General features: G+C 34.9%; 2 protein-coding genes across 4 annotated transcripts; one reads left to right on the forward strand and one right to left on the reverse strand.

The window, feature by feature from the left end:
* Positions 1–17,814: 17,814 nt before the first annotated feature.
* On the forward strand, positions 17,815–28,637 carry LOC103485761 (vacuolar protein sorting-associated protein 9A-like). Of its 2 annotated transcripts, XM_051084499.1 has the most exons (6): positions 17,815–18,206; positions 21,981–22,144; positions 25,506–25,653; positions 26,025–26,195; positions 26,975–27,154; positions 27,450–28,637. In XM_051084499.1, exons 2-6 carry the CDS (start codon positions 22,053–22,055, stop codon positions 28,275–28,277), a joined length of 1,419 nt encoding a protein of 472 aa, XP_050940456.1. In that variant the 5' UTR covers positions 17,815–18,206; positions 21,981–22,052; the 3' UTR covers positions 28,278–28,637. The 2 variants fall into 2 exon arrangements, with proteins under 2 accessions (XP_050940456.1, XP_050940457.1); XM_051084500.1 differs by lacking the exon at positions 21,981–22,144.
* Positions 28,638–36,014: 7,377 nt separating this feature from the next.
* Positions 36,015–50,291, reverse strand: LOC103485762 (cysteine protease ATG4-like). Of its 2 annotated transcripts, none has more exons than XM_008443462.3 (8): positions 49,656–50,291; positions 49,476–49,561; positions 49,237–49,287; positions 48,763–49,142; positions 38,724–38,862; positions 36,850–36,905; positions 36,655–36,725; positions 36,015–36,531 (listed from the first exon to the last, which is right to left on the reverse strand). In XM_008443462.3, exons 1-8 carry the CDS (start codon positions 50,107–50,109, stop codon positions 36,317–36,319), a joined length of 1,452 nt encoding a protein of 483 aa, XP_008441684.2. In that variant the 5' UTR covers positions 50,110–50,291; the 3' UTR covers positions 36,015–36,316. The 2 variants fall into 2 exon arrangements, with proteins under 2 accessions (XP_008441684.2, XP_008441686.2); XM_008443464.3 differs by having other exon boundaries at positions 48,763–49,058; positions 49,656–50,214.
* Positions 50,292–72,089: the final 21,798 nt, after the last annotated feature.

Below are 72,089 nucleotides of genomic sequence, written 5' to 3' on the forward strand. Positions count from 1 at the left end.
TCAATTTTTAGCTCTCACGTCCTTAAGAGTTCACACATGAGATCTATATATTATGCTTCGTGTCACCATCGGTGCGGTCTCACCTCAGGAAATGTTTGTACGGGTTAATAACATGATGAATAGGGAAAATGTTTATAGTAAGTGGGAGAAGAACGCATGTCAACGTATCCTACTGTCTCCTCCATTAGGTTGCACCGTGAGATTTCTATGATCTACCTGCGTGTCATCCTGGAGTGACCATTTCTTCAAAGGACTTGATCATAGAAGTTGGAACAACGCAAGTTTCAGAAATGGATAGGATTTCTTAGGTTAATCTTCAACAGTTATTTTTCCTAATGGTAGCCTATTAAAGCATACTGCTGAGATCTGAAAATGGTAGGGTCACACTTATGGGATGATATGTTAGTTAATGAATTATTGATCGAAAAATGGTAGCTAAGAACTATAAGAATAAGAGTTATTATGGCATTAGTAATTAGCTGAGATTGTCTCAATTTAGAAAAGAAGTGGTTGATCACCCTTCGATGGTTGTTGCTCTAAACTTCTGAAGTATCGTTGCAAAAACTAAATTTTTTGTTTGATTAGGATTCTTTGATTATTTGTTTTTGCTTAATTGATTAGATATTTTATGTAATGTGCTAAAGACAAAGATAGCTAATGCAGTCAATTGTTTGTTATTTCAACATGTCTTCCTCAATAATCGCTCTACTTAAAAATAAAAAATTAATCGGTGAGAATTATGCGATGTGAAAGTCAAACCTAAATATGATTTTTTTTATTGATGATTTACGCTTCATCTTAAAAGAGGAATGTCTTACTTCCCCTATTCGAAATGCATTCCAGACTATTAAGGATGCATATGACCGTTGGACAAAAGTCAATGGCAAGGCCCATGTCTACATCTTGGCTAGTATGCCTGACGTACTAAGCAAGAAGCATGAGTCCATGGTCACTGCACGTCAGATTATGTACTCTCTCCAGGAGATGCTTATGCAGCCGTCCATTTAGATCTGCCACGAGTCCATAAAATACGTTTATATTGCCTATATAAAGGAGGACCAATCTATTAGAGAACATGTTGTCGACATGATGGTCCACTTCAATGTGGTATAAATAAATGGTGCGATCATTGACGAGCAACGCCAGGTGCCCTTTATCTTGGAATCTCTTTCGAAGACCTTTCTTCAATTTCGTAGCAATGCGGTCATGAACAAGATAGAGTACAACATGACTACCCTCCTAAACGAATCGCAAACTTTTCAGTCTCTTATGAAAAATAAGAGATAAAAAGAAGGAGAGACAAACATTGCCTATTCTATGAGGTTTCAGAAAGGTTCATCCTCTAGAACCAAGTATGCACCTTCATCTTCTGAGACTATCCAGAAAAAGGAATGAGGGAAAGAGAAGGACCCTACTACTGCTACTAAGGATAAAGTATAGGCTAAGGTAGCCACAAAGAGGAAATGTTCCCATTGCAATATGGATGGACATTGTAAGAGAAATTGCCTCAAATACCTTGTTGAGAAGAAGAATGGAAATAAGGTAAATATGATTTACTTGTTTAATGGAAAATGACAAAAATTCTTGGATACTTGATTCAGGAGCCACTAACCATATTTATTCTTCTTTACAAGAAACTAGTTCCTTCCAGCAACTCAAGAAAGAAAGGTTAGATTATGCTCAAGGTTGAAATGGAAGATGTCATTTCAGCTCGTGCAATGGAGGATGCCAAGTTGTATTTTAGAAACAGATTCTTGTTTTTAAAAAACTTGTACATAGTTCTTAAAATTAAAAGGAACTTAATTTTAGTTTCTACGTTTATTGAACATATGTACTCAGTTATTTTTCTATGAATGAAGTGTTCATTTCTAACAATGGTGTACATATTTGTTCGGCTAAGCTTGAAAAAAACTTGTATGTATTAAGACCTAATGAAGCAAAAACAATTTTAAACCATGAGATGTTTAAAACTGCTAATACTCAAAATAAAGGGCAAAAAATATTTTTCAAATAACAATACTTATCTTTGGCATTTAAGATTATGTCACATTAATCTTGATTGAATCATGAGATGGGTAAAGGATGGACTTCTAGATGAGTCAGAAGATGATTCATTACCTCCATATGAATCTTGTCTTGAAGGTAAAATGACTAAAAGATCTTTTACTGGAAAAAGGTTATAGGGCGAAAGAGCCTTTAGAAGTTATACATTCATATCTCTGTGGTTCGATGAATGTGAAACCTCGAGAAGGTTTGAATACTTTATCTCTTTTATAGATGATTATTCAAGGTATGATTATTTATACTTAATGGAGCATAAATCTGAAGCTCTTGAAAAGTTCAAGGTGTATAAGGTTTAAGTTGAAAAATCTATTGATTAGTAAAAAGATTAAAATATATACTTTGATCTGATCGAGGTTAAGAGTACATGGTTTTAAGATTCCTGAACTATATGATAGAACATTAAATTCAATTCCAACTCCCACACTAGAAGAAAATTGAGCTTTAATGTCGGTTGAAAAAAATGGACATGGATGTTTAATGTCAGTTTTAAAATTAAAAGTGTAACTTTAATGTCGGTTTTAATGGACATTAAATATCCACTTTTTTACAAGTGATGTTAAACATATATTAAAGACAATAATTTTAATATTTTTAGGGTTTCATTTTTTTTATTATTTCAAACCCCTAAATCACCCATCTCTCACCCTCTCCCTTTCTCTTTCCCTTTTCGTTTTGTTCATCTTCTTTAACCACAAGCACACCTAGTACCGACACTTCTCCCTTCCCTCCCTTCCTCCTCTAAGCCTCCCATAGCTGGAGACGACATTCAGGTTGATGCTGAGTTCATTTACTAGACCTGACTTTGTTTGATGAACTCGATAAGCCTTTCCTCAATATATATACATATAATTATATATTTATACGAACTGGCGAAGTACAGAGAAAGATCTTTTCATTCCCACGAGGGAAGGTCTTATCAAATCAAACGAGAGGCTATTCCTCTTTTCTTCGCAAAAAAATCACATTTCATTTTCACTTTTAATTCCATTTTTTCTTCCATTTATCCCTTCCATTTCTGTTCTCATTTGATAATTTGTGTCGTTGTGTTGTTGTATTCATTTTGCACCAAAAAATGGAAGCAGCAATGAGATTGTCACGAATCAACTGGCAGATGCAACATTTTCACTGGAAATGTTTTGTGTAATGACATATTTAAATGTTTCTATTCATAGCACCATTGGCTTTCAACTCTGGCCTTCATTCTTTGGACGTTACTTTTGCAGCAAGCTTCAATATTCTTGGTTCTTCCTCAATGAAACTTTACCTCTTGCCCAAGATTTGCAAGATTTCGATTACACTTCTTTCTTCTTCTCTATCGGTCGTAACCCTGACCTTGCCCAAATCTAATTCCAAGGCTTCAATGGTAAGTTTTTTTTTTCTTTCAATAATTAATTTGCTTCTTTTTTCCAGTGAAATCTTGATTTCATTTCTTTAATTTCATTTTTCAGGGCTTCTTCAAGATATTTATTTTGAGTTGGATTATTCCAATCCCTCGTTGCATATATCCATGAATTCTTTTTTCTTGGCATGGATTATCAAGAATTGTAATGACCCAACTCTTTATACTAAGTTGAGATCATTACTACTCAAATGAAAATAAAACTCCATCAATTAAAATAGAAAAATATCAAATTTTCGAAATTAAAAACTCAAATATTCATAAAAAAAAATAAATAACTAAAGTAAGTAGAAATAAATCTAAAAGTAAGTTCCTAGCTCGGGACCTATCTAATTTTAAAAGAGTAAAATAAATAAAAGTGCATAAATACTGAAATAAAAAAATCTAATAACATAAAGTGGAAGCAAAAGTGACCCTATGGCATGCCACAATCACTTCTTGTCATTCGCCAGCTTTTCTCTGTTCTTACCTCTACCTTTACCTGAAAAATTAAACATAAGAGAGTAAGTATAAAAAGATACTCAGTAAGAGACCCACTACTAGTCCCGTTAGATAACTGTTAACTTCCTATTAGAGTCTTGTAAAGTGGTACCCCTAACTGGCACGTTCCCGAACACGCGCAATCTGTGATCCCGTAGGAACATCTTTGGTCTTCGGTGAACTCAAAGGAACACCTAGGACAAAATGGTCTTTAGTGAATCTTGAAGGAAACACTAAGACAATCGGGCTGTGAGTGACCTCGTCGAGTCACTCGTAACATATCATCTCATACTAGACTGGTAATCCCGTCGGACTACACCCTATCCATAGCATGTAGCATAACATAACATCATCACAAACATGACATGAGTATTAGTCGAAACATTCTAAATCATGAGATTAATACTTCATGCATAAGCATCAACATCATCAAATATCATCATCATAAACATAACTCACCAAATATCATCATCATGCATAAGCATCAAAATCACAAACTGTTAACATGACATGAGTATTAGTCGTTCCGACTGAGTTATGTTTATGACGATGATTAACATGCTAAAAAGCCCTAATTCAAATTAAATTAGTGTTAAGATAAAACACTTACCTTTGAAGCTTCCGATGTTCCAAATCTTCTCATGATTATGAATTTGGGACCAACACTAGTATTGACCCGCTATTCTCCGGACATAGAACTGGATTGTGGGGCCCATTAAGTGAAGAAATAATTAGAGAGAGATAGAATTTGGAGGTAAAAATAAGGATGAGATTGAAAGAGGAAAAATAGATTTATTTTATAATTCAAAATTATAAAATTGGCAAAATCTTCTACAATTTGAAAAACAACCTTTAAATAGACATATTACAAGTAAAATTGCATGTAATAACTTTCTTAAATCTCAACACCTAATAATCCACTAACAATTAGTGAAACTTAGTGGGTTAGGTGTTTACATTTCATGTAGCCACCTATACCACTAAATGTTAGTGGGATTATCAAAATGTTGATTTTTTCCACTAACTTAGTCCAAAGGCATTTTGGTCATTTTAGTCATTTTGACCAATTAGGTTAAAGTCAAACTTTGACTTTGTTAGCAAAAGTAAACTTTTTTTACTTTTTACCATTTTGTTCGACTTGACTAATTTCGACCTCGCGAGCATGAATCCACATTCATTTTTCCAAAATTTAAATCACATTTGAACATAATGTCGATCAAAGTTTGACTTTTCAAAGTCAAAGTCAACACTTAGACTTTTTATAACTTTGAACTTTTTCATAAATTCCAAGCTTCTCAATGTAAATCCATATTCATATTTTTAAACATAAAGCTCTATAACCAATGACTATATCACATATATTTGTCGGTTTCTCTCTCTATCTAATTCGAACAATTCGAATTATTCAAACATATTGTTCTAAGTTAATTCCGTATGAGCTAGCAGAGGAACCTAATGGACCTATAGATCATGGACTCCAACGATCCAAGATTAACTGGCTAAACCTTTTAGACCAAGCTAACTAACATTCGTTAATTAACAGGTCATTCCACTAAAGTCTCGTAGTTGCACTCCTCTTACTATAGATATATTTATGTGCATTTGATATAACCATGATCAGTAAATTAATTCTTCACAGGTTTTTCATAATCTCGGTTGGGTCAAAATACCGTTTTACTCCCAAGACTAGATTCTGTTCCTTAAGTCTCACTGATCCACTATTGAACATTTGGTTTAAGGTCCAACCTATAAATTGAATCCCTCTCAGGTCAATGAGAGGGTGAGATCCCTTGTTCAAGACTTGGATTCAGTTCTTAAGGGAACAACCTATCTACTAACCCTAAAACGGGTAGAAGTGAATTTCGTCTTACACCCTATGTCCCTAGCCATCCACTAGGTTTTACCCTTGAAATGGGAGGCTTATTGGTTCAGCGTCGTGGAGCTGCCCTCGCCTATGCAAATTTAAGGATAATATCGTTTGAATAGAAGTTCATAGTTAGCTCAGGATTAAGATTAAGCTACCTAGGTCATCATAATCAAAATTGTCAGTTTATATAGTCAACGATGTTATAACTTAAAAGTGATTATTTCATGGTTCTAGTCTTATGAAAACTCTTTACATAGGATGCCCGTACTACCATATCTCTACATGAATGATTTAGGATCACATCGTTAAGTATAGAGCATGCTGCATCCATAGCATTTTCGGAATAAGGCACCCAACCTTATTCATACACTATAGACTGTTTGGCTATAAACTCGAACTTGATCTACGTTTATGTCTCTATATAAGGTTTGAGTCTACATTAAATAGCCTTGGGACCTTAGTTAATTGGATTCAAGAATATAGTATTCTATTTTCACTGATAAGTTCATAATAACCACTTTATTGAATAAAATATTATTTTAAATTACAAACTATGAGTTTTAAAACATAAATTTCAACATTATATATTTTAATTTTGAGGATATTAATTAATCAATTAATTAATTAGTATAAAAGTATGGTTTAATAATTGAGTAGGATGGGCAATGCATAATTGGGGGTATTAGAGCACCAAATCAAGTTGATAGATCTAGAAAGCGATTTTTGTTTTCAAGGTCTTCTAGACCAGTTTTTTTTGTCCTTTTGTTGTTTTCAAAGTTTTCATGCAAATGAACGAATTTCAAATCTTTTAAGGAAAAGTTTAATTTTTGAAGTCTTCATGATCATTTCTGTCTTCTTTCACTCTTTAAAATCTTCAAGAAGGATTCGTCTCAATCTTCCAGGAATTAGGCTTTAATTTTTGAAGACTTTAGAAAGTTTTTTTTCCTCAGATTTTTGAAGTCTTCAACTCTCTAGAAGGAGTTTAGTCTTTAATTGAGGAAACTTTAGTCTTCGTAAAACATTCTCAAACTTCCATAATTCGACATTATGTGGCCTTGTTTAGACTCAATCTAGACTACAGATTGGGGAGTCATAAGTGTAGTAACTGAACTCAAAGTATTAATCAATTGATAAAGAATTGGGGAATCATAAGTGTAGTAATTGAACTCAAAGTATATGTGATCAAACTGAAAATGTTGGTTAGTTGAACATTATTCTTTCTTCAAAGGCTTCCTTTTTACTCATCTATAGCATATGGAAATAATATGTGATTGGAACAATAGACAACTACGAGAATGTTTTGTATTGAAATTTTTGTTATAATTTTAAAGATTAAATAGTTTGTTTTGATATTGCATGTAGAATGATTAAAGACATATCAGGTTGAAAGCTAAGCGATTGTGTAGATAGTCAGGCTATTGTTGAAGCTTGAAGACTGAAAAGGCGTTTAGGATTTCTTATTTAAGTCTTGTATTAGGATCTTGTTTCATGTATTGTTGTAAAATGTATATATAAACACAATATTAAGATTTCATTTTGTGTATACAAATATAAAAGACAAATATTATAGTTTCTAAAATAATATTAATTTTATTGATTTGTTGGAGAGAGAAAAAATATTTATCTACATGGACAATATTTATCTACATGGACCCAATATTTGTTTATAAAAAATGGACAATACTGCAACAATTAAATAAAAATAAATTTGAAAAAATAGATCCAAAACAAGGCTTTAATGTCGGTTTTAAACTAACATTATTTGGGATCTATAATAAGTTATAAACCGACATTGTTGGCCTCTTTAATGTCGGTTTTAAAATGACATCAAAGCCTAACCGACATTAAAGGGCTTTTAATGTCGTTTTTTAATCGACATTAAAGCCCAACCAACATTAAAGGCCTTTAATAACATTAGTAAAGATGTCGGTTTTAAACCGACATTAAAGGCCAAATTTCTACTAGTGTCAGCACCTGGTACACCTCAACAAAATGGTGTATCATAAAGGAGAAATAAAACCTCGTTATACATCGTTCCTTCTATAAGGAGCCATGCTCAATTGTCTAGCTCGTTTTATATATGCAGTAGAGACTATAGTTCGTATCTTGAACCATGTTCCCTCAAGAGTGTTTCTGAAACACCTTTAGAGTTATGGAGAGGACGTAAACCTAATTTAAGTCACTTCATAATATGGGGTTTTCCAGTACACATGTTAGTGTTAAATCCTAAGAAGTTGGAACCTCGTTCAAAGTTATGTCAATTTATTGGTTACTCTAAAGAAACGAGAGGTGGTTTATTCTTCGATCCACCATAAAACAGAGTGTTTGTATCGAAAAATGTTACTTTCTTGAAAGAAGACCACATGAGAGATCATAAACCACGAAGCAAATTAGTATTAAATGAAGCAAATTAGTATTAAATGAAGCTACTGATGAATCAACAATAGTTATTGATGAAGTTGGTCCCTCATCTATCAAGAGTTGATGAAACAAAAACATCAGGTCAGTCTCATCCTTCTCAATCGTCGAGAATACCTTGATGCAGTGGGAGGATTGTATCACAACCTAACTGTTACTTGGATTTAACCGAAACTCAGGTTGTCACACCAAATGATTCATTGTCCTATAAAAAGGCAATGAATAATGTAGACAAGGACCAATGGGTTAGAACCATGAACCTTGAATTTAGTGTGGAAGCTTATAAATCTACCTGAAGGGGTGAAATCTATAGGGTGCAAATGAATCTATAAGAGAAAGAGAGATTCAGCTAGGAATGTACAAACCTTCAAAGTTAGGCTTATAGCAAAAGGGTATACCCAAAGGGAAGGGGTTGACTATAAGGAAACTTTTTTCCCTGTTGTTATGTTAAAGTCCATAAGGACTCTATTATCCATGACCACATTTTATGATTATGAAATATGGTGAATAGATATCAAGACTGCTTTTCTGAATGGCAATCTTGAATAGTGTATCTTTATGTCTCAGTCTTAGAGGTTCATAATCCAAGGTCAGGAGCAAAAAGTTTATAAGTTAAATCAATCCATTTATAAGTTGAAACAAGCATCCGAATCTTGGAACACTAGGTTTTATACTGTGATCAAATCTGACAGCTTTGACTAAAGCGTTGATGAACCTTGTGTTTACAAGAAAATCAACAAAGGAAAAGTAACTGATGTTAAAACTTGGCTAGCAGCCCAATTCCAAATGAAAGATTTGGAAGAGGCATAATATGTTCTTGGGATCCAAATCATAAGTGATCATAAGAATAAAATGCTAGTAGTATCGATAAAATGTTGGTTCGATATTCGATGCAAAACTCTAAGAATGGTTTATTACCTTTTCAGGCATGAGGTTCACATATAAGGAACAACATCTTAAGACATCTCAAGAAGTTGAGGATATGAGATGTATTCCCTATGACTTAGTTGTGGTCACCTTAATATATGCTATGCTCTGCAGTAGGAATAGTAAGTAGGTATTAGTCCAACCTAGGGTTAGACCATTGAACAGTGGCTAAAATGGTTCTCAAGTATCTTAGGAAAACGAGAGACTACATGCTTGTGTGTGGAACTAAAGATTTGATCCTTACAGGATACACTGACTTTAATTTTCAAACTGATAAGGATTCTAGAAAATCCACGTCAGGATCAGGGTTAGACCACGTCAAGATTCTAGCAAAAGAAGCAGTTTGGCTCAAGAAATTTCTGCATGATTTGGAAGTTGTTCCAAACATGAACTTGTCCATCACTCTATATTGTGACAACAGTGAGACAATAGCTAATTCTAAAAAACCTAGCAGCCACAAACGAGGAAAACACACAGAGATGAAGTATCACCTGATACGAGAGATTGTACAACGAGGGAATGTGATCGTAACCAAGATCGCTTTGAAGTACAACACTGTTGATCCGTTTACAAAGACTCTCATGACTAAAGTGTTTAAGATTCATTTAAAAAGTTTAGGTTTGCGAGATATGTACATTAGATAATCTAATGCAAGTGGGAGATGTGTAATATGTATGAGAATTGCCTAGTTTATTGTATTTGTATGTATACATTTTATGTAATATACTTGTACATTTTACCATGTAACGCCCCAACAGATCATTTTTTTTTATTATTTTATCGTCTTAGGAGTAATTAGGTAAATTTCGAATTTGTTTATGGAATTTGATTTTTGTCCTTTGACCTTATAATTATTTAAGGATTAGAGTTATTTGTTTGGTTGGACTTTAATTAATTTATTTGGAAATAAATTGGTGATGTTATTTGTTAAAGATTAAGGTTGGTTGGTTAAGGAGAGAGAGGTGAGGATTTAATTAGGAAGAGAAAGAAAGAATTATTTTAAAAAGAGAAAAAGGGGGGATTTGATGAGATTTGGAGGAGGAGAGAGAAGGTGGAGTTATTAGGGTTTAAATGAACCTTGGGACCCGTGTTCTAAAAGTAAAAATCTTTGGAAAAGAAAAAGGAGAGAGGAACCTAGACAAATGTAGTAGCTGACGCGCTGAGTAGGAAAGTTGCACATTCAGCAGCACTTATCACCAAGCAAGCCCCCTTACTCAGAGATTTTGAGAGAGCCGAGATTGCAGTCTTAGTAGGAGAGGTTACTTCACAGTTGGCTTAGTTGTCAGTACAGCCAACCCTGAGACAGAGGATTATTATCGCTCAGTTAAATGATCCTTATTTGGTTGAGAAGCGTCGTTTGGTAGAGACAGGGCAAGGTGAGGACTTCTCCATATCCTCTAACGATGACCTTACGTTTGAGAGACGCTTGTGTGTGTTGGAAGACAGTGCAGTCAAGACAGAGCTTTTGACTGAGGCTCACAATTCTCCATTTACCATCACCCTGGAAGTACGAAGATGTACCAGGACTTAAGGAGTGTCTAATGGTGGAGGAACATGAAGAGAGAAGTGGCAGATTTTGTCAGTAGGTGTTTGGTGTGCCAGCAAGTGAAGGCACCTAGACAGCGGCCAGCCGGGTTGTTGCAACCCTTGAGTGTGCCAGGGTGGAAATGGGAGAGCGTGTCGATGGACTTCATTACAGGACTGCCCAGGACCCTAAAGGGCTATACGGTGATCTGGGTTGTTATCGACAGACTCACGAAGTCAGCCCACTTTGTTTTAGGAAAATCCACTTACACTGCCAGTAAGTGAGAACAGTTATATATGACGGAGATAGTGAAACTGCATGGAGTGCCCGTATCCATCATTTCAGACAGAGATGCTCGTTTCACATCGAAGTTCTGGAAAGGACTCCAACTTGCATTAGGCACGAGGTTAGACTTCAGCACGACCTTCCACCCTCAGCCTGATGGTTAGACAGAGAGATTGAACCAGGTTTTGGAAGACATGCTGCGAGCCTGCGTGCTAGAGTTTTCAGGGAGTTGGGACTCCTATTTGCACTTGATGGAGTTCGCCTATAATAACAGTTACCAGGCCACTATCGGCATGGCACCATTTGAGGCTCTGTATGGTAAGTGTTGTAGATCTCCCGTCTGCTGGAGCGAGGTTGGTGAGCAGAGGATGCTAGGCCCCGAGTTAGTGCAGACCCCAAATGCGGCCATACAGAAGATCCGAGCTCGCATGCTGATAACACAGAGCAGACAGAAGAGTTGTGCTGATGTACGACGTAAGGATCTCGACTTTGAGGTGGGAGACATGGTCTTTCTGAAGGTAGCACCTATGAAGGGTGTTCTGAGGTTCGAGAAGAAGGGGAAGCTGAGTCCACGCTTCATAGGGCCGTTTGAGATACTGGAACGAATTCGCCCCGTGGCTTATCGCTTGGCGTTACACCCATCTTTTTCTGCAGTGCATGATGTATTCCATGTCTCCATGCTGAGAAGGTATGTCGCAGACCTGACGCATGTAGTGGACTTCGAGCCACTGCAAATTAGCGAGAACTTGAGTTACGAGGAGCAGCCTGTCGAGATCTTGGCAAGGAAAGTCAAGAAGCTCCGTAGTCGGGAAATTTCACTGGTCAAAGTTCTTTGGCGGAACCATGGAGTTGAAGAGGCCACGTGGGAGAGAGAAGAGGACATGAGAGCCCAGTACCCCGAGCTGTTCGCGGATTAGAACTTTCGAGGACGAAAGTTTTCTAAGGAGGGAATGTTGTAACGCCCCAACAGATCGCTTTTTTTTTATTTTATCGTCTTAGAAGTAATTAGGTAAATTTCGAATTTGTTTATGGAATTTGATTTTTGTCCTTTGACCTTATAATTATTTAAGGATTAGAGTTATTTGTTTGGTTGGACTTTAATTAATTTATTTGGAAATAAATTGTTGAAGTTTTTTGTTGAAGATTAAGGTTGGTTGGTTAAGGAGAGAGAGGTGAGGATTTAATTAGGAAGAGAAAGAAAGAATTATTTTAAAAAGAGAAAAAGGGGGGATTTGATGAGATTTGGAGAAGGAGAGAGAAGGTGGAGTTATTAGGGTTTAAATGAACCTTGGGACCTGTGTTTTAAAAGTCAAAATCTTTGGAAAAGAAAAAGGAGAGAGGAACCTAGAGAAATTTTGGAAAAAAAAAAAGGAAGAAATTGTTGAAAACCCTTGCCGCCGCCGACCTTAGCTCTGCCGCACCGTCGCCCTCGCCGCCGGATTCCAGCCGATTCGTCGGGTGCTCAGCCGTAATCCCGAGCCGGTTCTTCGTCCGTTCTGTGCCGCAGCGTCGAGTCAGGAGTTGCGAAGCGTCAGCCGTTCAGCTGAACAGTTCAGCCAAGCCGCAGCCATCCGCCCGATTCAACCCGCGACGCTCCGCCCCGATCCGACCCGCGCAGCCATCCGCCCGATTCAACCCGCGTCGCTCCGCCGGCCCGTTCCGCGTACCCCTTCGCCTTGAAACCCGTCGTCGCCCAGCCGCGATCGCCCGTGGGAGCCGAACGTCGGCCACTGAAACCGAGTGTCGTCGGTTGAAGCCGCGAAGTCGAGCCACGCCTAAGCCCCTAGTCCAACCGCGTCTCCCTTCGGTCGCAAGCCGAGCTGCGCCCATTCGCTAGCCGAGCCGTGCCTCCCTTCTGCCGCAAGCCGAGCCGCACGCGCGCAGCACCTGTATCCGAGCCGAGCCGGTCCCTGCTTTCCAGCCGAGCCACCAAGCCTTTTTAGCCATCTAATTTTTGGTCTTTCCCCACGTTTCCTTGGTAAGTTTTGGTAAGTTAGTTGGGTTTTGGCATACCCAACGAAGAGAAATTTTAGTTTTAAATAATTTAATTTTTGGATTAAAATAAATTATTTTTCTGAAAGGGGCCGGTTGGACAAATTGGTGTTGGAGCGTGGGATTTCTCGACTTAAAGGGAGTTAGCGCAACCTTGATTTTGGGGTAAGTTGCTTCAAACGACTCTTGGACCTCTGTTCCATGAAGGTTAGGTTTTAATTGTTGTTTCTAATCATTTAGGGCCCCGCTGCTTGGAAAGCACATCTTTTTCTTACTATTTGGACTCGTCAACCAAATCTCCAGGTAAGAGATTTCTACTACTAGCCCTACGACTAGAATCATGAGACTGCATGCATTCCTAGTTATGCACTTGAGGACTACATTGCATAACGATAGTATAATTAATGAGGGCATGATGTGACTTATTATGATGACATGGTTAATGTGTGACGGCTGATTATGACTTTATGTTTGGTTGTAGTGATGAGATGTGATATGATTACATGATGATGTTATGTATATGTATGCTATGGTTAGGGTGTATGTTAGCTCCTTATTAGAGTCGTACCCACATGGGTGTCCTTCGGGATCACCACCTTTATGACACAGACATGATGGAGAGACCCGACGGGGTCGCTCCCACTTATGACTGCGTAGTCTGATGGGATTACCAGTCTGACATTGACACAGACATGACGTGAGCGATCCGACGGGACCGCTCTCACAGCCCGAGCGTCTTAGGTATTCCCTTGGGAATTACCAAGGACCAGCTTGCCCCTACAGGGGCGCGTGTTGCACGTGTTCGGGGACGTGCCAGTTATGGGGGTACCAGTTTCTGGACTCTAATAGGAAGTTAACAGGCACCTAGTGGGACTAGTAGTGGGTCCCTTACTAAGTATTTTATACTCACTCTTTCCATGACATATTTTCAGGTAGAGGCCGAGGTAGGGGCAAGGGTAAGCTGGCGAGCGACCAGAAGTGACCGTGGCGAGCCATAGAGATTTCTGCTTCCGCTTACCCCGTTTTAGACATTTTGTACTTGAGTTTTATTTTCTTCCTTATTTACTATTTCATTTCTTTAAAAGTAGATAGGGTCCGAGTAGGATTTTAACATCATTTACATTTTGCATATTACCCTGATTTGGTTTTATAAATAAAATTCTGAGGTTTTTTTTTCGTTTTAACTAAACTTTATGACTTAAATCATGTTGTTTACATTTAGTAATGACTTCGGTTCAGAATAAGGAGTTGGGTCGTTACATACCATTTCCAATGTTTGAGGATTATTTTATTATGTACATCCCATTGACTACCACTAGACTAGAGTTTTAGTCCAAGTGGAAGTTCGTTGAATTTTATGTTCTAAAATTCTTAGATAGTAAAATGTAATCCATTGACCGTTATTAATAAAGTGTTATTATAATACCAATAAAGCGTTACTGATTATATTATTAGTTTTGTCTTAATAACCTAAATCCAATAAACTAACATCCTAAGTTATTTGATGAATCTTGAACAGTATGTAGAGACACACATGGATCAATGTTCGAGATATAACTTAAAAGGTCTATAGTATAAGGATAAGGTTGGACACCTTATCTTGATAACACTAATGGATACGACTAACTTTGTATTTCATACAAATGTAATGATCCAACGCGTTGTATAGGTGACATACAAATAAGGGTATTATATGCAATGAGTTTGCATAAGACCGAACCACGAAATAATACCTATTAAATGTAATTTCTTTAACTAGTTAGGTTTCTATTTAAGTAGGATGACCTAGGTAACTTAGTCTTAATCTTGAGTGTATTATGAACTCCTGTTTGCAAGAGATTGTCCTTTGATTTATACAAGTGAGAGTGATCAGATTGTCGACTTAATATGCTTATTATTTTGGGGACAAGACAGAGTACGGAGCGGAGCTGGGAATATAATCACACAAGATGAAATTTACTTTTTTTTCGACTTTAGGGTAAGTAGATGAGTGTTTCCTTAAATGTTGTCTCTGGGACTTGAACAAAGGGTCTTACCCTCTCTATGGCATGAGAGGGGTTTCTGTTTATAGGTTGAACCATAAACAGGTTGTTCATTAGATGAACACTGGTATTTAAGGACTACAAGTAACTCAAAGGTAAAACGGTAATTTAATCTAGTTGGTGTTACGAACACTTGTGAAGGACTAACTTATTGTTATTGGTCTATATCTATGGACACAAAAATATATCTACAGTGAGAAGAGTTCACTTGTGAGTCTTTAGTGGAGTATACACAGTTAATGAATATTGATTAATGTAGTTAATGAGTTTAACATATTAATCTCATATCGTTGTAGCTTCTGATCTGTAGATCCATTAAGCTCCCTTCCTAGCTCGAAAAGGACAATAAGGTTAATATATATTGGTTGTAATTTGAAATGTTCGAATTTACTTTTGGAATTAATATAATGTATGACGATACATTATAATATAAAGATTATTAAACTTTATTATATAAATTTAATTTTGGATATAATCCAAAATTAATTTATAACATAATAAAATATTTGAATGAGTTCAAATATTAATTTAATGTGAATTAGATTCATATTAAAACCATATGTTAAAATTTAATGTGTATATGATACACATTACAACTATAGGTTATGAGAGAAATTTATATTTGAATATGATTCAAATTTGGATTAAATCAAATATAAGATATTTAATTTAACAATTAATTAACTGGATAATTAACTAATAAGTTAGTTTAATTTTATTTAATTAAAATAAATTAAACTAAAACTATAGGCTACATGAGAAATATTCATTTAAATATGATTTAAATGAATTATTAATTAAATGTAATTTAATTAATTATTAATTTAAGGAAAATTTTCATATATTTATGGTCTATGTAATAAAATGAAAAAACCCATGGAGGTAGCCATATTATTTTTTTAAATATTTCAGATTTGTCCTTCCTTTTTATCGTCTTTCTTCTCTCATTCCTCTACGATATTTTTTTCCATCGTCTTTCTTCATTTTCTCTTTTTTTTTTGTTCAAACGGTTATTTGGTTCAAGATTGTCTATCAAATATAAAAGATCAATTTTTTTATTTTTTTTCAAACTATTTGTTCAAGATCGTGTAATCTTGAAAAATATCGTTTAGATTTTGGTAGCCAAATCTCGACGATTGTGTAACTCAATTAAATGATTGTGTACCAAATAATCTTGAAAAAAATCGTTTAGAAATCTAAACGATTGTGTACCAGACAATAGTCAAATCTAAATGTTCGTGTACAAAATATATTACGATCAAATTTAAACGATTGTGTACTAAACAATAGCCAAATCTAAACGATCATGTACCAAAAATATTATGTGGGTTGTTGACGGGATATTTTTGGTATTTTCCATTGTGGACCTATGAACTTTTTATGTTTTCGAAATTATTCTATATAGTTTAAATATTTTGCCGCTTTGTTATATTTTTGAAAAATCTCTTAATTTAATTTAAATTAAATCAATAACTCTAGAGTTATTAGGGAATATGGGTGGTTTTGCATGTAACCAAAAATCTCTTTAGATTCCTCTTTCTTCAAAATAAAGAAGAGGGAGGTAAGGGTACAACTGATGGTAAAGAAAGATGTGCTTATGGGAACTTTGTGTTTTCTCTCAAGGAAAAGGTTTTTTCTCTCTGAAAAAATTTCCATTCCAATTTTGTTTCCCATAAACCAAAATCTCAAGCTCAGAGGTTAGAGAGGTTTTCAAGTGGTGGTGCCCAAAATTGACGTTTGGTAGATATGAAGATTTTATGGTAGGTAAGCTATGTAATTTCTATTTTTTTTTTTTTTGTAAAAGCATGCTTTGTATTTAGATTATAGTAAATTAGTTTTGTATTCTTTTTCCAATGAACTAGTATTTTTAAATTCTCTATTAAATTTGAGTTAATGGTTCTGCTTAAATTCTTCCGCTGCAAAGAGCTTTTATATCTTCGGTTAGTTTATTAAATTTAGGTTATTAAAAAAAATAAAAATATTACTAACATTTATTGGAATTACGATAATAACCCTTTATTATTAATTAATAACGGTTAATGAATTACATTTATTATCTACAGAGTTTTAGAACATAAAACCTAACAATTGAACCTTAAGGCACAAGCTATTTTTAGGACTTCTAAGTTCTAAGGAATAATAGAAACCATTATGCTATGTTTCAGAATGAGAAGAAATTGGGGAAGCCTACTGGCCAATAAAGAATGATCCCTTAGATATATGGGTGACAAAATGATTGTTAAAGCAAATTTTCCAGTGATTTGAGCTTTGAGTATAGACGATTTCCTCAAATATATGTTTATGAGTTAGTAAACAATCATGTAGATCATGATACACGACCGTGTAGTTTATGATACACGATTGTATAGTTCATGATAAACGATGGTTTTGAAAAGTCCTATAGTAAACAATCATGTAGTTCATTCTATTCATGACACATTCAAAGAAAACAATACAAAATTGATGTTTAATTGTAAACAAAGATAATAATAGTAGAAGTATAATGAAAAAGAATAATAATAATAATTGTAGAACAATGATCATGATTTCAAAAAAATATAAAAAGAAATTGCAGAAGAAGAGGAAGAAGATAAGGAAGAAGAAGGAGAGATCGACGTTGTGAAGAAGATAAAAATGAAAAAGGAAGAAATCAAAGTCCCTAAAATTTAAAAGCGACCAGGCAAATTTTGGTTGTTTATTTTATTAGATGAACTATAAATATTTTAGTATTTTGTTATATATACGAAAATTAACGTACATTTAAACTAGAATATTAAAAAAGAAACTCTAGTAAAGTCCGCTCATTATTTTTTAGTCATTTGCTTGGAAGGAAAAGAAGAAAATAAGAAAAACAAATGATTAGAAAACCTAGTCCCTCTCTCTCCCCTCCCCTGCGTTTTCACCCCGCATCAGCTCCTCCCACGCGTTCACCTTTTCCTTCGCTCGGTGCGCTGCTCTTCTTCTCTTTTCTTTCTCCGGCGAGGCCACATTTTGCGACAGTGACTCCTTACACGGTATCAACGACGCGAGCTTCATCTTCTCTCTTGCGACCGGAGTGACCCACGAAGCGAAACCCACCAAACCTCTTTAGCCGACTGCGACCATCGGCAAACCCACGACGTTTGGCAACTTCCGGAACTTGGTCTCAGAAACCTGCACGACCCAAACACTCTGACATCAACGTTTCTTTTCTTACCTTTCGAAAAGGTTTGACTCTTACTCATTCTTATTTGGCGTTAGATTTGAGTTACCCGGTTTCAAATATGTAGTTTTAAGCGTGTTAGGACACGAAACAGCTAGCCTTCGAGTTGTTTCAGGTGAAAATTTAGTGGGTTGAACACTCCTTTTTAACTAGTTTAAGGTTCTTTATGTTGTCTCGTATCTGTAGATTTGGATTAGTTTGGAATTATTCGAACTCTTTTATGCGAGGGTTGAAGTCGGTATCAGCGAGTTTTAGGCATCACAGAACTATTTAGACCCTTTTGAATTAAATTAAGGTGCTATAAATTAGTTTAGAACTCTTGGGTACTCTCCATTTCTAGTTTAAATTTGATTCGAAGTCTTCAGATTGAGATCTAAGGTTGCTTTGGCTAAGATCACCCACTCCTAACACTTTTTGAGTCTTTGAATTATGTTTTGAACTAAGTGCTCACCTTGGAACCATGTTTTTTTATTTTATTTATTACAGGAGGTCTTTGATTTGTGTAGAAGTGCTTTAAAACACTTAGATATGTGGAATTCTATATGTTGGGTTTGGTTGCTTGTGTGAAAGCATGATGTGTGATTTATTCCTATTATGAATAACTATACCTTATGTATGTGATCTTGAAATTGTGATGTGTTCTGATTTGGTTGGGGACACCTGGATACTACTTGTGTCGATTTTATAGTGTATAATACATTGAAATGCCATTATGCGTTCATTGTGTTGATTTTATAATGTATAATACGCCGAAATGCTATTCTATGTCTTTGTGAATATAAGCATGTTTGTGGAGATGCTTGAACATGTATATATGTTTAATGATGAAAGCATAATTTTGTTTTATGTGGTTTTGGCATAAAGCATGTTTAGAGTAGCATCTGACCTTGTTGTTTTAGCTAGGGTTGGTGATGGTGTTGGTGCAATAAGTTTAGAAAGAAAAGTATTAGAATTTTTTAGAATGTCGACGTCCTTTGATGAAATCAGTTGGGGCCATTGAAGAGGTAGATAGCCTTGGATAAAATCAGTTGCGGCCAACAGAGAGTGTCAGTGGCCTTGGATAAATCATTTGGGGCTGATAGAGACTGTTAGTGGCCATGGATTTGTCAGTGGGGTTGACGGACTTGATGGCCCTAGATAAAAGTCAGTTGGAGCCGACATCTAATTTTGTTGTCCCTGGACACAATTAGTTGGGGTCTATATGTTAAAGGATTTAGTTTCAAAAAGTTTTGTTAAAAATTTATGTATTGAGCAAATTCGAGAAGCTTGATTAAGATTTTGATATGAATTATATGATGAGTTAACATGTTGTAACTGGTGTTTACTTTTCATGTATGGTGAGCATGTGTATTTTGCATGTGTACTTGTGACCATTTTATGTATTGGGTGGGCCCCTATGTTGTAGGTGTTGACAAGTCTTGCGACTTTGGTGATGCTAAAGAGAAAGCTTGAGAAAGATTGACCATTAGGCTTGTTTTGTTTCTTTCGACTCTTTTCCAAATGTTTATTCTACTTAAGAACTTTGGTAGTCGAAAGTATGTTTTAGATCTAAGTTTGTTGTGTTTGCCCTTGAATTGGGTGGTTTTAATAGACTTTATATCACGCCCCACCCTAAAAGTCACTTCATGCGACTTGATGGGGGCGTGCCGCCTAGGCATTCAATGCGTATCACTCTGCGTGATAAATGCCGAATGCCTAGTAAGAGGAACAACTTCTCTTACTAGTCTAACGTGAAGCTTCAACCTTGGACTCAAGAGACCTCAACTCAACGCAGCGGAAAATAACTTTAATAACTCATTAGAAACTCGCTTAACTTAGCCCTTCTTAATCTCTTATCCATTCAGCAATGCACACAGAATAATGTAGTAGAAAAATACATAAACACAACATCTTTTATTACTTAGACCAACACTTTACGATTACACTTTCCTTATTTTCTTAGTACAAAGGGAAATCTTAAACTTGAACACCTAGCCCTGCCTTCATAGAACTATGATGCAGCCCTCGGCGTTCAAGGTGTTCAGGAGTGTAATTTCTCTCTTATTACAAGGAAATATAAGGTAAAAGAGCACAACTTGCTCACTCAGCTTCCACACATGGCAACTCATCTTACCTCTCTTTACTTGGCCTTAATGCTTGGCACCTGGGGAAGGGAAACTTAACACATAAGTCTAATACTTAATGAGTAAAGCTTTTTAGGAATACCTTTTTGGGGAATACCATACAATCACATAAATTTATTTTCATTTTATAAATGCAGGAGCACAATGCCTCATTTCATAAATCATATGAATCTCACATTAGTGTCTTATTCTTTTTCACCAAGAACATAAAACGTTCCGTACGCCAAGGCTACTGGGATTCACTCTTGCCAGCACCCTGCGTTTAGACTACTGTGATGTTCACTCTATCCACAGTGTTCAAGAACTTTCTTGATTCACTTCTCGTTGTACAGTCATCCACACGACGCCATTACACATTATGTGCACACCACATAATAGTTGCTCACTTGATAAGAATAAGGCCAATGGTTTACATGCACACAAGCGTCACAATCATCACATAGAAATTGGTAGTTTTTCTCTTTTCAATCAACAACATCAACAGCAACACAACAATACATAGATATACACGATGCATTATGCATAACCACAAATTCAAAAAGAATACTTTCAAACACACTTCTTTAAGAAAATATTCACAAAATACTTCCTTTATTTTTTAAGATCACTCTTACAAGAATACCTAGTTTACGAAAGTCACTCGCAAAAACACTTATTTTACTTAAGAAGGTAACTCACAAAATACTTAGTTTCCTTCCTTTCCGGGCACCTAGCTCACTTCCTCTTTTCGCCTAGCTTCTTCAACAACAACTTAATTCTTAGCTCTTCCTCGACAACTTCTCTAAATAATCACTCTTTCTTTGATCCTGTTGGTCCTATTTATACTAATCCTTTGGTTCGGTTAATCACTGTCAAAACTCTCTTTACCCACCAGTTCCTACTTATAACTTTACACGTGTCGTCTTACTGCTTGTTGGGTTATGCAGCCAATCTAAGCTCAACGAGTAGCCAACTGTTAACTTGAGATTAGACATTCCTTTGAGATGCTAACCTTATCGTCTCGGGAAGCTAAACTCTTCCTCACCACCCTTTTCTTCTCGCGTTAGGCTACAAACGCCAACTCCTTTTTCTTAACTTCACTTTGGGTTATCGCAATAGAACACCTAACTTCTCTTCCAACAGAATGCCTACTTCACTATCGCAAACTTTCACCCGAAGTCGCCTTTCCTTAAAACGCAACTTCTTCTGCAAAACGCCTTGAACTTAGCTAAAATAATCCTTTTATCAAGTTCTTCTTCAACAGGACTCCTCAAGACTCCCCTTTCGGAACTGCGCCGCACACTTTAGTTGGGTTTTTTTGTTTCAAAGATTGGTTTGGGATTGACTTTAGCTTGAGTTCGTTAGTTATGTTACGGATTTGAATTTAGGAAAGTTTCTTTGAATCTGATTGGAAAGTGTTTAAAATAATAGTTTTCTTGATTACATCTGTGGTTAAACTGTTTATCAAGTGTTTTTCAAGTACATAATGTTGTGGTTATGTAGTTATGCTATTAATTTTTTCTAAAGCTTTATAGATGGTAGAGTTAGTTAAAATGTAACTTTTGGCAGTGTATTTTATTTTTGTATTGAAATTTGGGGTGTTTCAAGTTGCTTGCTTGTGGTTGTCTTCACCATCTAGCTAAAAATTTACATCAATTCACTATTAATCATGCTCAGACTCGAGCTCAGAGGTCTTCTACTGGAAGTGAGCAGGAATTTCACTCAAGGTATTTAGGCACTTGGTGGGGAATGGAGAACACTGACGTGTTCTTGGGTCTGCACGATTTTCTTGAGCGCATGCGTCAACCATCTGCCTCAGATTTTGTCAAGTCCATTAAAAGGTTAATTTGCTTCCTATACCACTGATACAAGCACACTATAGGATATTAATTGACTTCAATTAGTGTTATATCTTTCCTTCAAGTTTTATTTGGTTTCTTTACATGTTAAATGCAATGCTTCCTCATTGTTCCTTCTCTCAGTCCTTTGGTTGAACTTCGAGTTTCTTGCTATCAAATTTTTTTTATTTGTTTTCTTTAGTATGTTTTAATTAGATGTTTTTTTTAAAAGAAAATTCACGCAGTTTTCATTTTATCAGTGAATGAAGTAAAATTGGACTTCTAAAGTAGTGTTTTTGTGCGAGCTGAACTAGTAAAGTTGATGATATTATTTTAACATTTGAGATAAATATACTTAATTTGATGAAGTTTTCACCAGAGAGTGGTGACGATCTCCTCGTTTGGGCTTTTCGTTTTAGTTGGCATTAATTTTGTTAGATTCAAATTCCTGCCCATGAAAGCTAGATCCATGGAAGGTTATAGAAATAATAGGATTATTAGTAGAATATTAGTATGGTTATGATAGACCACCACCTCCTATAATTCATCACTACAGCCCTAGAGGAAAGAAATAGATACCTATAATACATCAGTATAGCCATAGAGGAAAGAAATAGATAGCAAGTTAGTTAGCCTAAACAACCAAATAAATAGTTAGGCTGTTATAGAAGTTTGTTACAAAAATAGTTAGAAAGTTAGTTAGGAAATCTGTTAAAGTAGTTGAATATGTGCATTATAAATAGCTATAGAAGTCCAGTGAATAGGCAGGAAAAGTCTTATGAGGAAGTCTTTGGTTAATTCTTGGAAGACAGAATAATCTAGAGAGAGGATCATTACTTGTAATTGAGAATTACTTTCAATAAAGAGATTGTAATTGATTACCAGGAGGAGTTCCATCACATTGGTATCAGAGCGGTTCAATCCTGGACAAGAAAAGAAAAATGGCGAAGAAAACCGTAGAGAGATTTGAAGCCATTGAGCAAGAGATTATCAACATCCAAACCGAGTTACAAAGAATACCGATACTTGAAGCGAAAATCACGAAACACTTAGAGAAAATAGAGAAAATAGATTCTCAGAATGAACAAATTCAACATCAGCAACAATTAATCTTGAAGTATATCGAAGAAATGATGAAAGAACAGTCAATAACACACAAATCAGAAGGATCATCAAGCAAAATGAAAACAAAAATGGCAGAACTAATCTGAGGTGAACGGAAATGAAAAAGATGGTGAAGAGAAAAACAATGATCGAAGTAAGTTCAAAAACGTTGAGATGCCAGTGTTTAATGGTGAAGATCCAGATGCATGGTTATTTCATGCAGATCGATATTTTCAGATCCATAAGCTAACAGATTCGGAGAAGATGACCGTGGCGACAATCAGTTTCGAAGGACCAGCCATGAATTGGTATAGAGCGCAGGAAGAACGAGACAATTTCAAGAATTGGTTGGATTTAAAAGAACGATTACTCATACGATTTCGATCAGTAAGGGAAGGATTGATTTGCGGGCAGTTCCTAAGAATCCGGCAAGAATCAAGCGTGGAGGAATATCGTAATCAATTCGATAAATTGATGGCGCCTGTATTAGATTTACCAGATCAGGTAATTGAGGAAACATTTATGAATGGGCTTGTACCGTGGATTAAGGTCGAGGTCGAGTTTTGTAGACCGGTCGGTATAGCCGAAATGATGCTATTGGCCTCGCTCACTAAAAATCGGAAAATCATCTGAAACGAAGCCAATCTTAAAGGCTACAGTGGAGGGGAACATCAAATAGAATCAATAGAAACGCCCTATCTGATCGAGAACCATGAATGGAGAGTTGACCCAGCAGAAGTTTATGGACACATGAAGAATAAGATTGTTGGATGGGATGTGCTGATCAAATGGAAAGGATTGTCTCGAAATGAGGCAACATGGGAAGATTATGATGGAATTCAACACAAGTTTAGAATTACTTTCAATAAAGAGAGATTGTAATTGATTACCAGAAGGAGTTCCATCAGGTTATTAGAAGGGACAAAATAGTAATTAGTAAGTAAGTTTGTTAGGATTTTTTGTTTTAAATATAAGACGAGGGCTGAAAGGAAGAGTGGAGAATTTTGTGGGATTGTTAGCTTGTTCTTATGATATTATAGCATATCATCACTATATTTCCATATAATTCTTTATTTTAGTGTTCCTTGTGACTCTTTGTGTTCTTTTGTATGTGATTGTTAGATGGGAAATGTGGGATCCTAACAAGCCAATCTCTTCATTTTCTTCTAGAAGGAGAAAAACACTCATTAATGGAAATTTTGAACACATACTCTTGGTAGGAAATGGATTAGCATTTCCAAATCTCTAAAAGAAAAGAACTTATCGTCTAAGAAGGACCGACACTCCTCGAAAGGTGTCAAACACACCCGCTGGTGTGTTGATTATTTTATTATTACTCTTTTAATTTCGGACATGGCTGGGACTTGGCTCGGACACGAAACCTGTACACTTGGAAATAAAATAATTAAAACTAACATTTGCCCAAACGCCCAGCCCAAAGACGCATCAACCCCACATTTTAGGGTTATTATGACTCTGTCCTTTTCTTTTCCTCAAAAACAGACCTCCCACAGCAACGATATCCCTCATTTCTCCACGCCCAAACCTCCATGCCCAAACGTTCACACCAAACATTCATGTCCAAACCTTCATGCATAAATTCATGAATTTTATGGTGTTTAACTTGTTATTTTGATATTTTTAAATGGAATATTTGACAATATGTTTATATGCTGGACGTATGCTTAATTTTCTTAATAAGAAAATAATGTATAACCAACATGTCTTGTCCTACTTTTTTTTAAATTGGCGTGTTGTCATGTCGGTGTCTCTGCTTTCTAGCTTGTCATTAGTTCCTAGTGACAGAGTTTAGTTTTATTGTTATGCACAAGACAACCTTCAAAAAGACGTATTGGTTAAGGCATTGGATATAAATAATTTGTTATTTAGTTGAAGGCCACTTAATATCACCTCCTTGAGAGTTGAGATAGTATAATATTTGATACCTTAAGTGACTTACTACATAGTACTTTGGACTATTTAGTTTGGGCATTTCAATCTCAAACTTGGGAGGCTCGATTTGTATGCCTAATATATAAATGCATGATGCATGGATGTGTATCTATGAGGATGCTTCAATTTTCCAAGTTTTAGATCGATATTGTTTGTTACTGTATATTGAAAGAGTTTGGCAGTAATTACTAACGTTGATTTTTTTCTCTAGAGACAAGTCTTTAGCATGTGTGAGGATATTGATTGTTGAGTTTGAAAATTAAGGTACATATGTATTAAATTTTGGCTGAAAACTTTATACTGGCAGCTTTATTGTGTCATTTTCGAATAATGCTCCCGATCCTGAAAGGGATAGTGCTTCTGTCCAAGAATTCTTTGCCAAAATGGAGGGAGCTTTTAGAGCTCATCCACTTTGGTCTGGTTGCTCGGAAGAAGAGCTGGAAAGTGCTGGTGAGGTGAGTTCACTACTTTTGAGCATATGAAGCAAATAATTAATTTTCAGCGTGTATAATACAATTAATATTGTTAAATATAGTAATAAAACAAACCTACCTGTAAATGAGCAAAGGCACTTACTGTTCCCATGTGCATATATTTGACAAACTTAACATAATTAATGATATTAACAAAACCCGGATCTTTGTGCATATTTTTGAGAAAACTTGCAAGTTATCTTTCTAAAGGGATCAAGTCTTTCTAAAGGGATCAGCTATTATGTCAATTTGCAATAGCACAGGATTTATGTGCAAAGTATTTGCTGCTTAAGTGATTTATTATTTCGAACATTTATTCTCTTTTCTAATCCACCACTGTCTATTAAATACAGGGATTGGAGAAGTATGTCATGACAAAGTTATTTTCTCGTGTCTATGCTTCACTTGCAGATGATGTCAAAATAGACGAACAACTTTCTGAAAAAATGGCATTGATTCAACAGTTCATTAGGCCAGAAAATTTGGATATCAAACCAAATTTCCAAAATGAAACATCATGGTTGGTGAGTAAAGGTTAAAGTCAAGTTATTTTCATATAGTTTTTGCAATTTTGATCTCCTCTTTCTTAAACTTTAGATCCGTCTGATTCTTTATTTGCACATAAATCATACTTTGAAGTTCTTTCGATACATTTTGCCAGCACAATAATTTTTCATCAAGTGATACTCTATCCAGCGAATTTAACTGAAATTTCTAGAATTTTTTCTCCTCAGCATATCATCTATTAAACGTTTGCATATTTTATTTGGATATTTTAGTATAGTTCAAAAATGTCACACAAGTAATTTTTCTATATCTTTATTGCTTCCCTATTCTTTGGTAATGCCAAAGTGTACTTGGAATTGTTAGAGAACCAACTCTCGGATCAGTTGATGCTTATCTATAATGAAAATAAAAGAATTTTACACGAACGTTATATTTTAATGTATATTTACTTAGAATGATTATGAAAGCCCCCTAGGTTCGGGAAAATTCTCGAGTTATATTTTATATCTTCCATGAGGAAGTGGTGGGAGAAAGACGATGAAATACAAAGCTTTTTGAGACATTCTTTTTATGGAACGATGAATGACGTTTCTTCCACACAGGCTTGTTCTTACTCTTCACTCTGATAAAAGAATATCTTTAATTCAATTTTTGAACACATATTGTCTTTAACAATTAAACTCTCTTTTTTGGATTAGGTCATACCTGACATTTTAGTATGTGGAATTTTCCACCATCTGAATCTTTGCAGGTCATTAATACAAGTCTCACCTACATGTTTACGTTTTATTGACAGCTTGCTCAGAAGGAACTCCTGAAGATTAACATGCACAAAGCTCCAAGAGATAAGCTTGTGTGTCTTCTCAGTTGTTGTAAGGTCATCAGTAACTTGCTATTTAATGCTTCTATTGCTTCAAATGAGAATCCTCCGGGGGCTGATGAATTCCTTCCTGTCCTCATTTATGTTATTATAAAGGTGATGTTTAAAATTATTATTTAATGTCAGTTTTTTGTATCTGATGATGTGATTACTCGTGATGCTCTTTGGCACTATAGCATGTATCCTTACGTGTCTGCATTTGATATTGTGGTTTTTTTATTGAACATCAGCAAACTCTAGCCATCTCTATTTGGCATTAAAATGAAAAGTCCGTCTTATATACTACAAAATTATTTGTTTCATATCTTAGAAGATAGCTATTGTTGTATAAAATATAGAAACTTATCACATCATGCTCATAAATTTGTTTTTCATGCACAATCTCTTGTAGGCAAACCCTCCACAACTGCACTCAAATTTATTGTATATACAACGATACAGGGGTCAATCCCGATTAACTGGAGAAGCAGCATATTTTTTCACAAATATACTCTCTGCCGAGTCATTTATCTCAAACATTGATGCAAAGGCCCTCTCAATGGAAGAAATTGAGTTTGAAAAAAACATGGAATCTGCTCGAGCACTCCTATCTGGGCTCTCTAGTGATGTTGAAGCTATTTCTAACAAAAATAACTTGGATGAAGGGGTAGGCCATTATTCAGAACTTGTAGAAACCAGTTCTCAAGCTTCTGTTGAATCTCAAGTTAGACCTAAACCCACTGAAGGGAAGCCTAGAACTGAGGCACCACATGCCAAAGATCAATCAACAGTAATGGAAGTTCCATCCCTCTCAGATTTGGAAAATAAGGGAGCGACTATTCTTTTAAACGATCAGACAGGAGGAAGGCAAGCATTGCGAGATTATCCATATTTGTTTTCCCAAGTTGGGGATCTTACATTTAAAGATGTAGAAGAGCTTCTTAGTCAATATAAACAACTTGTTTTCAAGTATGTTTCCCTTTCTAGAGGGCTGGGTCTTACAACTGAGTTATCATCCTATTCAAATTCTGAAATGTATTCCCAACATCATCACGAGTCTTTCAAAGAACCTGAAGATGTTAGAGATATGACATCAAATGATGAGTCCGCTGGAGAGGGACATAGGTTAATTGATGGTCCAGATGGAACATCGCTGTTTGGAGAAGAAAATGTTGGATCGGGGTTAGACAAGGTAGTACTACCTCAACATGAAGGAAACAACGAAATGTCTCAATCCTAGCACCTTCAACATTTTTTTTTTCAGTCTGATTATCTTCCTCAAATTTCTGCCCATCAGCAAAGAGATCATGTGAGGAGAATATGATGTTTTACGTAGATGATGAGTAATAGCATTAGACGTCAACCAAGGAAATTTAGCCCTGATTTTGGATCCGGCAACGGCCAGTAAATCAGATCACCTCCACGAAGACATACTGATGGCTATCAGACTCAAAAATTCTTCCCATGTTTCAACAAGTATATCTCTATTTTTCTCCACTTGTAACATTGTAGCAATTTCATTCGGGAGCATATCAATAAATTTATAGATTGAAAAGACTTGGACTTCATATCAATATACATTGATCATTTTTTAATTAAACCATGTACTATGAAAATATATCTTATAAACAACACACTGAGTTGCTTTATTTTGATATAAGCTTTCTAACTGTACTTTCAAAAATCATGCCCTTGTTTTTGTAATTTTACTAACCTTTCAAATGTTTGAACCTTTCTTAAGAAAGGTGAAAAATTATTGGCTTCCTATGAAATTAAAACCTTTCTTAACAGTATATTTAGTCTTCGAGAGGTAATATTATCAAACTGGCCTATGAAATTGAACATATTTTGGATAGAATTGGCTTTACCTGAGTTGAACTATGAGAGTAGTATGGTTAGTTTTGGGGAATTTTGTACGTCCTATTTTGAGAGTTTACTGTCTCCTCAATCTTTGGGGTTCACAATCTCCTTCTCAACCTGATAATCCAATCCAATCCATATTTTGAGGAATTTTGTATTGGTTTTACCTGAGTTGAACTATGAGACTAGTGTGGTTAGTTTTTGTGGAATTTTGTATGTTCTATTTTGAGAGTTCACTGTCTCCTCGCTCTTCGGGGTTCACTATCTCATTCTCAATCCGATAATTCAATCCAATCCATATTTTGAGGAATTTTGTATAATGACTTTACTTGAGTTGAACTATGAGAATATTTTGTATGATGGCCTATTATCGAAGTGACATTTGTGACAATTTCTGAAAATCCACGATTTTGGGGCTTTTGATTACATCATTGCTTCTCATTTCTTCTCCATGCATATTTTTCTCACTACTTCAATCAACCTCCTTATTTACCGTTTTCTCATCAATATAAGTTTCATTTGGTTACTATTGTTTTTGAAAATTAAGTTTATAGAAACTACTTTTGCCTCTAATATTTTTTGTTATTTATAGTCTATCAATGGTTAGGGGTGTAAGAGTAATCCAATAACCCGAATAACCCGGACTACCCCAACCCAGGATTAGTCTAAAATTCGAGTTGGGTTTGGTTGGACTATTTTATTTTATTTTTTAAAATTTTTCTTGGGTTGGGTAGAAGGTTGAAAAGTTCGAATCAACCCAACTTGAATTAATAATATATATTTATGTTTATATATTTATATTTATATTATTAATTTATTATTATTAATTTAGTGAATGGAAAAAAAAGTAGGTCATAGGCTTACGCCTCATCCTCATTTCATTCAACTCTTCCTCTCATCTCGGCCTCTCATATTCGGTGTTCACCCTCTCTTTCTCAATCTCCAACGTTCACCATCTCCCTCTCAACCCAACAACTCAATCCAACCCATATTTTAAGGGTTGGGTGGGATTGGATTGGAATACTATTTGGGTTATTCGGTTGCCAACCCAACTAACTCAAAAATATGGTTTGGGTTGGGAATATCCTCCAACCCAACCTAACCCATTTACACCCCTCGATGGTTGAAAAAACCAAGGCAAAATTGAAAAGCTAAATAAAATAGCTTTTAAAAAGATGTTCTTATTTTTTGAGTTTTGGCTAAGAATTCAAATATTCATACATTATATTTAAGAAATATGTAAATCATTATAAGACTTCGATAGAAAATAAGATTAATTTTTAAAAACAAAAACAAAAATTTTAATGGTTAACAAACAAGATTTTAATGTTTATGTTCTTACTTGGGAGAGCTATATTTGACTACTCTTTGCTTTCTTTCAAGAAACCCATCAATTTCGCCGAAGAAAAAATAATCCATTTGCAATCTAGTTAAGAGATTCATCTGGTGGAAGAACGTTCAATGTATGAACTTTCTTAGACTTGGATTTTGTTGAAAAGAATATTAGAATGTCGAGGTCAAATAAATTGATGTGTCGTGATGAACCATTGCCCTGAAAGCAATTATGGCCTACCAAGGTGTCAATCGTGTTGTCGGTTGCTCCCTAAGGTTAACACACCTCCCCTATAGAGACGTGCACTCATTGGAATAAAAAATAGAAACAAACCAAATAATGCTCAGAACAATCTTTAAGGATTATGGAAATAGAGAAGGATATAAAACGGTTGAGAAGATGAACTTATAGTGAAGGTCCCAAACTGTAATGCCTAAAAAGGTGGCATGCGTCAACGATCCATATGCGGCCTAAGCAGTGACTTGGTTGACACTGAAGATCTAATCGAAATTGATGGTAAGAAGCTGTCTTTGAAGAAGTCTAAAACTGATGCTAAAATGGGCTTAGGCCCACGGTCATTTCCAACAATCTCCTACAAATGACCGTAGCAGCAAAGTTACCAGATAGACAAATAAGAATAAAATTTTGACAATTATGTTTTGAGTTAAGATAGGATATTAAGCTTAAACATCAATATCTAAAGATTTGAATTGATGTGTAGTGAAGTAAGGCAAACAACCTTGTTAAAGAGAGTGAATTACATCTTGAACTTTCAATAACATTTGTTGACCCTCACAACGCACTTTATTCCTAATTTTGGTTTGTTTATGCAATATAGATTTGCGCTTATGACTATGCAAGGAATCTCAGGTCACTGTGAAAACTTTAGAAAAAGACCTTTAAACTCTTTCATAAAAGATGGTCACACCTTCATTAGCTATCATGTTATGTGCTTCATCAAGTCTATCAAAATGAACCATTCAAAAAGAGCTATGAAGACTTTCATCATTATCCATACAAATCATGGACCATTCAAAAGGTTTTAGTATCACTCATCAAGTCCATTTAAGGACTATCCACACAATGAGCTATGGACCATTAAGTCTATCGTAACAAACCATCCAGTAAGAGACTATGGACCATCAAGTCTATCACAGACCACCTAATATCAAGTGTTATGGATCACAGAAGGGCTTTAGACCCATGTTTACTGAGGAATCTAGAACCACTTTTTTAGTTAGTCCTTTGGTTAAAGGATCAGCCAGGTTCTTCTCAGATCGAGCAAACTCTATGGAAAATAGTTCATTCTTTTAGCAATTGTTTCGTAGCTGCATATCTAAGATGTATGTGTCTTCTTTTGCCATTATAAACACTGTTCTTGACAATACTTATGATAGTTTGTGAATCACAATGTATAGATACTAGTACAAATGTCCCTCATGATGGTACACATCTTCTATCATCATTATTTGTGACCCAGTTTACGTCACTATATCCTTCTAACACCGAAGGGAATTTGTTAAAGTGCAAACATTAATTTGTTGTTCCTTTAAGATATCTCAACAAATGACCTAAAGCATCCCAATGATATCTATCAGGATTATATGTATATGTACTTAATCTACTGACAACATATGCAATATCAGGTCTAGTGTAGTTTATTAAATACATAACACTACCTATGATCTTTGCATATTCAGGTTGAGACACACTATTGCCCTTATTCTTCTTAAGATGTTTACTAGCATTATAGAGAGTTCTCACTGGAGAAACATCAAAAGAATCAAATTTCTTTAGTATTTTCTCAATGTAATGGGATTGACACAAGGACAAACCATTTTCAGTTTTTCTAGTCTTAAGACCAAGAATTATGTCTGCTTCTCTTAGGTCTTTCATTTCAAAATGTTATGACAAAAAAAAACTTGGTATTTTTTATTAATTCCATGTTTGTTCCAAAGATCAACATGTCATCAGCTCCAGACAACTTTGAACAAATACATGTATCTGAAGAATTTACCTTAACCCATTGTTTATCAAACATTATTAATTTTTTCATACCCTTGTTTAAGAGCTTGTTTAAGACCATAAAGAGATTTTTTAAGTTTATGTACTTTATTTTCTTGGCCAATAATTTTGAACCCTTCTGGTTCTGTCATATAAATTTCTTCTTCTAAATCATCATTTAGAAAAGTTGTTTTTACATCCATTTGGTGAATAAGAAGATTGTGAATAGAAGCTACAATAATCAAGACCCTAATTGTAGTTATCTTGGTTACAGAGGAGTACGTGTCAAAGTAGTCAATACCTTGTTTTTTGAGTAAGTATACCCTACCACTACTAATCTAACCTTGTATCTTTCAATTGACCAATCTGGTTTTGTTTTTCTTTTGAAGATTCATTTACACTTAATCGGTTTACTTCTTTGGAAAGGTCTATCAATTCTCATGTTTGATTCATGATTAGAGAATCTAGTTTACTCTTAATAGTCTCTTTCCACATACCCGACTCTATAGAGTTTAAGGCTTCTTGGTAAGTTTTAGGATCCTCATTTATTAAATACAACCTCGTGAAATTACAGTCAATTTCATCGTGTCTTTCCATTACAAAAATGTTTAAGAAATTCGGTCCAAAACTTTTCTCAGATCTTTGTCTTTTACTTATTCTAGGTTCTAATTCACATATTACATTGGAAGTATTAACAATTTTAGATTTAGATGTTTTACTAACAACCGAGAGGTTTTTGAGATTATGCGTACTATTAGACAAGTAGGGAACAAACAAAGATTTAATTTCTCTTTTAAAAGGAAAAACATGCTCGAAGAACTATTTATCCCTAGATTCACTTATGATTTTGTCATTTAAATAACCTATATGTATGACTATTTGGGGCATACCACCCAAACCAGTTTCAACTCAATTAAAGTATGTTAGAGCGGTTTTTGACTTGTGAAATGTTGTGGATTGCAGTATTCCACTAATTCCGAGTGATTAGTACGTTTAAGGTGCATGGTGGATTTTGGTTCAGAATATGTTTTTTGGAAAAACTCCCGATGTCAATTAAGTTTTTTAAAATAAGTTTTGATTATCAAATAATATGTTTAATGTTTAGGCGTTCTAGAAGTTTATATTTGTTCAAGAAAGTGGAGTTTCGAGTTGAGAATTATAGGATTGTCGATCAAAGTAAGTAACACATCCTTTCCACAGTATGAATTTTGATAAAGTTATGTTTTGATTGTTGAGATTTAATAAATACTTGGAAGTGTTTTTGCTTTAGTTTTGGTTACTTCTGAAAAACTTTTGAAACATTTGAAATGGTTTGATTTAATAAGTTGTGCTGCAAAAATTGTAATTTGAAACTACAAGGTTTGTTCCGAATGCTTCTAACTGATTTGAGCAATTTTGTGTTTTGGAGATTGTATCCAAATCTGGAAATACTAAGACTTATTATTTGTGAGAAGTATAAGTTGAAATTGAAGTAAGTAATGCATATGTTTTTTTCACTAGAGAGTCTAATTTCTATATCCTTGATGACTTTTAAAATCTTAAATTTATTTTCATAAAAAGCAAGTAAATTTATTATTTATAACTTTTTTTGTTGTTGATTAGAGTATACCTCTGTTAGGTTTTTACCATTGATATACTTTAAGAATATTGAATTCATTTTCATGGAAAGTATATAAATGGATAGATTGATACTTTTCTTTTTTTTATTGATTAGAGTCTATCGGTAATAGGTTTTATCGGTAATAGGTTCATTCTTATACTTTTGGTGTTGTCGATTAGTGATAGGCTATTGCTAGTTTGCTTTAAGTTTATAGGTTCCTCTTAAAATTAAGTAAATTGTGTTTATAGTTAAAGTCTATCAATGAGACTATTCTTAATATCGTTAAAGTGAGATTATTATTATTTTCTTATTTTTTTTTGATAGACTATATCAAGGACAAAAAGTATATTGATTCTATAATTTTTTGCATTGGTATACTACTTATATCAACAAAAGATTGAAGAGAATGAGGAAGACTAGGACTATGAACATGAAAATAGGTTATAGTGCATGACAAAACGAATGAAGCGTGAAGTTATTAGAATTATTATCTCCTTTGCTATATTGTTTTATGACTGATAGGCTCAATATATATTTATAAACTTATAATTTAATATCTAGACCAACACAAGTAAGAACAAGAACTATGAAAATAACAAAGGTAGAAAATGTTAGGTTTGTAGTAAATTAGTTTTGTGGATGGTTGATTTTGAGAAGTGTTGTATCAAGTTGGTGCCTTTCTATTTCCATCGAGTATAAGTAATAAGGATTAAATAATTGTAACATTTTTATGGTAACGAAAGTATTATTTATACATCGTATTAATGATAGCCTTCATACCTCTCACCAACATTTCTTCAAATTGATCTATCTTTCATATTTGAACTTGATTTTGTATTTTTAATATGAAAAAAATGTGAAACCATTGCAAAATTTTCTTTGTGCTTTGTGTTGAGAAAAAAAAAATTATTTTTTAAAATATATTGAAATTTATCACTAATACTAGTTATCGTATAGACTTTGATTAAAGCTATCGATGATAGATTTTGATTGACGCTGTTAGTGGTAGACTTCGTAAAGTCTATCATTAATTTTTATAGCGATCGTCCCCAATATTGATAGACTTAAAAAATATGTTAACAAAATAGGAAAAAAAAACACCACCATGACACTCATAACATTGATAGACTAGTATAATACATAGAAAACAACCTAACAATGATAGATTAGTTAATATCAATAATAGACTAAAATATGAGTAAAAGTGAACGTGTACATCATTGCTTTGAAAATGAAAAATTGAAGTCTCCAACCCAAAAACAAATATTAACTCATAAAACTTAAAAAGAAAAAAAACAACGTAAACGAAGTTTACCAAAATCATCAAATTCGCTAATAACTTAAACACACTGCATTTAATGTGTATAGAATCCCCAAGTCTCAATTCGATTTTCAGCATTAAGAATTTTGAAGACAGAAAAATTGAATGTTACACAGATCTGAAAAAAGCAAAAATGAGTTGTTCGGAAACAGCTTTGGTTGTAGCAGCCAATGTTGGAGTGGTTGAGAGTTTAAAATTTCAAACGATGAGAATTTCATGAATTCAACTCAGAAAAGATGATAGATTTCTCTTTTGTTCCTCCTACGAGATTATTCAACATGATGAACAGTGAGAGAGTTGCCAAGAATCACCTCAAAAGAAGAAGCACGAGAGAGAAGATTTCCAATTTTAGAGGATGAATTTTCTCTTAATCGTAAAAGTTTAATTCAAATAACAACTAAATGAATGAAAGATGATTTTTTTTTTGTCATATTTATAATTATTTAAAAATGTTATTACATACTCGCTTAAGTTATCCTAAGAATGCAATTACCTTTTTTGCTTGATATAAAATTAATCTTTAAATAAGAAGGGAAATAGATTTATTTTTAAAAAAGAGAAAACAATATGGTACACATTTTTAAAAACTTAATGTATTCAACTTATGAAAATTAGAGATAAAATAAAAATAAATCTTATTTTCAAAGAATAAAATAGAAAATTAAATATTAATTAAAAATTCTATCAGATTTTAGGGATGCTACTTTTAAAAATAGTGTTTATTTATAAAGGTGAAATAAACATAATTTTAGAAGTAACTAACATACTAAGTACAAAAAACGGTTACTTCTATCCCTCCTGAAAGGAATCTCAAACAAACCCTCATTTTTCAACGTTTCATGGGAAGTTATGTATGCTGTTGTGAGAGAATGAAAAGATTAATAATTCATTTATGAAATTTAATTGAAGCTGCTTTATTATTATACACACGAATGTAGGCTAATTTCAAATAAAAGTGGATCAAGAATAAACAAATTCAACAAATAAACTCAACGCCTATTGATTGTACAATTAAACACTAAATAAACTTAAAACATTTCACATATTGGCCATCCCTTCCCCATCAACTTCAATCATATTAGCAAGAGAAAAGCTCAAGGGAGCTTGGAGGCCTAAAGCAGTAGTAATCAAGGAATAATACCAACCCTCCTCTCAAGCGGTTCAAAGAAATTGCCAGTCGTCCTCATGTGCTTCCTCTTCGTTCGGCATGTGCACCGCGCCATCCGCATCGTCCTCCACTAACCTACTATGGTCATTCAATGCACTGCTCTGTCTCCCTGAATTTGTGGAATGTGTTTCAGCAACAGTAAACAATGGAGCTCCATCTGACTCCTCTGCCAACTTCGATGCCCGATAACAGAAATTGTCAAAATCATCTAGCACCAGGTAGAAAACAAAAAACGAAGGAGCGAATTAGGAAACCAAGATTAGGTTTTACAACATGAAATGAATCAATCAAGATCCAATCCACAATTATGAAGCTAGAGGAGTGTGCACACCTTTGTCACGACAATAAAATCCAATTGCTAGAGAAGGATCTATGGATTCTAACGGGATGTGCCGGATGACACTACAGAAAACAATGTAAAGAAACATATGTATATATATAAGAGAACACAATAAATAAATACATAAATGATTAACGAAAGATGAAAAACAGTAAACTACAAGACATAAGATATGGAAAAACTCACTTGCAGTGGTAAGAGGAAGTATCAGCCTCTAGGTCATCCTTATCAATATTAACTACCTAAAATGAAAGCATTGTTAGACACTCATTACCGATATCCCATTCTGTAACTTCACATGAACAAGAAAATCGCACAACAGACATTCAGCATCGAAAACACAATAGGATGAAACAAAAGTTAACATGTGACTTTGCTTACTCCTACAGCAATTCGCAAATAATGAAACAAAGTTAGTAACCACAATCATGATGTAAACATTTTGTTTTCAGGATACCATAATTTGTAACAAATTTTATAGAGTACATCCAAACCCAAGCAAATCTATATTTGAGGGATTTAACATTTTATCATTACAAATAAGATTTATTTACAACAATGTAAATGTTATCCTAGAGTTCAGGGAGACATTTGTTCGGGATAATATGGAGCTTTAAAAAAAGTACTACATTATAGATGTACGTTTATTAGCGGAGCTCACCAGCCTACAATGGATCACAATGCCTATGAGTACTAAGGGGTACTGTAAAACATTTAAGACTTTAATTCAAGTGTCACACATGTACCTATGCTTGTTTCAGATTCAAAGATCTAGCTGGAGCTCGAGAAACCAAAATTATTTTATTTTATTTTATTTGGGAGCTTTCATTGGTAGAAATGAAACAATGTAAAAGGCATACAAAAGGAGGGGGGAAATATCAACAGAAAAGGAAACCCAAAGAAACTACTGAAAGGGGCTCCGATCCAATAAAATCAAACTGAGGTCATAGTTTAAAAGAATGCCTAGTGACCATGAACCCACGAGGCATTGAGCCTCACCATCTCCGAAAACTAATCACAAGGCCTCTCCACCTCTCTAAAAAACTTGTTCCTACAAAACCAACCTCACCATAAAATAGCAAAGACGCTCGCTTCACACAAAAAAATTATTGTTCCCCTGAAAAGGCAAACACAGGAAAATTTCTTTGAATAGTATAATGACCCACTGGAATTATTACAAGCCTTGAAGCACACCTCTTCCTCTCACCACTCCCCTACTGTAACTCCAACCACCACAGAATCACCAAGTTCTTGATATAACCTTAACCATCCAAAAATATGGAGGAATATATCTAACACTTCAACCCACCCCTTCTCAAACGCGAATGAGAGAGTTTCAGCCACTAATACCTTTGTCCCATGGCTGGAAACTGATAGCACAATCTAGGACCAACCCATTCCCAAAATCTAACAATTTCCTCCTTAGAAGATCTTCACAGAGGACTTTCACCAACTTTTCACAAAACTGTCATCCCCAAATAACTTCCTCACTCCCTTGTCAATTTCCTCCCAAAAATCAGTCACCTCGTCCTTCACCACCAAAACACCAGTTCCTTCTCATTATAATCATCCCCAACCCCCAATTATAACATGTCAGACACAACATCTTCAAGCACCTTCACAAGGGACGGCTCTAATTTTGGAGGTTTCGCTCTTTTAATCTTAGACAAACTTGATGCTTTCAGTAGACACCATTTAGCACATGCCAAAAAGAACCTCAACCCCCTCATTCTTTACCCTCTACTACAACTACAAATAGAGAAGAACATCTGCTACTGCTTCGTTTCACTATAACAACACAACTGCCTCTCACATTTGAGATCAGCTGTACCCAACACAAAACCTTGAGTGCTCGTCATCGTTCAGCATGAAGCTCTTTCAAAGTTTCAATCAACCCTCTGTGAGGGGACTTAAAGTACGTTCTTCAACTCTCATGGAAACCCCAATGAGACACCCAGCTCTCTATTATTATCAGCATGGTGATATCAAATATCATACACATACAAGCAAGAATAATTTAGATAATATTAGAAATGGAGCTCTAAAGGAAATTAATGTACCTGCTGAACTTCATGAGGATCAAGGTAAAAGGCATTTTCATCTTGAACGCCCACTATGTATGTTGAAGCACCAGGCTTCCCTCCCAAGATTCCCAGGCTTTGGGGAAAGGTAAATGTTGTACGCAATGATGGGATGTACCTTCACAAGTTGAATAAATATGTTGAACATAAATTTCAAAGCTCAGTTTCTACTAGTCAAACTATGGATATAACACGTAAGCCCTTACAATAGTCAGGCGAAGCAGCTACATTTTAGCATATGAGCCAGCAAACGCATAAATACATCTTTATGACAATCAGTCAAAGATTTTTATATATATAAGAAACAAACTTTATTGATGCATGAAATTTACAAAAGAAGGTGCCAAAAAAATGTAATTTTCTGTATATTTCACAACGAGAGAAGGGTTTTCTTAAATAGAGAAACAACCCACTACAAAACCAAGTGACAAGTCCATAAATACCTCTTCTACAAACTCTCCATTGAGAAAGGCATTTTTAACATCCGGAGCAAATGTTTCTTGATAATCAACTCCATTGGTATGAGTAAACCTCTTAATAACCAATCTAGCCTTCAACCTTTCAACATTACCAGCTTTACATTTCACCGTGAACACCCACACCCACTTGCATTCAACTGTTTTCTTATCTTTTGGTGGTTGAACTATCTCCCATGTTCAATTTTGATTCAGACCATTTATCACTTCTACCATTGCTAATTTCCAATTCAAATCATTCAGGGCGTTCTGTATATTCCTTGCAACAAACAGGTTGGTTATTTTGGATGTAAAGGCTTTATATCAGACAATCAATGATAACAAAAATAGTTTGCAGTTGGATATTGACACAATTGCAAGTACTTTTCCTACGAGCAATTGGAATATCCAAATCAGAGACATCCGGCAAGGAATTTTGAGAAAAAAAACTGGGAGAATTAGAAGTAGGAGGAGATTGTATGTCACCTGGATTGTCTAACAATTTTTGACCGATGAAGAAAATTGTTTCCATTAAGTCGGATCGTGGTGATTTGGATAGTGGGGCTATTGGAATGGATACAATTGTCATCTTTAGCCATAGTAACTTAATATCCAACATGGTGGAAGCAACAAAGATAAAAAAATGGATAAAACTGATCTAAAAACACAAACAAAGTTGTCAGCAGTGATGGACGACACGGAAATGGGTGACTAGCGAGGACCATGAAGAATGATGATGAAAAATACACCAACTTTTAGCCAAAAAACACAGCTGTCGGCGACGTCCAAAGAGTGGTGGTTGGTCGCAACAACTGATCGGTGTATTACAAACAACGACGATAACCTTCGAGGCAATGGAGCACGTGGGCAGCAGTGGCAGGCTGTAAGAATTTTAGGACCGTAAGTAGGAGGAGAATGTACGTTACCTGGATTGTCTAAACTTTTTGACCAACGAAGAAAATTGTTTCCATTAGGTCAGATCGTGGTGATTTGGATAGTGGGGCTATTGGAATGGATACAATTGTCGTCTTTAGCCATAGTAACTTAGTATCCGACATGGTGGAAGCAACAAAGGTAAAAAAGAAAAAAAAGGATAGAACTAATCTAAAAACATAAATCAAGTTGTTAGCGGTGACATGCGACACATAAAGGGGTGATTGGCAAGGACCACAATGAACGATGACGAAATCACTAAATTATATCCAAAAAACACAACTGTAGGTGACGTCCGACAAGTGGTGGTTGGTGGCGACGATCGATCGGTGTATTACGAACAACGACGATAACCCTCAAGGCGATGGAGCACGTGGGCAGTAGCAGCAAACTGTAAGAATTTTAGGACTATAAGTAGGAGGAGAATGTATGTTACCTAGATCGTCTAACACTTTTTGACCAACGAAGAAAGTTGTTTCCATTAAGTTAGATCGTGGTGATTTGGATAGTGGGGCTATTGGAATGGAGACAATTGTCGTTTTTAGCCATAGTAACTTAGTATTCGACATGGCAGAAGCAACAAAGGTAAAAAATGGATAGAACTGATCTAAAAACACAAACAAAGTTGTCAACGGTGAAGGACGACACGAAAAGGGGTGACTGGCAAGGACCACACGAAGAAAAAGACCAACTTATAGCCAAAAAAACGCAGCTGTTGGCGTCGTCCGACGAGTAGTGTTTGGTGGCGACGATCAATCGACGTATTACGAACCAACGATAGCCCTCGAGGTGATGGAGCACGTGGGCAACAACAGTGGGCCGTAAGAATTTTAGGGTATTTTAGGTTTTCAAAAAACTAGAGCTTTTATAGGGTTTCAAGAACATCCTCTCATATCCGGCCAAAAAATATAATTTTCTATCTGTTACACAAAGAGAAGGGTTTTCTTAAATAGAAGAACAACCAATTACAGATATGGAAAAAATAATTTTGGTAAATATAATACAACCATTGGCAATTAAGGGCTAGTGGTGTGTTTCTAGCCCCAAAGATATTTGTGTAATTTAATGTAGTTTTATTTCCTTTTTTGTTAGGTCTTATTATGGCCTACATATATTCTTCTCTCTTGTACTCTTTTGGTTATTAGAAAATAATAAGAGGCTCCTATCTAGGTTTTTTCTCTCACTATTCGTCTTCTTCTTCTTTTCAATAGGGTATCAGAGCATGGTGACAAAACTCTAGCCACCATTTATTGGCGAAAACCAACCGGTGCAAGATAACCTTAGTTTTGCACTAGCCCCACATCAGACACAACAATCACCACCAACTAGGCAAAGAGGGCGTGGGCAAAGTTGCAAGAGTTGTGATTTTTCCTGCAGCTAATACTGCCTCTGCTGTCCAAGCTGCAATTGATCGTTATTTTCAATCCTTGCATATCCATGGAACTCTAGTGCCACCACACCCTTTGATAGAAACCCTAGCCAAAACATACACTGTGAAAACGAGATTAGTGAGTCGTCTACCTACAACAGAGGTAAATTTTCTGCGCGGCAACAAGCTTACCGCAACAACCAGGTTTTCCTCATCATGCGTCGCCTAGTTATGAACATTAAGGTTCGGTTGGTTTATCTCCAGTAATGTTTAACAACAATTGACTAATCTTCAGACAAGTTTTCAGGAACAAATTGTTGCTCTTGGGGCAGCTCTAAGTGCTTCCATAAACTCCACAAATTTTGACAATCCTTCAGTCTTACCATTGTACTCCCAGTAACCTATTTCCCTACCTTAATTGCTACAAATTATTTATCTGGCTCCATAGGAAGTTCCATAGGAGTAATTGGAGGGAAGAGATTGAACGGCCAAAATTATTTCTTGTCCTGTCAATCCATTAAGATGACCCTTGAGGAGCGTCACAAATTTGGGTACCTAACAAGGGAGGTACAAGACCTAGACCAGGAGACCCTCAAGAGCAGATTTGGAAAGGAGACTCCTTTCTTCAATCCGCGTTAACGAACAATATAAAACCTCAAATTGGGAAAATTTTGTTGTATACTGTTAGGGACATATGGGATACAGTTAAGAAGTTATACTCAAAGAGGCAGAATGCGTCTCACCTTTCCACTTTATGCAAGTAGGTTCATAAGTGCAAGCAGAGGACAAAAGGATGTCACTTCATATTTTAACAAATTTTCCCTGATTTAACAAGAGATTGTCTAGAGAACTATCCTTGTGAACGTGTTCGATACTCCAAAATTAAGGAAGTTGATTGTGAATATGATCTCCTTGCAAGCTTGAATTCCAAGTTTGATTTAGTTCATGGTCATATATTGTGTCATAGGCTATTCCTTCATTGATGGAGGTATGTTCTAAGGTTCGATTAAAGGAAGATCGCACAAGTGCAATGAACATCGTGGCTATTTCTGGTACTGATTTTGCAGCCTAGTACGAAGTCCTCCAGTTCTAAAAGTGAAAAGCAAAATGGGAAGCTTGTCCAGTATGTTAAAATTGTAAGAAATATCCGCCAAGTAACAAGCATAATTATGGTAGGGCTTTTATGAGTGAATCAATCGGAACTTCACAACCCCCAACCCCTGCAGGGAATCACCTTGGTACCCCTCTTGGAGCCTTTGCACAATCAAGTACATTTCAATCCTTTAGTCTTATCAGCATCGATGGGAAGAATCCCTAGATACTTGATTAACGTGCTACTGACCATTTAATTGGATCCTTTAAAGATTGTATATGGTATCTCCCATGTACTAGCAATGAAAGAAATAGGAATGCAGCCGGGTCCTTTGCTCTTATTGCAGGCAAGGTCATATTTCCCCTTTTGATGGCCACCTATTGCAGAATGTGTTACATGTGCCTAAGATATCTTACAATTTACTGTCTTGTAATATAACCAAGGATCTACATTGTCAAGCTAACTTCTCACCTGATACTATTTTTTTCAGGACCTGAGCTCGGGGAAGATGATTGGCATTGCCCGACACAATAGGGGACTCCATTTCCTTGATGATGATGCTTCCTCTAGGGATTGTTATAGGAGTAGTGTATTGTCATCTTATTTTTCTACTTTTGGGAAAGATCGTATGTTGTGGCACTTTCGTCTTGGCCACCCAAGCTTTCAATATATGAAAGAAATATCTATTTCCTCATTTATTTTCTAAAGTGGATCTCTTCTTGTCTTGTGATGTGTGTACTCGTGCAAAACAGCATAGTCTCGTTTCCGTCTCAACCCTTCTTTGTATTGTGATGTGTGTACTCGTGCAAAACAACACAAAATCTCATTTCTGTCACAACCCTACAAACCTACCCAACCATTATTTACCCTCCTTCATAGTGATGTTTGAAGGCCTTCAATGGTCACTACCGCTTTAGGGAAATGTTGATTTGTAACCTTTATTGATGATCATACTTGTCTCACGTGGGTCTTTCTCCTTATTGATAAATCCAAGGTCTCATCAATAATTCAACAATTTTACACAACTATTGAAACATAGTTCAATGCCAAAATTGTTATTTTGTGTAACGATAATGGTCATGTGTTCCTAAGTAATACTCTTCGAAACTTTCTATCCTCTACAGGGATTGTCCACCAAAGTTCTCGTGCTTATACCCCACAACAAACAGTGTGGCTAAACGAAGAAACCGCTACCTCTTTGAGGTTGCTCTCTCTCTCAAGTTGTTTACTTCTCTCCTTCCTACTTATGGGGGACGTAGACCTCACTACGGCACATCTTATCAATAGAATGTCGCCATAGGTCCTCCACCTCTGAACACTTCTTAAATCTCTCAAGGCGTTCTACCTTACCACACGGCTTATTCCTGATGTTCCTCTATGTATGTTCCAGTGCACCATTTTTGTTCATAGTCATATGCCTAACCACACTAAGTTTGCTCCTCATGCTCAATCATGTGTTTTCATGGGGTATCCTTTGCACCAGAGGGGCTACAAGTGTTACCATCCTTCTCGAAAGTATTTCATATCCATGATGACACATTCCTTAAGAATAAACCCATCTTGAGTTAGCCATCTTCATGGGAAGAGTGAGAGTGAAGAAGGCACAAGATAGTGCGATGCAAATGGGTGTTCACACTGAAGTACAAATCAGATGGGACCTTAGACAGATACAAGGCTAGGCTTGTTGCAAAAGGGTTCACTCAGACTTACGAGATTGATTATTCAAAGACTTTTTCTCATGTGGCAAAGTTATATACACCCAAGGTATAAGTGTCTTATACTTGAGTTTATCTTGTATTTTCTTATAGTTCATTATAATAAACTAAGATCTTGTTCTATCTGTTGTAGTCAATGAAGAGCGGCCTCTCTATCAACTTGATGCAAAAAATGCTTTCCTAAATGGTAATTTAGAAGATTTTTGAAGCTTACGGACTTGGTGGTCAAACTTATGGTTTGAAACAATCTTCTAGGGCATGGTTCAACAGATTTACCACCTTTGTTAAATCTCCAGACTTCTCTCAAAGACATTCTGATCACACGTTTATAAAAAGGTAAGAATTTGGAAAAATTGTTGTGTTGATTGTGTATATTGATGACATTGTCTTGTTAGGAGATGATACTGTTGAGATTACCACATGAAAAATGAAGATGGGTAATGAGTTTGAAATCAAAGACCTAGGGAATTTGAAGTACTTCCTTAGGATGGAGGTGGCATGATCGAGCGAAGGGATCTCTGTTTCACAAAGGAAGTATACTCTTGACTTGTTAAAGGAAATAGGCATGACTGGATGTAGACCTACTGATACCCTTATGGAGTTCAATGCGAAATTAAGAAATCCTGGTGACGAAGTTCCCGTTAACAAAGAGAAGTATCAGCGTTTAGTGAGAAAGCAGATTATCTAACCCACACGAGACCATATCTCCTATGTAATTAGTATTGTTAGTCAGTTTATGCAAGCACCCTACGAGAAACACATGAAAGTTGTGAATCAAATTTCAAGATAATTGAAAACTACTCCAAGTAAAGGCCTAGTGAGAAAGCTGATACTTCCATGTGTTTGTGTGGGGTAAAATCAGTTACCAACAGAAAGACAACTTTGGGATACTGTGCATTTGTGTGGGCTAAATCTTGTTACTTAGAGGAGTAAGAAGCAGGGGGTTGTTGCTAGGAGTAATGCTGAAGTCGAATATAAAGAGATCTGGCTGCAAAAAGTTTTGGCTGGTCTTCACCATAATTATGAGTTACCTACGAAGCTCTTCTGTGACGATAAAGCTGCTTGAGCATAGCCAATAATCCAACTCAACATGACAGAACAAGACATGTGGAGATAGACCGACATTTTATAAGGAAGAAACTTGATGATGGTAGTATTTGTATCCCATACATTCCTTCTAGGTCAACAAATTGCTAATATCCACACCAAAGGGTTACTCAAGCAGTGCTTTGACTACTATATTAGCAAGTTGGGTCTACTTGACATCAATGCTCCAACTCGAGGGAAAGTGTAAAAAACTAGGTGCCAATGGTGTGTTTAAAGCCCCAAGGGGTATTTGTGTAATTTATTGTACCATAGTTTTATTTCCCATTTTGTTAGGGCTTATTCTTCCCTCTTGTATTCCCTCGGTTATTAGAAAATAATAAGAGTGGCTCCTATTGTGGTTTTTCTCCCTATACTAGGGTTTTCCGCGTACACTTTGTGTTTGTCTTCTTCTTTTCAATAACAACCAATACAATACAATATAATACAAAAAATAAAATAATAAAAAAATAATCAATGGGAGTTACAAAAGATCTCTCCACTCGGTCAAAAGAAAGGTGAGAGAATATGATCTATAAAGGAAAGTGCATGTCCTAAAATGAGATCCATCCAAAGAATTCTTTTCCTTCCTTGTTAAGTAAACCATTGATGTCATTCAGAATAATAAGGTGCCAATTTGATGCAGCAATCAAATCTTTCCAAAAACTAGATGCAAACTGACAGCTGATGAACAAGTGATTTTGAGTCTCTGCACAGTTCTAAAGATTTACAGATGATGCAAAATTGTGGGGACAAGTGACTTTGAGTCTCTGGACAGCTTTACTCATTTACATATGATGCAAAGTTACAGGGACAAAACCATGTATGAGGCACAGCGTTGTATTCTATCAAGGGTATTTATGGCATGGTGGCTAAGCTCCCAGAGGAAAATTTTGATTTTCTTAAAGTAATATCAGTTTAGATAGCTTCCATCATTCCATGTAGGTTGTCTACCGTTACTGTCCACCGCCATTAAGGTCAACCAGCAGATTTAATAGAGAATATGCCTTTCGTAGTCAACTTCCATGCTCAATAGTCCCTGGATTATGTCGATTGGATATTATTCAACAAATTCATGATGCTATGTCCTTCCTCCAATTCCTCATCAGAAAGATCTCTCCTCAAAAACAAATTCCAGCCACCATGATCACCAGAAGTGTCCTGGATAAAGGAATTTTTGTGCAAGGAAAGGGAGTAATCCAGGGGGTAAAATGCAGCCAATGTCTCATAAGCCAACCATCTATCAACCCAAAATGATGTGTTTGCTCTCCATTATCCACTTTATTGTCGACCCAAGAACCTTTCTAGCCATTGAGAAACATTTAAGGCTCATTGAGGCTGTTGAACAGGCTTCTGGATTGAATGTTAATCATCAAAAACAGGAAATCATTGGGATTAAACCTGATCATGAAGAAGCTAAGCTCAAAGCAAACATTTTTAATTGTGGTCAATGGCCAAATATTTACGTTGGTCTTCCTTTATCTGGTAAGGAGTACTATGGCTTTCTGGACTCCTATCATTCTTCTGAGAAGATGAAAGAAGACTCTTCTCTTGGGGTCATTGATATTCTTCTAAGAGGGTCGATTTACTCGTCCACAAGCTACTCTCACAAATCACAAACCTTTACCTCCCCTCTTACTATATGTTTATCTTCAAAAATCCATCAAAAGTGGTGATTGCTAATGAAAAAGTAAAAACTATATGAAAGATTCTTTGGGAGGGGAGCTCTGCCACATCTTGTTAATTGGGAAGTCACTAGATCCATTCCTTAAGGTGGCCTAGGGCTTCGAAGTTTGAAAGAAGCAAAGAGAAACAGGGTTTTGTTGGCCAAATAGATATGGAAATATTATCATGAAGAGGATGTCCTATGGTGAAAAGTAATTCATGCCAAATATGAAAAGCCCATCACAAACTTGTGGCCGAACATCACTTTCACAAATTACTTTAGAGTTCCTTAAAGAGTAGTTCTAATACACGTTCATCTTCTAAACCATATTGATATTAGTGACAATCTCAACCAACAGATAGAAGAAATTGACAGTTGAGCTCATTGCAAGAGCAACCCGATTGTATCAAGCTCTTAATGAAGTCCTAGCTAATTCAACATCAGTAGCAAGACGCAATCAAAAGTTCTCCAACCCTACGTTTGACCTGATCAGAAGCAAAAAATCCACTACACCACATTTTTCCCATCACAATCAGCACATCTTTAAAGGAAATGGAGAAAACCCATGTAACTTGGAGGATGTGAAATACCCTCCTATCGACAAAAGATCAGTGGGGATAAGTCACATGCCCTTCTTTATAAACCTAGTTCCAAACAAGGTCATGCATAGTTAGTTCCCTTCACAATCCCTTTTCCTATCTATCCGAATCCATCAAACTAAACAACCTAAGTTTCATCAAACCTTTGGTCACAAGTGACTTCAAGCACATGTAAGACAATTGAACCGCTATTAGGAACAGTCTATGCTAAGATGAATCTACCTCTCTTAGAGAGAAGAATTTGTTCCCCCTTATTTGGATTTTCCGATACTTTTTGTACCCTGGGCTCTCCTCAAAAGTCAACATTTCCCCATTTTCAGTTTTTATCGATGGAGTAGAAAGTTTAAAGTCAATGCATTTCTATGCTTAGAAAATTGGTCAAAGTTTGATGTATTTTGCAATCAAAATAATTGTTGTCATAGGTGTGTCCATTTAGTATACTTAACAAGTGGTTTCATATAAAATAAAATAATAATAACAATAAAGTATACTTAATACATCTCCTAAAAAATAGTAGTAATAATAGTATACTTAGCTAGTGTTTGATGCAGATCAAACAAATGTCGGATCTACTCTCTCTTTGTACAACTGGTGTCTATGGCATCTAGTGGATTAGCAAATGTGTAAGATGTGCCCAACAAGCATCAAACATAGACACACTAGTCAAACTAAAGTGTCTGTGCTTGCGCTTCTTACGATGGGTTTTAGCGTCATCCATACATATCCTCCAAAAGACATCTTTACATTTCATTTTTCCAACTTTCTTTTCACAAAATCCGATTTAATAACAGGCAAAACCTTCACCCACCCTTATCCACAAATTCTGCCACTCACCCTTACCCACAAACCCTCCCACCATAAAGCAATTCTAGACTTAAAAGAGCTTGATACATCAACCATTTCCAACCTAGAGCTTCAATTTTTAGTACTTATCAACACTTATAATTTTCAATGAAACTGCTAAAGCCAATTATTTGGAAAAAACTGTAGCCGCTAAGGCTAAACTTACTGCATCTTGAACGAGAATCTAATTGCACTGTTATGAAAATGAAAGTCAAGCCCAAAGTATTAAAAAATACATGGCCAGTAAACAATTAAAACATACCTTGGGTTGATTTTTTCAAGTCCAAGAACCAAAGGAACTAATAAAAGAATGGGGCTCCAATCATGTTGGCCTTTTGAAAATTCAAAACAATGTCTTGAGGCATCATCAATGTATAAAACTGGAGCTCCGCCTCTCTCTCCGTCTTCGTCTCCAGAAACAATGTAAATGGCCATCGGAAGTTGCTGGTCTTGGAGAATAGGGGTCTCCCTCTTTGAGCGGACTAGAGTTTCCCATGACCTACACATGGCATATGGTCCCACCCATGACCCAGCAGCAAGGTCATAGGCCCTTCCTGCCTGAAGAAGATTATGAATCGAAAATGCCGAGGTATCCGAGTCACCAAAAAGGTGCAAAATTTCAACATATTCTTTATCAAATGGCTGTCAATTAAAGTAAATTAGGTTTAATGCTAATTTTGTTTGGGAAATAAATCAGCAAGTTAAACAAATCTTTCGGTAACATCACCAGCCATACCTTCTGCGAAGGCTTTCTCCAAGATCTTCCTAATCTATGAAAAAGCAATGCCTGCACATAATATGGAGATGAATAAAAGAAAACAACATAATACCTTTTTGGAGACCCTCATAACCAAAGTAAGGTCAGTATAAATAAATAAATAAAATTAAACGACACCAGAACCGAGATTGAGGACACCAATGGATAGAAAAACATAAACAACTTCACCAAAATAAATCAAGTCTGAATTTGTGTACCTGAGAAACAAGCATTTGGCTGCTTCTTAGCATGCAACCCCAATTAACATCACTGGTGTATTTCGAGTCTTGAATAACATTGAAACCTAAAAAAGGAGAGACAAAAAATAAGTTAGTCGGAAGTTGTCAAAGAAGTATATGGAAACTTATGATATGTTTATAGGTAAATGTTGATGAAACCTTTACGATAGGTCATCAGAATTCTAGATGAAAAATCTTGCTCAAATCCTGCTACACCAGTGCTAGATGCTGCATCATCAGGAAGGTGATCTTGGGAAATTTTATGGCACACACCAAGAAGCCATATATCACCACCGGAGGTATAGACACCACTTCTGCGAGAACCCAGTATGCGCTCCTGAATTCTCCTCATTGAGCCACTTGTCATAACTTTCCTTACAGTTGCCCAAACATTGTGTCGAGAATGAAATACCTTCTTTTCACTGACAGAGGAGTCTTTGTGATGGTCAAAAATTGAGAAATTGGATGAAAAGAAGCCTGACCATAAGGAGGCTTTGGAGGATATGTGATTTTTAGACCCTAACTCCGAGCAAACAGATCGATGAGTTCTATCTATAACATCAGCTGTAGTTTCAGAAGAGCATGTTGATTTCAGATCTTTCCCCCTTCCCATGAAAACCCTTCATTACCGAGTCAAATAACCGAAAAACAGATCAGTATACGGTGAACAACACCACCGGCGTTGTTTCAAAGGAATTTTCACCAGCCAAATTTAATATATATATATATATATATAGATAAATATATAAAAGAGCGAGGTTCAAATAAAGAAACGGAAAAAGGATCATCTACGGGGAAAACTTCTTAAGATCATTTTTAGACGACTTTCTCCTTCAAATATTAATTAATTACAAATTTGACGGATAAATGATTTGAAATTTTGAAATAATCTGATCGTTAACCGTCTTTTAAAAAATATAACAAAGCTAAAATATTCGAGTATTTTCAAAAATATAAAAAAACGACAAAGTATTTACATTGTATAAAATATTAAAAATACCCATGGACGTAATATATTTGGTAACACAATTTGGTACACGATCGTTTAGATTTGTGGTACACAATTGTTTATATTTGTTTTTCCAATTCTCTCATCCTTTAATTAATTGGGTTACACAATCCTTTAGATTTGACTACTATTTTTTTTCAATATCGTTTAAATTTGGCTACAGTCTTAGATTTGGGTATATGATCGTTTAGATTTGACTACATTATTTCCAAATCTAAACGATTTTTTTTCAAAATTTCGAATGTCATCGTTTAGATTTGGCTATAAGATCGTTTAGATTTGGGAATTTTCTTTTTCAAAATTTGGTATAAAGTTTTTTTTTTAATATTCTTTATACACAATCTTTTAGTTTTGGTACCCTAATTTAAAGACCTAACCAATTTTTTCAAGATTCTTATGCACCATTAGATTTGGTTACCTAATCGAAACGTAAAAAAAGAAAAAAAGAAAGATGATATGATGCATGCAGTGAATGGAAAAAAAAAGAGGAAGAAAGACATGCACGCATCTGAAAAAAGAAAAAAAAACAAGAAAGACGATAGAAAGAAATAGATTTGGTTACCCAAATCTAAAAACGAAACTTTTTTGAAAGAAATCGCAATAAAAAAAAAGAGTATAAAGGAAGACAAAAAATCATAGAGAGGAGAAAAAGATAATTTATGGGCTTTGTTACACGAGTCATAAATATTTCACTAGTTTGTTATATTTAGGGTTTAGGGTATAAAGATAATTCATCGTCAACAACGCATGTAATATATTTGGTACACGATCGTTTAGATTTCACCACAAATCTAAACGATTTTTTTTTTTCAAAATTTGGTATATAATTGTTTAGATTTGGTACACAATCGTTTAGATTTAGCTACCCTAAATCTAAACGATTTTTTTTTTCAAAATTTGATACACGATCGTTTAGATTTGGCTAAACGATTTTTTTTAAGATTTTTTATACACAATATTTTAGCTTTGGTTACCCTAATTTAAATGGCTAAACGTTTATACATCATCTTTTAGATTTAGTTATCCTAATCTAAACAACGTATAAAAAAAAGGAAAGAAGAAAGACGATGCACTTAGCAAACGAAAAGAAGAAAGAAGAAGAAAGACATGCATGCAGCGAAAAAAAAAAAGAGAAAAACAAGAAAAACGACAGAAAGAAATCAGATTTGGTTACCCAAATCTAAACGACGTAAAAAAAACAAGAAGGATGGAAGAAATCGTAGCTAAAAAAAGAAGAGTAAAGGAGGAAGACGATAAAAAAATCACATAGAGGAGAAAAAGATAAAAGGGAAAACATATAATATGTAAAAAATGGTTAAATTTATGGGCTTTGTTACCTGGATGGTAAATATTTTAGTAGTTTGTTATAAAAGTTTCTCGTTCTTTAATTCACGTAATTTTGAAATTTTACAATTAATCGTAAAAAACCTGTTAGTATATCCTACAACACATCTTGAAAGATACTTTATCCTCCCATTCTCTCACTTGATTTGATTTACCATTTAATCAAATTTCTCATCCAACAAATACCATTTTCGAGAATTGTGTATGTACAGTAGATGAATTTCGAAAAACGTAACATTGAAGTCAAAATACAAGCATAGCATTGAAGTCAAAATACCAGTAATTTCTTTTTTTACTTTGGCTCAATTTGACATGTCAAAATCAATCAAACAATGAATTTAGTTCCTGAGTTTGAATTAAATTTTGGATAAATTAGATCTAGGATAATCTTTGAAATATGGCTTAACTTTAATTTGAAATAATTTGAGGTTTTAAATTTGATTTGAGGATAAAAATCTAAATTTGAATATGGAATAAATTTTAGAATATAACCAAATTTTAATTTGAGATAAAATTGATATCAAAATACAAGTAATGTATTCTTGATTTTGTCTCTATTTCATTTATCAATTTTGAGGATGAAATTTGAATTTTCCTCGATTTTGCTTTGGGATGAATTTTAGATAATGATCCAATCTAAAATTTGAGACAAATTAGAGGTCACGTTCGCAAATTAATTTGAAATTTGAAGTTGGATGAAATTTGGAATAAAATTTGTAGTACAACCAAATTTTAATTTAAAATTATGAATGTATGTTTTAATTAAATTGTATCTTTATCATCAAATAAGTCAAGCAGTCTAATAACATCATCTTCATTGAACCATATGTTTCTACTTATGCATGCTATCCTCGAAATAAAAAGAGACTCCATCAATTGGAACAGCGAGAACATCCAAAGGAAGTTTGTGCCAGCTAGCCTCAATAGTAATCACTTTTTAAGCTGTGGCAAGAGGCCTATGAAGAATTTTTGGAAATGAAGAAGGAACAAAAGATTGCAGGTTGAGAAGTCGCATAAGGGTTAGATGGAGTAGGAGGATTATCATAGTGAATATTAGACTGGCCAGCAGAATGAATAACAGAAGGTTCAATGGGAGCACTAGTTGAAGTTGTACCAACAAGAGTAGGGACAAAGTAGGCTCAGAGAAGGTTGTAGGAGGCATGCGAGAAGAATCATCAACTGGATTAGCAGCATGAGAGAGATATCGGGAACAATAGGATCAATAAAAGAATCAAATGCATTAAAGGTAAAGTCATCAACATGAGAGTCAATAAGAAGGCCAATAGGAGAAGATCCAATATTTGAAGAACGAGGAGGACAGACAGAAGCACTAGGTGCATCAGACACAGAGGTCTTATAAGGGACAGTTGGAGCAACAAAAGTAGTAATATTAGACTTAGGAGGAATCGAGTTAGATTGAGTAACAAAAGGACGTCGGGGATGTCGTAACAACTCATGCAATGCAACATGGTCATCCTCGTCAAGGGAATCAAAGATGGACTCAATAGGAATCGTATTTTAAGCAGAAACCAAACTAGAAGGCTTGTAGATGAGTCAAATGCAGACACAAAAGAGACATGAGCAAGCTTGACAACATTAGAACTAGATTGCTAATGAGAACTAGAAGTAGAAGAGGCCACAGAGGCACCAACAGACGAGTCAACATCATCATGCAAAGAGTCAGACGTCAGAGAAGCTTGATAGAAAGTAGTTTGACTACGAAGATGCTTTAATGGACTTTGAACAGGGACTATCTTGAATTGTTTAGATTTGGGAGGAATAATAGGCTTAAAGCTTGAGGGAGAAAGAGTTGACGTAGTAGCAGGTGAAATAGAAGTAGCATAACGATAATGTCCTTTACGAGTGGAAACCATTTTGACGATGGAAGACACTAAGTAGTCACCAGAGTGCAGTAAACAAAGCGACAGACATGATCGGGGATTGGTGCAAGTAAACACTACCCAAGGAAGAAGAAGAGACTCACGTAAATGACAAATCAAAGAAAGAAAATTCAAATTTTTACCTTGTAGGTCGAGTAACTGAGGGAATGTCCAAAAATAATAAGTAATTAACCCCAAAGACAAGCCCAGAAAAGGAAAAACAACTAGAAAACTTTAATTGCTATGAACTGTATTTACAGACTCCAATCCCAACTCGTAAATCTTTAGAAACAGTGGCTTTCAAGGGCTTCGTGGGAATATCAGCAAACTGAAGAGAGCTTTGAACATGCTCTAAAACAATCACTTCAGTTTCAACCAATTTCCTCATAAAGTGATGGTGAATGACAATATATTTAGTATGGTTGTGCTAAACAGAATATCGCACTCATGTTATCACAATAGAGAACCATAGAATTTTTAGAAATCCCATATTAAAAAAGCACCTATTTCATCCATAACAGCTACGTACAACTACACCCACCTGCAATATATTCCGCCTCAGCTATAGAGAAAGATACACAATTTTGTTTCTTGCTAAACCATGCAATAAAATTATTGCCCAAAAAAGAAAATCAACCACCCAAAGTACTCTTGTGGTCCTTAGAACACCCTGCCCAATCTGCATCACAGTAACCAACAAGCATTGAGGTAGATCAAAAGGGTACCACAAGCCATATTCCAGGGTACCAAGAATGTATTTAAAAATTCTTTTATCATAGTGAATATAAGAAGCACGAGGATCAAATTGATAATGATCACAAACTTCAACAACAAAGGCAATATCAGGTTTTTTAGCAGTTAAGTATAAAAGACTTCCAATAATATTGCGATACATACTCTCATCAACTTTTTCCCTAGAATCATCTCTTGGTATCTTGGTATGGGAAGCAACAAGAGCCCTTTTAGGTTTCAACTTATCAATACCAAACTTTTTGACCATGCTTTTAACATATTTCTCTTGAGATAAAAAAAAAATCTCATTATGGCACTATCAAATTTGGAAGCCCAAAAAGAAAGTTAGTTCATCGACCATGCTCATTCAAATTCGGATTGCATTTGATCAACAAACGTCGTCACAAGAGCTTTAGGAGATCCACCGAATATGATATCATCAACACATACACTTGTGTAACCAAAAAATCTTGTCTCAAATTTTGATAAACATAGTCTTGTCTGCTTCTCCTCTACTATACCCTTATTGAGACAAAAACTCAGTTAAGCGCTCATACCAAGCCTGAGAAGCTTGCTTAAGTCTGTACAAGACTTTATGCAGCTTATACATGTGATTTGGATTGAAGGGATCTACAAAACTTTTCGGTTGAAAAACATATACTTCTTCGTTGAGAAAACAATTTAAAAATGCACTTTTGACTTCCATTTGATACAACTTGATTTTGAGAATACAAGCTAATCTTGTTGGGTTTTATGTCCTAAAACAAGTAGATAGTAAATATAATCAATTGACCGTTATTAATAAAGTGTTTTATTATTATAGTTTCAATAAGTGTTATTGATTATATTATTAGTTTTATCTTATAACCTAAATCCAATAAACTAACATCCTAAGCTGTTTGATAAGTCTTGAATAGTATGTAGAGACATACAGGGATCAATGTTTAAGATCAGCTTAAAGGATCTATAATATAGGGTTAAGGTTGGGTACCTTATCCTGTTAACACTATGGATACGACTCACTTTGTATTTGATATAAATACATTGATTCAATGCGTTCATGTATGGGACATGCGAGTGAGGGTATCTTATGCAATGAGTTTGCATAAGACTAAACCACGAAATAGTAATCACTAGATGTAACTCTGTTAACTAGTTGGATTTCTATTTCATTAGGATGGACATGCGAGTGAGGGTATCTTATGCAATGAGTTTGCATAAGACTGAACCACGAAATAGTAATCACTAGATGTAACTCTGTTAACTAGTTGGATTTCTATTTCATTAGGATGACCTAGACAACTTAGTCTTAATCCTGAGTGTATTATGAACTCCTATTTGTGAGGGATTGTCCTTTGATTTGTATGGGTGAGAGTGGCCAGATTGCCGACTTAATATGCTTACCATTTTGGGGACAAGACCGAGTGGGGAGCTGGGAACATAATCACACAAGATGGAATTCACTCCTTCCCACCTTTAGGGTAAGTAGATAAGTGTTCCCTTAAATGGTGTCTCCGGGACTTGAACAAATGGCTCTACCCTCTCTATGACACGAGAGGGGTTTCTGTTTAGTGGTTAGACCATAAACAGGTTGTTCATTAGAGAAACACTGGTATTTAAGGACTAGAAGTAGCCCAGGGGTAAAATGGTAATTTGACCCAGGTAGTATTACGAACACTTGTGAAGGACTAACTTACTGGTATTGGTCTATATCCGTGGACACATAAATATATCTACAGTGAGAAGAGTTCAGCTGTGAGTCTTTAGTGGAGTGTACACACAGTTAACAAATATTGATTAATATGGTTAATGAGTTTAACTAATTAATTTCATATCGTTGTAGCTTCTGATCTGTAGGTCCATTAGATCCTATTCCTAGCTCATAAAGAGTAATGAGATTTATTTATATTGGTTGTAATTTGAAATGTTTAAATTTACTTTGGGAATTAATATAATGTATATTGATACATTATAATATAAAGTTTATATTTTAATTAGACTTTATTATATAAATTTAATTTTGGATATGATTCAAAATTAAATTATGAGAGAATAAAATATTTGAATGAGTTCAAATATTAGTTTAATGTGAATTAGATTCATATTAAAACTATAGGTTAAAATTTAATGTGTATGTGATACATATTAAAACTATAGGTTATGAGAGAAATTTATATTTGAATGTGATTCAAATTTTGGATTAAATTAAATATAAGATATTTAATTTAGAAATCAGTTTAGTTTAATTTGATTTAATTAAATTAATTAAATTAAAACTATAGGTTATGCGAGAGATATTTATTTAAATAGGATTTAAATAAAATATTAATTAAATATGATTTAATTAATTAGTTATTAAATTTAATTAATTAATTAATTTAATATATATTAATTTAATATTTATTTATTAAATTAATAGGGAACGTGGGTGGTTTTTCCACATTCCCAATTATTCTCTCAACTTCCCACTTCTTCTGTATGAAGAAGAGGGAATTTTTGTGTAACAAAACAGAAGATGAGTTCTACGAACAAGGTTGCTCTCCTGTTCTCTCTGAAAAAAAATTTCTCTGTAAAGAAAAATTCCTTCAATCCAATTTGGTTCCCACAAACCATCTCAATCAGAGAATAAGAAGGTTTCCAAGTGGTGGTGCCCCAAGTTGGTGTTTGGTAGATTCAGAGTCGTCAACGAGAGTAAGTTCTTCTTCTTTGTATTTTATTCAAAGCATGTTTAGCCATAAAAATCAGTTTTATAATTTTACCAATGTATTAGTATTTTTTTAAGGTTCTAATTAAAATTGAGTCTCTGTAGTTCTTCCGCTGTAAAGAGCTTTTTATCCATTCAAATCTAAGCATCAAGCAAATGGCCTCAAGACGAGCAACTAGAGCAAATGTTTCACCAAAATCCACACCTTCAATTTGAGCATATCCTTGTGCAAGAAGGCGAGCATTTTTCTTGGTTATAATTCCCTGCTCATCAATGTTATTTTTAAATACCTACTTGGTTCCAATAATATTAGCATAAGCAGGTTTTGGAACCAACTTCTAGACTTTACCACGTTCAAATTGAAGTAATTCTCTTGCATAGCAGCAATCCATTGTTCATCTTTTAGAGCCTCATTAACACTGGTAGGTTCAAAAGGAGACGTATAACATACATTCCCAATCATTTTAATATAATCAAAACGATTCTTTTTACAAGTTGTAATTCCACTGTCTATCTCTCCTATAATACTATTGGATGAATGATTCTTGATAATATGAGCTAATAGAGCAATTGTTTTGACAACTGATGAAACAGTCGAACTAACGTCTTTAAAGTCATCCCTAAAGTTAATAACTGGCGAATCGATAGAATGAGCACTGCCTGACTCATTGGCAGATGAGGACATTCTAGAGTTAGTCCTTTTAGCATTGACTGAAGTAGAATTCTTTGAACTACATTCACTATTGAGAGAAGAACTCACAGGGAAGACCACTGGGTCATCATCATCTCTATGCTTTACCAATCTTTCAATAGTGTCATTAATGACAACAATAATAGACTCTCTAACAGTTCTGGTGTGCTTGTTAAACACTTTGAAAGCTTTACTATTTGTAGAGTAACCAAGAAAATCCATCCATCTGACTTAGAGTTCCATTTATGATGAAACTCCCTATCTCCCAAAATATAGCACATACTACCAAAAACATGAAAGTACCTTATATTTGGCTTACGTCCCTTCCACAACTGATAGTTGGTGAGTGACATACCAGGATGGAGAGAAATACAATTGTGAATATGACAGGTAATATTCGAAGCTTTTACCAGAAAGTATGAAGGAATAGACTTGGCATGCAACATTACACTAGCCATGTCCTGCAATGTTCTGTTCTTGCACTCAACAACCTCATTCTGTTGAGGAATCAAAAGAGCTGAAAATTCATGAAAAATGCCTTCATTTACACGAAAGTTATCAAAGGTAGTATTTTCAAATTCATGTCCATGGTCGCTGCGAATAGAATAATAGCTTTGTCTTGTTCCTTTTGAAGTTGAAGACACAGGGCATAATGAACTGGTATTTGATTTCTCTCTTATAAATTTCACCCAAGTGTATCTTGAAAAGTTGTCAACACAAACAAATGCATACCTTTTTCCACCAAGACCTTCAACTTGTATAGGACCCATCAGATCCATAAGTAAAAGTTCGAGCACACAATTCGTAATACATTGTCCAACAGACTTGTGAGAAATCTTAATTTGCTTCCCAATAGGACACTCGTCACAAAAATTGTGAGATTTAGCTTTCAATAGAGGAATTCCTAGAGCAGCTTCAACACTAATAGTCTTGCATATGGAAGAAAGGCTAATGTGTCTGAGATGCTTAAACCATATATTTCCACTTCATCTGATTTAGACAAGTTGCACACAGAATTCTGTAAATCAGGATCCCAATGATAACGATTGTTTGATAATCGAGTTCATTTCATAATAGTATTTTTGTCATGGTCCTAGAACTTCACACTTATCTTGACAAAATCTGACAAAAAAAAAAAAAAAAACTTTCATTACACAATTGACTGATATTGATTCAGTTAGTTGATAAACCTTTTACAAGCCTCACATTTTGAAGATTCGGTAAGCTTGGTTTACTTATGTTCTCTTTGCCAAGAACTTTTCCTTTTAACTCCATCTCTAAAAGTAACAGGACCAGCATTGTATTCCTTGAATTATGAGAAGAATGCAAAGCTCCCAGTCATATGTCTGGAACACCCGCTATCGAAATACCAGTCTTTTGATCTTGAAGTATGAGCAGAAGTACATGACACATTAGAATTGTCAATAATTTCTTTTCTCTTCACTCTCTAGACATACTTAGATTTTGAATGAGAAAGATTTTTTCTGTTGATATTTCCATAATACCTTCTGTTAGAGTGACGTAGATACTCATGCAAGCGATAACAAAATGGTAGTATATGGCTAGATCGACTGCAAAAATGACAAGTCCATATTTTTTAAGTCCTCTGTGTAGTCCTTCAATGAATAATATTAACTCCTGAAAAAACTGTTTTTTCTTTATTGCAATCTTTACTATCTGACGCACGAACACCATCTTAGTTGACTTTCCAGAATCAAAACTTTGACCAGAAAAGTCTAGTCCTTTTTTGTCACTTTTAGACTTCCCATCATTTAAAATATTATCCAAACTCTCAGTCCCTGAGGTGAGCATTTAGACAGAATTTGATAAAGATTCAAAGTTAGGACGAACATCCTTCGTTTCAATTTTAAGTGTAGAAATCATAGTTATTAGACGATGATTGTCATCCATCAGAGTATGTATTCTCTCTTTTTGTTGTTTCGACACATCTCGCTCTTCTTCCTATAAAAAAAAAGATCATCATTGCTTGGCTTAACAAATTTAAACCTTCCATCATTTTCAGTGCAATTTACAACAGACTTCTAATCATACAAACTCTCAATGTCCTCTTATTCTTCTTCAACAGTACAACTGTTTCTTCTATTTCACTATCAGAAGATGACTCATCATCAAACAAAGTAATAGTCAAACTCTTCTTCTTTCTTTTGAGAAAGGTAGGGGCTTAGCTTGATAGTGCCCAAACCCTTCACACTTATGACATCTCCATATAAACTAGAAGAACTTAAACTACCACCATAATTTGAAGAGTTTAAACCACAAAAGTCTTTGTTATTCTGACTTCCATGATTTCCAAAACGTTTATGAAACTGACTTCTAAGCTTTGAAACTTACTTCATCAAAAGAGCAATAAAGTCGGTTAAATTATCATCATTATCTCATTCTTTATGTTGTTGAGGAACATCCTCACTCACAGATTGTAATGCTACTTCAATTTTTTTTAATCACAATCTCCTACATTCAATTTAAATTTTCTTAAATAACCAAACATTTCATTGAGGCAATATCATTAGCCTCTTCTATGGTTGTGACTTTCATGCTGAACTATTAAGCAAGGAAGCACAAGACTTTTCTGATCAGTTTCGTATCTGAAATTTTCTTTCCTAGAGCAAAAGATTCGTTTCCTATGTTAAAAACACAAAAGTTAAATTCAGTTATCGAATCATCTTCAGACATTTTAAGAGCTTAAAATTATTTTGAAGTTAAAAGTTGCAGCCAAGACATTTTCACCTTGGAAATTTGTTCTAAAATACTCTAGACCTCCTTAATAGAAGTGCAAGTGTTCTTAGCAGAAGTGCAAGTGTTAATGATTTGAACACATTTCGATCCACTCAATTGAAAATTCCATTTAAAGCACGAGAATTTCTCAGAGATGCTTCATCTTCAGCATTAAACCATGAGATTTAAGGCTTATGAGAGACTGTTCCACAACATCCTTACAGTTGAATGTTTCTATCCAGTTACTGCAGCTTTCCATGTCTTGCTATTAATAGATTCTAAAAATGTTATTATCCTTGCTTTCCAGTAGATATAGTTAAATCCATCCAGAAGAAAATGTCTCGTAGTTGAACTTCCTTCATGAATAGATTCCATATCACAAATAGACTTCGTAACCCACTCTGCTACCAAATGAAAAAAAATAAAGACTCTATTAACTTGATATCTTAAGTTAACACGCGAGTTAAAAAATGAAGGAACAACTTAGGAAATAAATAATAATAACAATCAGAACACCAAACATTAGTAACCTAATTCGATAACACAACATATACTTCTGGGGGGTCATTGACTCATAAGAAGAGATCATATATTGCTTTGCGATATAGTGTTGGGTTTTATGTCCTAAAACTCGTAGATAGTAAATATAATCAATTGACCGTTATTAATAAAGTGTTTTATTATTATAGTTTCAATAAGTGTTATTGATTATATTATTAGTTTTATCTTATAACCTAAATCCAATAAACTAACATCCTAAGCTGTTTGATAAGTCGTGAATAGTATGTAGAGACATACAGGGATCAATGTTCAAGATCAGCTTAAAGGATCTATAGTATAAGGTTAAGGTTGGGTACCTTATCCTGTTAACACTATGGATACGGCTCACTTTGTATTTGATACAAACACATTGATCCAATGCGTTCATGTATGGGACATGCAAGTGAAGGTATCTTATGCAATGAGTTTGCATAAGACTGAACCACGAAATAGTAATCACTAGATGTAACTCCGTTAACTAGTTGGATTTCTATTTCATTAGGATGACCTAGCCAACTTAGTCTTAATCCTGAGTGTATTATGAACTCCGTTTGCGAGGGATTGTCCTTTGATTTGTACGGGTGAGAGTGGCCAAATTGCTGACTCAATATTCTTATCATTTTGGGGACAAAACCGAGAGGGGAGCTCGGAACATAATCTCACAAGATGGAATTCACTCCTTCTCACCTTTAGGGTAAGTAGATAAGTGTTCCCTTAAATGGTGTCTCCGGGACTTGAACAAAGGGCCCTACACTCTTTATGGCACGAGAGGGGTTTCTGTTTAGTGGTTAGACCATAAACAGGTTGTTCATTAGAGGAGCACTGGTATTTAAGGACTAAAAGTAACCCAGGGGTAAAACGGTAATTTGACCCAGCTGGTTTTACGAACACTTGTGAAGGACTAACTTACTGGTATTGGTATATATCCGTGGACACAGAAATATATCTACAGTGAGAAGAGTTCAGCTGTGAGTCTTTAGTGGAGTGTACACACGGTTAACGAATATTGATTAATGTGGTTAATGAGTTTAGCCAATTAATCTCATATCGTTGTAGCTTCTGATCTGTAGGTCCATTAGGTCCCCTTCCTAGCTCATAAAGAGTAATGAGATTTATTTTTATTGGTTGTAATTTGAAATGTTCAAATTTACTTTGAGAATTAATATAATGTATATTGATACATTATAATATAAAGTTTATATTTTATTTAGACTTTATTATATAAATTTAATTTTGGATATGATTCAAAATTAAATTACGAGAGAATAAAATATTTGAATAAGTTCAAATATTAGTTTAATGTGAATTAGATTCATATTGAAACTATAAGTTAAAGTTTAATGTATATATGATACATATTAAAACTATAGGTTATGAGAGAAATTTATATTTGAATATGATTCAAATTATGGATTAAATTAAATATCTATATTTAATTTAGAAATTAATTAATTGGAGAATTAATTAATAGTTTAGTTTAATTTGATTTAATTAAATTTGATTTAATTAAATTAATTAAATTAATTAAATTAATTAAATTAAAACTATAGGTTATGCGAGAGATATTCATTTAAATATGATTTAAATGAAAATATTAATTAAATATGATTTAATTAATTATTAAATTAATTAATTATTAAATTAATTAATTATTTAATTAAATTAATTAATTAGTTTAATATATATTAATTTAATAATAATTATTAAGTTAATAGAGAACGTGGGTGGTTTTACCACGTTCCCATTTATTATCTCCAACCTCCCACTTCTTCCATCTAAATATTAGGTAAGTATAGGGCAATTTGTGTCATTTTTGTGTAAAAACTACAAGTATTTGAGACCTACAAAGGTATAATTTCTATAAACACTAAACATGTAAAGTAGTGTTTCATGCATGTTAGTTTTTTTTAATTAGATGCAATTAGACTGTTATTAGATCCTAAATCCGCTGTGTATATCTCGAGGTCCATCACCCAAAACTTCACTCACAAGAAGAAATATAAAAAGGAATGGTTGGTTTTCTTGATTGACTCTTTTAGATGCAAAAATCTGACCGCTAGGCTTACCTGTCGCTCCCCGCCCACCTAACCACTTCATGCAACCAATAGAAGGTGTGTCGCTCAGACACCCAACGCGTACCTCTCCATGAGATAACGAGTTGTACGTCTAGTATGCAAAATTTCTCAATGCCCCAATCTTCAACATAGAGTTCCAATTTTAAACTTAGAAGATCTTTACAACTCAACGCAACGGAAAACACTCAAACAATCAACTTAGCTTAATCGTTTAGCCTTCAACACTTAAACCTTTTAGCTACTAAGCGATAAGCGCAATAGGGATACATATACTCAACACAGTGAAAGATAGAAAACACAACTCTGCTTTTATTACTTGATCCAATACTTTACAATTACATTTCTTTTCTCGCAAGACACAAAAATAAAACCTAAGTTGTAAGCTCCTTGCCTTCCTTCATCTACTAGGATGCTACTATTTGCGTCAAGGTGTTTAAGAGTATAAGAACCCCTTTCTTATCCTTCTCCTTCATCGCCTAGCCATCCATCTCACAGACAAGACTCATCCTACACATAAAACTGAGATACAACCCTTTCTAAGTATAATAACTTTAAACCATCCGAGACAGATAACTTGATCAGCCCCATGTCACAACACATCTTACCTTTCCTTACTTTGCCTCAACACCTGAACACTTGGGGAAGAAAAACTTAAACACGTAAGTCAAATACTTAGTGAGTGAAGATTTTAGAAAAGCTTTTTGGGAATACAAGTCAAGCACAGATTCATTTTGACAAGAGATGAGCAAAATGATGATACCATTCCAGATGACAAGGTGATTGATGAGTTTGAGAATTTCAAGAAGAAAGTACGACCATTAGGTGCATCAAGTCTTCAAACTCTATCACATGAAGAGAAACATCTCTTCCATTGGTACATCCTCAACAATGTAGATGAAATATCAGAGTATCGCAAGTAAGCATTTCTTATATTCATATTTCTTAGGTATAGTTGTTCAGTATTTGTTATACATTGTTATTATACAAATTAAACTCATAATCATCCCTTTCAGAAAACATTTGAGGTTAATACGTCGTTAGGCTTAAAACGCTACTAATTTGTACAAAAAACATCAACGGAGATTTCCTAAATGGTTCCGAAATCATGTATATATCGTTCACACATTTGATAGGTAACATGTATGCACTAACGTATTTGCATGTGAATGTATATAATCATTGTCACATGGATTTCAGGTTATAAAATTGCGTGAGATTGAAAATCTATCTCACGGTTTCTTCTCACTTACGATGAGACGCACTTAACGTTCAGTGTTATAATGGATGCATTATGGGTGGTGTGAGGTTTCACACGTCAGAACGTAATTTCCAGCACACTACACAAAACAGTGACGTGATGGTAATCGGTGAAAGCAATGCCAATGGAAGTGACAACAACAATTTTTACGGTGATTTGGACGAAGTGTTGCACGTTTAATATCAATGAGAATAAGTGTTTGATTATTTAAGTGTCGATGGTATGACACCAACGTCAACAAAAGTCAAAGGACATGTGGAATTGGGGTACAAAGCTATCAACACGTCCTATTTTTAGTTCGTCGAGGAATAGGTAATTCTTACGACCCAGGTACATCAACTATTTTACCTAGATAACCCAAAAATGGTAGTAATGGGAGAGTTGTCCAACTGGTCCAGAATAAGCGTATATGAGACGTGCCCGAAATGGATGATGTTGAGAATGAGCAACTGAATGTACTCGAAATCGTTGTCAGCCATCAAATGGATGAACACATTGAGGTTGACACTCTGTGCAGGACTAACGCTGATCCTTCAATCATTGAAAGACCGATTGTACGTCATGTTGCTGGCGATTTCATAGACGATGGGATGAACAACTGTCATATCAAAACGGAACAAGCGACGATAAATGATCGTGAAAAACCATGTACCCACATATTTATTTAGTTTATATTTTGAATCTGATTTTGTGTTTGTATTTGTTTAATGAATATTTATTTTCTATGTCCATAGGTATTATTTCGTCATTCCGAGTTCGCCGAGGATATAAATAACACTGTAGGGGGTCGTCATCTGTGGGCGACAATTTGAATGAGTCTCTTGGTACGCTAACTCACAATTATTTGAACTTATTTATCACACATTAGTTTGTTGCTTTAACTTATTCAACAGAAACTACTCGACCATCTCCAACACCTAAGAGACGTGCGTAGTATAGACTCTTGGAGTTGGAGTGGTGCGTCCACGCCAATGGCAAGATTCCCATGTCCATAGCCCCTGACGTGAAGAAGCATATTTTGTCACACTCTATTCGGTTCAGCCAGGCCATTGGCGTGTGCATAAGAAAGACATTTCCAATCCGTTACCTTAGGTTGTAAATATAGGAAGAGAATACATCGAGGTCGTCAAGGGAGACCTACAAGTACGTCCAATACACAATTGATCTGTTTTCATTTGAAACAAGTTAACCAAGCTAATGTACTGTTTTCTGTAATGTGTAACACTTTTTTGTGCTTGATTTCAACGATTAAGCAATAAATAAGTTCGTTGAGCATCAAATGCTCACTAGTTTCAAAGAGTTTAGAGGCAACTGTCACAGGCACTTCAAAAAGTACATTAAGGATGGGGACCTAATAAACCTACAGATCAGAAGCTTTGTATTATAATGTATCACCATACATCAGATAAATTCCCAAAGTAAATTTGAACATTTTAAATTTAAACCAATATAAATAACTTTCATTACCTTTTACGAGCTAGGAAGGGGACCTAATAGACCTACAGATCAGAAGCTACAACGATATGAGAATAATTGGCTAAACTCATTAACGACATTAATGAATATTCGTTAATTGTGTGTACACTCCACTAAAGACTCACAACTGAACTATTCTATTGTAGGTATATTTTTGTGTCCACGGATATAGACCAATAATAGTAAGTTAGTCCTTCACAAGTATTCATAACACCAGTTGGGTCAAATTATCGTTTTACCCCTGGGTTAATTCTAGTCCTCAAATTCTAGTGCTCCTCTAATGAATAACCTATTTATGGTCCAACCACTAAATAGAAACCTCTCTCATGCCATAGAAAGGGTCAGGTCCTTTGTTCAAGCTCTGAAGACACCATTTAAGGAAACACTCATCTACTTATCTTAAAGTTGGGAAGAAGTAAATTCCATCTTCTGTGATTATGTTTCCAGCTCTCCACTCAGTCTTGTCCTCCAAAATGATAAGCATATTGAGTCGGTAATCTGACCACTCTCACCCATATAAATCAAAGGACAATCCCTGGCAAACAAGAGTTCATAATACACTCAAGATTAAGACTAAGTTACCTAGATCCTCCTAATGAAATAGAAACCTAACTAGTTAACGGAGTTACATCTAGTGGTTACTAGGATAAAGTACTAGCATTATCCCTATACTATAGACCCTTTAAGCTGTATCTTGAACATTGATCCCTGTATGTCTCTACATACTGTTCAAGACTCATCAAATAACTTATGATGTTAGTTTATTGGATTTAGGTTATTAAGATAAACTAATAATATAATCAATAACACTTATGAAAATTATAATAACACTTTATTAACAATAGTCAATGGATTATATTTACTATCTACGAGTTTTAAAACATAAAACCCAACATCTTCTTCAACAAGAGTCCATTTTTCCTGATATGGACGTCACATTACCATTGATGAATATGGAGAATTTGAGATTTTTCAAAAAATCAATATCCAAGAAGACCATTTGGAATCTAATTCTTTTACACTACATTACCTTTTCTAGAAAACCTCAATCCACTTGGTCAAAGGCTTTTTCAAGGTTAAGCTTAAGAATCCACCTTTTCTTCTTTTTGCCCCATTTGCAATTAACATCTAATCTAAAGTCTATCTTCCCCTGATGAAAGCGCCTTGGAAAGGGTTGATAATTGTAAATCCAAGTCTTTTCTTGTTTGCTTTTGTTTATTTAAGCATTTGGAGTAAGTTTGTTATTTTTCTTGTTAAAGAAAGATGAAAAAGCATAAGGCTTGGAGTTTAACTAATGGAAAAAGTTAGTATTCATTATTTAAAAAAAAAAAAAGAAAAGAAAAAAGAAGAAAATGGAAAAGAAAAATGGAGTTAGTGGGTTAAGATTTTTTTTAAAGGAAGAAAGATAAGGGGTTTATGGTGATATTTTATTAAAAAAGAAAAGAAAAGAAAGAAATAAAAAAAGAGAGAGAGAAAAATGGATTTAAAGGCTTCTTCCTTTTCTGCATCTTATTTATCTTCTTATTTTCATCATCTTCTCTCCAAGGAAAGAAACCCAACTAAGTAACATCTCAATTTTAATTGGGGAGGAAACGACAATGTAGGAGCTTGAACACAAGACCTTCGTGGACCACCTGCTCTGATACCATATTAAACCACCAATTCACCCAAAAGCTTAAGCTGGTGGTTGAAGGAAAATTTAATTATATATCACTAAAAAGCTTATTCAATTTTCCACATTTTCTATGAAGAGCATTTAAGCTGAAAATAATTGGAATTAGGTGCAAATTCAGATGAAAGCCAAGGAATTGCTGGAATTTGTGATTTGGAGTAACTTCTATTTTGGGAAAAATTTAGGCAAATCAGTTGAGAATTAGGTCTTATGTCTACAAGTAAGTTGTAGAGGACTTAAAATGATGAGTTTGACATAACGTTAACTTAATTTTATAAAGAATTGAGTAAGCTATGAGCTACTAAAGCTAAAACTATGAATTTGGAATTTTAGGTTAAAGTTGTGAAGAGTTTAATTATGTTTTTTAAGTTGGAAGCTGAAAATGATGTCTTTTGTAAACCCTACACCCAAGGACATTTAAGTATTTTAAAGGGTGGAAGGATAAGTTTAGGTTGGAGTTAAGTTAAGGAAGTAACTCAAAGAAGGGCTAAGTTGAAGTTTTCTAATAGTAGCCTAAGTGCCATCTTGGTGTGTTAGTTGGTCATTGTAAGAGTGTCAGGGTTAGTGGAAGATGGAAAGTCATGTTAAAGTTATTAAGTTGTTCTTAATTTTTAGGGTTAGATGATTAAAGGAAGCCAAACGATGGAAAGTTAAAAGAAATGAAGTTGTCGGCCAAGTGGATGTGACAAGGGTTGTCATGATGAATTTTTTGGCTAAGTCCAAGTGCTAGGCATGATAGGCGACTAAATGAAAGGTTTAGAACCTTTATAGAGGTAGCTAGGTGTCCAAAGCATGAGTTGTATTGCGATGGGAGAAAGAACCTTTAAAAGGTTGTCCTAGGCCGCAAAATGCACCAAGGTGAGAAGAAACAAGGTGTGAGTTGCTGGTAGGCTAACTGTGGATGAAAAGAAGGCCTAGGCTTTGAGCATGGAAGCCATGTGCGTGTGGAAGGCTTATGCGACCATTTGAGTAAGTTTATCAAGGCATCTTGGTAGAAAGCTTGTGGGCGTGGAACCTTAAGATGGGCGAGGTGGTAAAGCTTATGGGTGTTCTAAGCATTTCGATTAAGTGGAGGACAAAAGCCCATAATATGCCAAGTCCATGTTTTACGGCAAGCATGAGGTGTTAAAGGGCTGACATGTAGAGTGCATTATATAAGGGCCACTTCAAACGAGAAGAGCTCATAAATGACTCATGTGTTTCCCGTTAAATCACTAGTAAAACTTCAAAATTAAGTCTAATTTTCATAGTAGGGTTGCCAGACAAAAACAAGGTGAGGAGGTTTGAGTTTGGCTTTAAGAAAGAGAAAAAGGTCATTTTTTTGAAGGAATTTGAGTAGTGTAGAGTCTTTGGAGGCTACAGATTGATTTTCTTCGAATTTGAAGCTTACATTTTGAGGTAAGCTAGTTATTACTCATCAAAGTTGGGTTTAAGTTTTGGACGAAAAAGTAATTCCTGGGCAATGCTTGAGGCTGGCCGAGTGTCAAGGAAGGTGAGGTGAGATCGATGTAAGTTTTAAGAAAAAGAGGTTAGTTGGAGTAGGAGCATGCTACAAGGCATGGAATGACTAGGAAACATAGATTTTGATACCTAGTTATAGCTTGTTTTGGCAGGTGAATAGGAAATAGGACAAATCTATAGATCAAGGACCTAACCAACAATTTGAGAGTGTCAAAAAATGAGTTTGAAACAAATTTCTAAGCTTGATGTAGTGAATTTTATTTATAGCATGCTTTGAGTTAAAGTATTTTGAATATACTAGATTTATAAATGATTTACAAAGTATAAGTTTCGAGTTTAGAAATGAGTTATGAGCAAGCATGTTTGAGTTGAGTTTCTAAAGCATTCAAGTTTGAGCAATGTTTCCTTAAACATGAGATTTATGAATATGTATTTGAATGTTAAGTTTCTAAAGCATTCAAGTTTGAGAAATGTTTCTTTAAACATGAGATTTATAAATACGTATTTGAATGTTATGTTTATGAAAATATTTAAGCAAAGAATTGTTTGAGCAAAGCTAGATTTGTAACTTGCTTGATGCAAGAGATCTATACAAGCATGCTACTTTAGTTGAGTTAAAGTATAACATGAGATTGATGAGTATGTTTTAGTCTATACCTAAGATGTTCTGAGTTGATAGTAACCCTACGGAGGAGATTTTCATGTGCAGAGAGGTCATGTGATGAAGATATCTAGTAGATTCTTAAAGTTTCCATCATAGAGACTAGACAGACATGAGGGCCTCTACGAATGTCTAGATTTTCCATATCATATTAACATAATGAGATAGGATACTACTGGTGTCTAGAGCTTCGTCTCGTAAACATACACAAAATCAAGGTATAGCAAGAAAGAAAGATAAAAGTTTAAAAGTTATGCTTTGAGAAACGAGTTGCTTTGCTAAGTTTATTTATTTACCAATAGATTTATAAACATTTTTTGTTTTTAAAAGTTGTCACTTAAGGGTCTTATTAACTCACCCTTCAATGTTTTATTTTCCTTTCAGGTAGAGATCGAAGTTCTGATGCTTGACTGTAGATTCGCCTACTCTGCTAGAGTTTTGATTTAGTATCTTTAGTACAACTTATATCTTTTCATGCATGATGGTCTATAGTTAAATTAGTAAAAGATTAGTGTGTGGTGTCTAATAGATCAGTATGGACTCCTAACTTGACTTCGTGATTGAGTTATTTGGGTTGTAAAACTCTGTTTTCTTTCATGTCTATGTAAGACTTGTTAATCAGGTTGTCTATTTGTTAAATGGATCTAAGGTGGTTCGCCAAGTTTAGTTGTCTTTCTGCAGTTTGTCTATTCTTATGAAAAAGAGTGTTAAGTTTAAGTTTAAGCAGAGTTGACAGTTATCGTTAGAAGGAGAACGATGTTGGACGGCTTCAAGTCGTCGTCTCGAATCAATGAGGGGTTCTCCAGAATGGTGCATGACAATAATTGTGTCCATAACCTATTTCAATCGTTAAGCTAAAACTTTGGCCACCATCTTATGAGTTTTTGTGGTGAGGCTAGTGAGGCTGATGAGTTTGAATTTTTTTTGAAAAATCGTATTTTTTTTCTTTTGTATCAAGCAAATAAAGTTTCCTTGGACACATGCGTTTATTTTTATATTACTATAAAAATCACGAAGTAAAATTTTAAAACCACTCTTGAACTTTGGCTAATTTCGAATGAGATATTTAGTGGTGAAACCATCCATACCTGATGCTTTATTTTTTATGAGTGCTTTCACTACTCTAATGGTTTCCACTTTTGAAAACGAGAAGTAAGGAACACATTTTAACTTGGTGTAACTGAAGGCCAATCAATGATTAAAGTAATAAATCTTTCTTCTAGAAACCTTGTGTATAGATTATCATAAAAACCCAAGATGAGTTTTCCAATGTACTGTATTAAAAAAACGATGGAGAAAACCAGAATTCTCATCTCCCACTACCTACCAACCAGTTAAGCTTATTTTTCTATATAGATTCCTTTCTTCAATTCTATAAATGCTCAATAACTCAGCTTGTAGGGAAGATCTGAAGACCATCTCCTTGGCGTTTAAACCAATAGTTTTTGCAATTATGTCATATTTTTCTTATTCTTGCAACCAGTTCTCTTCTTTCTATTTAAGAGCTGCTGAAAAGAAGCATGTTAAGCTTTACCTACTAATTTAACTTTTCTTAACTACTCATGTAAAATAAATTGGCCCAACCATTAAAGTTAGAGTTACTAAAAGCTTCATCTACGATATTTGATAGTCTTGATTCAACAGTTGTCTATTGTAAAATCTTAAAGGTGAGAGACCCCATAAAACTACTCCAACCTATAAACAACAAGGGAAAGTGATTAGAACGGTATGTGCTTTGTGAGAGACTTTAGTATTTTCAAACTCTTCATCCTACTCTTTATTAGAAAAGAAAAATAGACCTAATAAGTATCTAGAGATCGTGCCACCCTCTTTAGGCCATGTGCATATTCCATTCTAAATGGGCATTTCCATGAGGTTTGGCAAATCAATAAAGTTGTTAAATGGTCGCATTCCTTGAGTGTTCTGTTGATAGGAAAACATTCATGTGTCCAATGAGTAATGTTAAAATCTCCTATCGTATACCATGCGTCAACACAACAGTATGAAAGAGATAAATGTTCCAATTAGACGAGTCTTCTTTCTCTATAACCATAGGGGCCATAGACGTTGGTGATTCAATAAATCTTTATTCAAGTTGTGGAGCATTTTACTGACAAAGAAAACCTTCCTTTAATAATTCTAAAAATTGATTCCTTGCTCATATCCCATATAGTCAACAATCCTAGGATAAGCCAACTAATTCCATAAAAATCCCAACCAATTTCCTTAGATTTTATGGAAGTAGCATCAAAACTTCACATATTTGATTATTCAATCAACGCTACTTTCAGATGAAAATTTTAAGAAATTTCTTAAAGGCTAAACACTCGATGGATTCTTTAGACCTATTATAT

Source organism: Cucumis melo, chromosome 5 (assembly GCF_025177605.1).
Source record: "Cucumis melo cultivar AY chromosome 5, USDA_Cmelo_AY_1.0, whole genome shotgun sequence".
In the NCBI taxonomy this organism is placed as follows: Eukaryota; Viridiplantae; Streptophyta; class Magnoliopsida; order Cucurbitales; family Cucurbitaceae; genus Cucumis; species Cucumis melo.

What these genes read in the sequence shown, in the direction of transcription:
- LOC103485761 (XM_051084499.1), top strand. Translation starts at nt 22,053, where the DNA reads ATGGAGAACACTGACGTGTTCTTGGGTCTGCACGATTTTCTTGAGCGC. An exon ending in AGCTGGAAAGTGCTGGTGAG is followed by an intron (nt 25,654 to 26,024) that starts GTGAGTTCACTA and finishes TATTAAATACAG; the next exon opens with GGATTGGAGAAGTATGTCAT. An exon ending in AAAATGAAACATCATGGTTG is followed by an intron (nt 26,196 to 26,974) that starts GTGAGTAAAGGT and finishes TTTTATTGACAG; the next exon opens with CTTGCTCAGAAGGAACTCCT.
- LOC103485762 (XM_008443462.3), bottom strand. Translation starts at nt 50,109, where the DNA reads ATGGGAAGGGGGAAAGATCTGAAATCAACATGCTCTTCTGAAACTACA. An exon ending in GCCAAATGCTTGTTTCTCAG is followed by an intron (nt 49,288 to 49,475) that starts GTACACAAATTC and finishes TATTATGTGCAG; the next exon opens with GCATTGCTTTTTCATAGATT. An exon ending in ATTTTATTGTCGTGACAAAG is followed by an intron (nt 36,532 to 36,654) that starts GTGTGCACACTC and finishes ACCTGGTGCTAG; the next exon opens with ATGATTTTGACAATTTCTGT.